General features: G+C 40.8%; 1 protein-coding gene across 2 annotated transcripts; it reads left to right on the plus strand.

The window, feature by feature from the left end:
- Nucleotides 1–13,485: 13,485 nt before the first annotated feature.
- Nucleotides 13,486–46,349, plus strand: UGCG (UDP-glucose ceramide glucosyltransferase). Of its 2 annotated transcripts, XM_059657648.1 has the most exons (9): nucleotides 13,488–13,999; nucleotides 29,798–29,939; nucleotides 35,654–35,756; nucleotides 36,944–37,045; nucleotides 38,381–38,493; nucleotides 40,082–40,260; nucleotides 41,498–41,584; nucleotides 42,053–42,242; nucleotides 43,786–46,349. In XM_059657648.1, the coding sequence occupies exons 1-9, from the start codon at nucleotides 13,902–13,904 to the stop codon at nucleotides 43,954–43,956; spliced, it is 1,185 nt and encodes a 394-aa protein (XP_059513631.1). In that variant the 5' UTR covers nucleotides 13,488–13,901; the 3' UTR covers nucleotides 43,957–46,349. The 2 variants fall into 2 exon arrangements, with proteins under 2 accessions (XP_059513632.1, XP_059513631.1); XM_059657649.1 differs by lacking the exon at nucleotides 36,944–37,045 and having other exon boundaries at nucleotides 13,486–13,999.
- Nucleotides 46,350–72,089: the final 25,740 nt, after the last annotated feature.

Consider the following 72,089-nt stretch of genomic DNA (forward strand, 5'->3'; position numbering starts at 1 on the left):
ATCAATGTATTTCTCTCACACTGATATTTCTCTCTGTCTTTCCCTCTCTCTTTCACTCTCTCTAAAAATCAGTGGGGAAAAAAAGAAATGTATTTCCTGGGTCCAGTCTCTTCTTATTTTAGAGAATAGAAATCTAAAACCCTGAAAGAGTAAGAATCCTGTTCAAGGTGAAATGGCGTTATGATCCGCATGCATTTTGCCAGCCTGAGGTTCTCTGAGCCACACACTTAGGACATTAACCTTTTGTACATGGGTCTATATTTATTTCACTCCATCTGTACAAGCCAGAACATAGCATTTGAACTAAAGTATTCTTTGTGAAATTAATTAGAAAAGCACAAAGATCTATTACAATATAAAATGGGACATGAGAAAAATAATAAATGTTATCTGAATTTCCATAAAAACTGAAAGATGAGCAACCATGACCTTTATGAGACATTTGCAATACACATTCAAAATGGATAATGAACTAAAAATATCAGGTGGTGTAAAAAGCATTTTTATGCACTAATGTTTGTCCTCAGAAGAGACTCCGATATTCCAAAATTATGAAGCTGTGTGCCTAGGAAACCTGTTTCTTAAAAGAAATGGGAAATCTCCCACACTTTTTGCCTTCCCCCCTTACACTGACCTTAGATTTAGCTACAGAACGTAGAGAAAAAATTTTGGAAGCCCTTAAATTTATCTGTCATTTACTTTCTGCTTTCTTTGATCTCAAGTTTATTATGATTACTGCTCAAAAAGAAGAACAACAAGAAAGAACTCAGTGGTTGAATGTCAACCTATGAACCAGGAGGTCACGGTTTGATTCCTGGTCAGTGTATTATTCTCTCTTCTTCCTACCTGATTCTCTTCTTTCTACCTTAAAGGAGGTTTTCCATTGAAAATCATAGTTTAGTACAAACATACAGACCCCATAGTTTCACAGCTCTAAGAAGCCTGTAGAATACTATTACTGTCTTTCCTATACTTGTTTCATGTCAGTAAATCACTTTCCTTCCCAGAACTTTCTGACTGTGGCCCTATTCTCTTTTACGGTGGGCAAGCTTCAGAAAGACTGACTCTGGCTTAAATCAGAAACTCCAGAGCGATCTCTGGGCATCAGTATTTTTTTAAAACACTACAGATTATTCTAATGTTCTGCCTTAGTTGCAAATTGCAAGAACTGAATCTTTGGAGGCATGTGTGTTTTGAAAAATGCTCATCCCCTGTTGAGTCATTTAATAAGATGAGATTTAAGATGATCTAATTCTATGGGATTATTTAGTACTTACTGTGATTGTTCCCTCACTATCGATTATCAAAAACACAACCTAAGGAATGGAAATTTAGAAATCAACATATTAACCTGGAAGCAGCCTGGGAATTTAGTTTCTAATAATAATTTGAGTTATTCCACTGATACTCAGTTATTTCCTTCATTAAATTTGTTCATTAACTCAACGAATTATTATGTGTCCATACTTGTCAACAAGATACAGTTCCTGCCCTCAGAAAAACTGACAAGTCAACAGGCAATTACAATACAATGTGATGCATATCAAGAAAAGAGTAAGCCCATGAAACTGGGTGAACATTGAAGGGCAATTTAACTGAACCTTGGAAATTGGGAAAGTTTAAAAATTACTGGCTAAGCTGAGACTCGGTGGGTGAGAAGGACTTATCCAAATGAAATGAAGGCACAAGAGTAAGTGCAAAGGCCAGGAGAACAAAATCAACCAACCAAAGAACACTCAAGGAGCCACAGTTGTTTAGTATGACTACAGCTTAAAAGTCAAGGTAGGTAATGGTGAGAGATGAGGCTCAACAGATAAGCAAAAGTCGTATTATTAAGGACTCTGCCCATCATGTCATGGAATTTGGACTCTATCTAGGTGGGGTGTCATAGAAAGATTTTTAAGTCACCAGATGGTTAAAGTTAAAAAGATTGACAATACCAAGAGTTAATGAGAATGTGGAGTAACTGCAATTCTTATATACAACTAGAGGCCTGGTGCATGAAAATTCGTGCACTGGGGGTGGGGAGGTGGGTTGCTGTTCCTCAGCCCGGCCTGTGCCCTTTCATAGTCCGGGAGCCCTCGAGGGATGTCCAGGGAGTGGGCCTAAGCCACAGTTGGACATCCTTAGCGCTGCCAAGGAGGCGGGAGAGGCTCCCACCACCGCCGCTGCTCTCGCAGCCATCAGCCTGGCTTGTGGCTGAGCGGAGCTCCCCTTGTGGAAGTGCACTGACCACCAGGGGACAGCTCCTGTGTTAAGCATCTGCCCCCAGGTGGTCAGTGTGTGTCATAGCAACCGGTCGTTCCTGATCATGTCACCATTAGGGTCAATTTGCATATTACCTTTTTATTATATAGGATACCTATTAATGCTCTATGACCCAGAATTACACTCTCGGTTATTTACCAACAAAAATAAGTGCTTGTGCCTAGCCGGTGTGGCTTGACTGTTGAGTGTTAACCCAGTAACCAAGAGGTTGCTGGTTCAATTCCTGGTTAGGGCACATGCCCAGGTTGTGGATTTGATTCCCTGTGGAGGCTGTGCAGGAGGCAGCCAATTGATGATGCTCCTCTTGCTTGTGTCAACCAATAGATATGTACAGAAATGTTTATAATGGCTTTATTTATAATACCTAAAACCTACAAATAACCCAAATATCCATCAACAGTAAAAAGAGTAATTAAATTGAGATTTATTCATAGAACTAAATACTATATAGCAATAAAGAAAAATAAACTATTTATACATACCACATATGAATACCACAGACATTGAATGTCACACACACACACAACTTATTATATGATTCTACTTATATGAATTTTTAAAGTGAGCAAAACTAATCTGTGGTGATAAAAGCCAGAGTTGTAGTTACCTCAAGGGTGGAGTATGACTCAAAAGGGCATGAGGAGCCTTCTGTAGTGCCAGAATGTTCTGTATCTTAATCTGGAATGCATATTTAAAAAAATATTAAGTCATACGTTTAAGATTTGGGTACTTTACTAAGTTAATACCTTTAATAAGATATACCTCAAGAAAAAGAAAAACAAGATTTGTATTTTGGAGTGACCACTCTGGAATGGGCTGGAGGCAAGGAGAAAAAATTATCACTACTATCCCTAAGAAAGGGGTGGCCTGAAATAGGAAGGTGATTAATTTTACATAAAAGTTAAGGAAAGGGGGTTTGGTATTTCCTGTATGTACTGATGAGGCAAAGGGAAGTATTAATAATGGTTCAGAGGATTCTAACTTAGGCAACAGGATGGATGGTGATGACATTCACTGAGATGGGGAGCATAGAAGGTGGAACAGACGTGGGGTAATATTTAGTAACTGAGAGCAACTCTGCAGAGGAGACTTGGGTATAGCCAGGGCAGGCCACCCCGCTCTCTCCAGCTGGTCTGATGAGACGCTCCTAATCCCAATTGAATCACCCATGTTTAATTGGCACAGGAAGAACAGGCTCTAACCATTCAGAGGGGTTGAGGGAGGAGCCACTGTCACCTGGCGAATAAGAGTCTGTATTTTGAAAGCTTATGATGGATTTAAACTAATGGGCCTCAGGTTTCTATCCTGCCAGAAAATGAACAAGTGAAGGCAGATTATGCCAAAGGAAATAAATATGTTCACCATCTTTAGAATGTGATGAAGAACACAGACCTTGGGCTTTTGAGAATGAGTTTATGTGTTGGTTGTATGGAATAAAAGGTAAGGGGAGGGGCAAGGGCTCTGGGGCCACACTGATCCAGGTTCAAATCCCATTTCCACTACTTACATAATGACTGAGGGCAAGCCAATTAAACATCTATAGCTTCAATTTTTCACTTTATTTAAAAATGTAGCAAATAATATGCACCATCCCAGTGTGATGTTTAAGTAAATTCAAGTATGTGGTAGAAGTTAATTCATTTGAACTTCATGTCCTATGTTACTGTATAAAATCTATAAATAAAAAGTGATTAGAAATACAAAATAAAGTGGAAACAAAAAATATAACTGGAATTTTAAGTCAACATTATCAACTAGTAACATTAAGTAGAAAGAAAATAAATAAGGTCAGAAGATTTAGGTAAAATGAATATGATTGAATTAATAAGTATGTGATTTGTACCCTAACATGTATTTAAATGTTTTTTTTTCAATTATAGTTTATATTCAGTATTATTTTATATTTGTTTCAGGTGTATAGAAAAATGGTTAGACAATCATATACTTTACAAAGTGCTCCCCCTGATATTTCCAGTACCCAACTAGCACCAACCATAGTTATGAACAATATTACTAACTATATTCCCCATGCTGCACTTTACCTCCCATGACTATTTTGTAACTACCATTCTGTACTTCTTAATTCCTTCACCTTTTTCACCCAGTCCCTCTACCTCCCTCCCCTCTGGCAACCATCAGTGTGTTCTCTGTGCCTGAGTCTTTCTGTTTTGTTTGTTCATTTATATTGCCTAACATGTATTTTAAATAAATAATTTAAAACTTCTCTGACCCGTTCCCCAAGTTATACCTTTTATCTCTATTTTGCATCTTGCAACAATGACCAGAACTTCAGATCTATGTTAAAATTTAGACTAAAATTTATGCCCTAAATGATCTGACCATTGTCTGTCACTCTGGTTTTATGTTGTACCACAGAACAGAGAATTACTACTTATGATAAACGAAGGTGATAAATGTTATTACCCTTGGCAATGTCAGCGTATCTGGCCAAAGTTCGGAAGTGGAAGGGAAATGGAGCTAATACAGAAAGTGGGTCAGCCTGGCCTGTATAATTCTATTTTACTGAAATGTCCAGGATAGCCCAGCCGGCGTGGCTCAGTGGTTGAGCATTGACCTATGAACCAGGAGGTCATAGTTTGATTCCCAGCCAGGGCACATGCCTGGGTTTTGGGCTGTCCCCAGTGTTGGGCATGCAGGAGGCAGCTCATCAATGATCATCTGTCATCATTGAAATTTCTCTCTCTCCCTCTCCCTTCCTCTCTGAAATTAATAAAAATATATTTTAAAAAAGAAATGCCCAGGATAGCAAATTTATAGACAGAAATTAAATTACTGGTTGTCATGGGCTAGGGGAGGGGGCAATGAGGAATGACTGCTAATAGGTGTGGAGTTTCTTTTTGCAGTGATGAAAAAGTTATGAAGTTAAGTTGTAATAGTTGTACAACTCTGTGATATAAAAATCACGTAATTGTATACTTTAAGAGTGGATTTTATGGTTAAGTGACTATATTTCAGTAAAGCTGATATTTAAAATAAATAACAAACACTGAAAGAGGTTAACTGGGATTTTTCATCTTTAAGACTAACTAGAAATTTTCCATTGTTTTGGAAAAACTCAATACAGTATGTGGTTATTATCCCTTTAGTTCGATTTTCCCCCAGTATATATATCACTGCCATCAGTTTGGGTGATTACCTTTACTACCATCCTTACTATCAGTTAGCAAGCGGCATCAAGAGCATTCCAGTTGGGGGCTGCGGGAGAGAGAGACTTAAGATTTTTGTTAGGTGGTTGTGAATAACTAAGAATTTTTTCTCTTCCTGCGTGCGAAGGGAAAACCATTAGGTACAGATAACTGTTAGCTGCCATCTACAACCATGAAAACAAAGCTGACAGAGCCAGAAGGATGGAGCAAGAGCCTCGCTTGAGCCTTGCCTGACTCCTGTGCCAATAGTGTTTGATCAGCTAATTTGCCTAGGACGGTCTCCATTTACACCGTTCTCCTAGCCTGATTGTCAGTGGTGCCCCTTTATTTCTCAAGTGTCCTGATTTAGACAATCATTTAAATCCCTGTAACTGGATTTTCAATTACATACCTATCAATGAGTTTATCAGTGAACCAACATCACTGTTTTGCAAACTGTATTCATCCAGACTGTTTTCTGATTGTCTCCCAGCCTCCTCCCCCGGATTGCTCAGTTGTTTCAAATACTTATATTCGAAAAGTAACCACAGTGGACACCCTGCTTTCTTCTCACTCTTTACCTGATAACCTCTTACTGTTTCGTCTGGATCCAGCACTCCTCCATGAAATCTTTCTAGACTTTCCTAAAGAAAAGCAATTGTTCCCAAGTCCCAAACAGTTCTCCTCATATCTCTTGAACGTAACATTGCATTCTAATATCTATTTTGGAAAAAAAATTCTATCATTTGAACTTTGTATCCAAAGCATGAGGACAGCGTGCTCCTGGAACACACTTGCTTTTCATCAAATTTGTTGAGGAATAAAGGAAAAGGAGTAACTGGATTTGTTACTTCATTTACTTTGTCATCTTGACAGACCGTTCAAATAATTCTGCTCAATATTTTCCATTGTATGGTGACTAACCATTAATGATAGCACATGAACCCAAATGATCTCAAAATAATTTAAACGGGTGATTGAATTCAGGGATGAACTTAGTATAGAAGAGGCCCCAATGGTTGTTTCTATTTCCTTGACTTGCACCATGTACTGTTTCATGCTTCTTCCCATTGGAGATAGCACTTCAAATTTATAACCACAATGAAGTAAAGGCTTAAAAATAATCTGATATGACTTCTGAACGTGAAATTATTAGGCTTGGTAGAGGACTCATCTTCACAAATTCATTGTGAGTTTGGTACTCATTCAGGCAAATGTTACTTTTTTTTTTTTTATCAATTCTGAGCTAAGAAGTAATATTGTCATCTATTGTGTAAACTAGACTCTGAAAACGTTGCCTTCTGTTAAACCTGATATCTTGGTGATTTGTATTCTGAGTATATTAAATATACCAAAAATAGCATTAGCACTTATTTAATATCAACGTTTCTTACATGTCAGAGGCCCCTAGTATATATATAAATACCTTTTTAAATCTTATGCTTTGCTTGTGTAGAATATTTTATTTCAATGCCTAAAATTTATTTTTCTTATGGAATAAAAGTATCTTTGATTGCTCTTTACTATTTAATTATAATTTTTCTATTCCATACAATTGTCATCTAACTTCATTTGTACCTAATTGACTAAGCCAGTTATGTTATCAAGAAGATGGTTTCTATAGAACATTCTGGTTTATGTAATAAACAGAATTGTGAGTGTTGTATGTTTCTGTCACAGAGACTGATTTGCTTTAAAAATAACTTATAAGTATAGTTAATTTTATTTTTGTATAGGTAGAAACAGTAAAGGGAGAAATGGAGAAAACAAAAGTTAATGATCTAGATGAAATTAGAATGAATGAACTCTATTAAGGAATAATAATAAAACATTCATAGAATTTACATTTGCCTGGACCTGTTCTAAATACTTTACATGTTCACTTTAGTCCTCACAACAGAGTTCATATAGTTAAGAAATGGTAGAACTGGGATTCAAACCGTCAGTTGATATGTGCTTAACCAGTAGTCTACACTGTACCTTAAAACAGAGCATTCTTAAGATAGAAGGTGCTTTGTAGAGATCCCAAACTCAGGAGATCCAGGTTATCTACAGCCTTTGTTCCTTAGTAAAAGTTAAATTCACACTTTAATTATAGTGTCTTTAATACTATGGGATAATACACAAGGACACAGATTTTTTTTCATTTTCTTATTGTTTTTTAATTTTTCTACTTGTTTACTCTTTTAGGTAAATTGTTTTGAAATGACAGTATATTTCATGAAATTCCTCTTAACTGAAGCAAAACATACGGTAAAGAAGAGCCAGGTGCTTAAATTGCCAGTGCATCTTAGCATAAAATATATGATCTATTCTTAATATATTTTCCTATGTCTTCTTAATATATTTTCTATGACTTCTATAGAATGGTCACCAAACTGAAAAACACTGAGCTGAATCTACTTTTGCAATCTGAACTTTGAGGACTGATCATCTACCATATATCGTTTAAATTGACTTAATATTGTATTTGTTTATATAAAGAGCATTGGCTTAGGATTAGAATAGTCCTAAGTCCAAACTCCAGCTCCCTCAGTCATCAGATATGTCACCTGAGTAGTTAATCTTTTTGGCTTCCAGTTATACATTTCATCACTTTTTTAAAAATCAAGTTAATACTTTAAAACTTTGCTTGGCATACAACTTATCTCCCTGTATTCAATAAATATTAGAGCTTCTCTCTCCAATAAAGTTACCAAGTTTGTTTACACACATTCACAGCTTAGGTAAATGTTTTAACATTATAAACTTTAATAATTTGAATTGAGTCATAAATATTTATCTAAAAGTAAAGCAATTTAAAAACACTTTGAACAAGAAAATAGTTGATATTTACACATGACACATTTGGAAATATTTTAAATATTTAAATTTAGCTTGCTTTACGATGTACACTAGTGCTTCAACCTGGCACACTTTGGATTAAAACAAAATCAAATATACCATTTGAAAAGACAAATGAGCCGAAACCGGTTTGGCTCAGTGGATAGAGCGTCGGCCTGTGGACTGAAAGGTCCCAGGTTTGATTCCGGTCAAGGGCATGTACCTGGGTTGCGGGCACATCCCCAGTAGGAGATGTGCAGGAGGCAGCTGATCGATGTTTCTCTCTCATCGATCTTTCTAACTCTCTATCCCTCTCCCTTCCTCTCTGTAAAAAATCAATAAAATATTTTTTTTTTTAAAAAAAGAAAAGACAAATGAGTATGAGGTAAAACATTTTAATTAGTCATTTGGATATGAGTTGGCAAAACAGCTGAGAATGAAATGAACTCTAGTGAACTCTAGGCACTCCCCTGGACCACACCCATACATGCCAACACACTATAACAGTGGTTTATCAGATGAGGCCCTGAACTATTTGCCTAGAAGCTTTGTGCATTTGAAGGTGATTCACAGTAACACAGTATCTGAGGATCTGAAGGCATTTTACAATGAAGGCAATTTCATGGGTAACAAAACTAATGTTAAGTTAAGCACCTGAGCTGATAAGTAGGTAAGACATTTTTCTAATTTCAAAAATGCTTCGGGGGGTGGGGGTGGGGGGAGAAGGACAAGAATTAAATAGCTTCTTTTGGCATTAGCACCACAAATTTCAGATAAATTCTAACTTTGTTTTTGAAATTTCAAATTCACCCAATTCCTTGAGGATCTCCTTTAAAAACAAACTTGTTTTTTCAAAAGTTTTTATAGAGCTGAAAATTTACAGTATGCATGCCTTTTAAAAATAACACATTAACCACAGGAACTGAATTGTGATCTTTAAAATGTTTAATATATGAAAGATTCTTTAAAATAATGACAAACATGGAAACTATGTCCAATATTGACATAAAATATGCTATTGACTGTCAAGTAGAGCATGGGCTTTGCAGCAGGTCTTCAGGCTGTGATTAGGTGAACTAATATGTAGTTACTCTCACACTGACTCTGATCTAATTTTGTAACACAGAAGAGGGGTTGTTTTCAACAAGAAAAGGTTAAAGTATTAGCAAACGAAGGAGAAAAGTGAGCAATTTTTCCAGTGACTTTCCTCAATACAGATAATTTATTCACTCGTTCAACAAATATGGGAGTGCCTAGAACAGCAATTTTGAACTGCTGGGCCTCGGAAGACACACTGGGGTGCCACGAGAATTTTTAAAACATGCAACACCTGACAATTTAGTCAGGGGCACTGACCTAGATTGTCAAATGGAAAAATGACAACAGCCAACACAATATCTGTCCGGCGTGAATGAATAAAAATTATACCTATTTGTTTTTTTGTCAGATTGGCAAAAAAAATATATTTTTTGCTGCACTGCTGAATTTCGGTAATTAGTTTATATGTGCCATGAGATAATAAAGGTTGAAAATAGCTGGCCTAGAAGGTGCAAGGCCCTGGGAGCTAATGACAAACTAGTTTATCTCACTTATTCAGACACATAGCATTTCCACTAATTTTCCTTTAACAGAGCACTCAGTAATTTAATAGACTTTATTTTTCAAAGCAGTTGTAGGGTCACAGTAAAACTGAGCAGAAAGTACAGATACTCCCTGCCCCAACACATGCACAGCCTCCCCCACTATCAACATCAGCATTCTGTACCAGAGTGGTACATTTGTTACAGTTGATGAACCTACACTGACACATCAGCATCACCCAAAGTTCATAGTTTACATTAGGGTTCACTCCTGGTGCTGTACATTCTATGGGTTTTGATGTATGCTCCTTTTTTTAAAAAAAATAATCACTGGAGGATATTTTCCCATTGATTTTTAGAGAGAGGAAGAGAGAGGGAAAGACAGAAATATAGACGTGAGAGAAACACATTGATTGGTTGCCTCCTGCATGTGCCCTGACCAGGGCCTGGGCCAGGAAGAAGCCTGCAACCTAGGTATGTGCCCTTTACTGGAATCGAGCCCTTAGGTCCACAGGCTGATGCTCTATCCACTGAGCAAAACTGGCTAGGGCAATGTATACACCTTTAAAAAAAATATGTTTTTATTGATTTTAGAGAGAGGAAGGGGGGGGAGAGAGAGAGAGAGAGAGAGAGAGAGAGAGAGAGAGAGAGAAAGATGGAGAGAGACATCGACTGGCTGCCTCCTGAACCTGCGACCTGGTATTGACCAGAAATTGAACCCACAACCTTTTGGTGTAAGGGACGATGCTATAACCAACAGAGCCACACTGGCCAGGGCACCACTCATACTTTAAAAAAAAATAATAAAGTATACAAAATTTCTATATGGTTTTCATCATGTATTAACTTTTTTATAAAATAGAAAAATGGTCACTTTTCATCATAAAAACAATAATGCTCATTATAGAAAGTCAACAATATAATAGGCAAATTTTTAAAAATCAACATTTTATTCCTCAAAGACAAATACTCATAGCTGTGTGGTGTAATTTCTTTCCGTCATTTTTCTGTGCATAGCTTTTCAGTGTCACATTTAAACTTGATTTATCTAGAAATCTCACCAAAGGTGATGTTTTTCTTAGATACAACCCAAGTCAAGAATCATGATTATTAAAAATGTTATAACTTAAAAAAAAAAGTAACAGGAACTTTTATAATACAGTTTAGGCATTCTGAATAAAATGTAACTAAGGATATCAATTTCCCAAAGTTTAATTGCTTTGTTTCTCTGAAGTAAATTATGGACCTGTGTTCTCGGAGCCTTCTGTTCTTTTCTGGGACATGGGACAAGAACCAATACATTTTCATTTCAGTTTCAGTTTAGAATCAGCTATAATTAAATTGTTTGGGTTTGAGTTTGGTTCAAGTAAATAATGTGTTTCAATTACTTGATTTGAACCAGACATTTTGGGTTCTTTCCGTGTTTAGATTTTATAAACTAAAATATCTAGGGCCATTCAATGACAGTCAGATTTGGATTTTGTTTGCCTCTAGAAACATTGTTCTTTAAGCTGTATGAATTCTAATATATACTGTTATTGGATTTCCATTGGAAAAAGTCAGAAGCCCTGAACTTGGTAGAATTAGTTTTCTAAAAGAGAGGCCCTTTAGACAAACAACTGAAACAATGTTAACTACTAAAGGTGAGAGGAGTGGACAGGGTCTTTGCTAGTTAGACTCCTGTCAGCACTACATGGAAGAAATTTACACTGTTATTGTATCTTTAGAAAATTAACATTAGTTTTCTAAAACTGCTGCTTTAAAATTAGCAACAGTTTCAGATAGACCAAGTTTAACTAGGCTCAAGTACAACATAGCTGATCTTTAATCTACCGATTATGCTCAATGATAGCAAGTCTGTTAACCCTTAAGAATATCTGCTTCTTCACCATTCTTTGGCTTCATTTTCCATGTAATTGATCATACTGCATTAAATCCTTTGTCAGGAGGTTCCCAAAAACGTTTTGGAGAAATGAAGAATATAACAAAATGCTTAAATCGACCAATTGATGTAGTTCATGAAATCTATGAAGGTATTAATTGTAAAATGCAATGTATGAGATTTTATATATGATTAAGAAAACACACCCACCAATTAATTGTAAGACTTCATTGACTGTGAGATACATTTCCATTTTAGAAATGTTAAAACAGGTTAAATTGTTTTTTTTTTAAAATGTCTTAGGAGTGATTAGCTGCAACAGTGAGGTTTTAAAATTTCCATTTGTAATATTATTTCAATACTAATACACTACCCTGTTGTAACATTAACTTACCAATCAATAACAATCAACAATAGGAGTTTGGTTTCTAAGCTCTATTCTTTCTCACTGATGTTAAAGCCGATAAAACAAACAGTACAGCGAGTCCAGGATTGGTTCTCAATAGAGACCTTAATTTAAACTCTTTCCTGATTGTAGTTTATCATTTAACCGGAGACTGAGGTAGCTCATTTAATCAATATTAACTACTATAAACTTCACTGATAAAATAAACTCTTTTCAAAACTGAATTCAATTCTGAAATCTCTCAAGGGGGTAATGGATTATTTAAAAGGAAATCACTTGAAATAATAAACACTGTCTAAACATGAAACAATCAAGGAACAATATAAATTCATCTGGGCTAAAGAAACAAACAGAAACATTTCGTACTAGATTAAAACATCTCCTTGGACTGATTTTAAATTAAGATAAACACTGTTACCTTATGATCCAGAGTGCCTTTTCTTTGCTTTTTAGAGCCTGTGTAATTTAAAATTTTCTAGTAGCAAACCACATTTAAAAAGTTAAACAAGAACAGCGAAATTAATTTACTAACTTATTTGATTTAACCCAACATATCAAATATATTATTGTTTCAACACGTAATCAATTTAAAATTTACTAAGGAGGTGGTCTCAGACCTCCAGTGTATGGTTGACACCCATCACACATCTCAGCTCGGTACTAGCCACATTTCCAGCGCTCATTAGCCACCTATGGCTACCCGAACAGTAACTCTTAGGGAATTCAATAATGACGGACTCTTTACATTGTGTTTGAGAGTTTCTTTTCTATTACACACAGCCTCTAAGATGCTTAGAGATCTGCGAGGCACAAGCAGATTACTTTACTCAGGTCCGTTATGATCCAAGGCTCCACAGCATTAAAGGCCGTGTAGGGGGCAGGCGACGGGAAACCCCTGCGCCCAGGAACGTGGCCTGGAGGAGGGCCTCCGCCGCTCGGAGGGATGCCCGCGGCCAGGCTGCGGACGCAGCGTTGGGAACTGGATTTCGAGACAGCCGGCGGCTGCCTGGAGCCCAGTGTATTTCTCTGGAACACCAGAGCGGGGCAGAGGGAAAGCGGCCTCCAAGTGGGACACAGAGTCACGCTCCGCCGCCGCCGAGGGAGGGTGGCCAAGGGCTGCAACGCCGGCCGCCCGGTGCGCCTCGGCCCGACGCGGGAAGGTAGGCGGCGGCGGAGACAGAAGCCAGGGGAAAGCCCGGCCAGCATCCCGCAGGAGAAGCCGCCCGGGGGTTGCTCGCCTCGGTGACGCAGCCGGCGCGAAGGCGGCAGGATGGGCGGGGAGGGGCGTTGCGCACCGCCCCTCGGAGGGGCGGGCGCCGCGGTTGCGGAGGGCGGGGGCCGGGCGGGGCGGGGATCGCCGGGGAGTCGGGGCGCCAGCCGCTGGTTTCGATTAGAGCACGGAGCCGCGGCGGCAGAGCAGAGCGGGGCAGGAGCAGCGCGGCGCGGAGCCAGGCGGCGGGACGGCGACGGGGGCACCGGCGCGCAGGGCCCGGCTGGCGGCCGCGAGGGCATAGGGGAGGCGAGCCGGAGCGCGGAGCCACGGCCACGCTGACCACCCAGCCCGGCCACAGCAGCGCCCGCCGTCGCGAGCGCGCCCAGGGCAGCGCGCGGGCGAGTGCGCGCGGGCGGGGGCGCGTAGGCCCTGCCCGCCCCTTCCGTCCCCACCCCACTCCGCCCCTTCCTCTCCCCACCTTCCTCTCCCCTCCTGCGCCCCCGCCGCGGGCGCCTACCCTGTCCTCCTCCTGCGGGAGCGCTGTCCGCGGCGACGGCCGGAGCAGGCCGGGCCGGGCCGGGGGATGGCGCTGCTGGACCTGGCCCTGGAGGGAATGGCCTTATTCGGGTTCTCCCTCTTCTTGGTGCTGTGGCTGATGCATTTCATGTCCATCATCTACACGTGAGTGAGGGGCAGCTGGAGGAGCCCGTGGCGGGTGCGGGGCCTCAGGGACAGGCGAGGGTGGGAGGGATTGGGCTTGGGTGGGGGTACAGAGAGCTAATTCTCAGTGTTTCCCCCATTCTCTCTCCCTTTGGACGAGCAGGGTGTAGGGGGGGGTCCTTGGGAGGGAAAAGTGGCGAGGGAGGGGGTTGCTGGGCTGCAGGCGACTGCACAGCCAGGGGAAAGGAAGCTATGCTCTTCTTACGTGTGGCGGAAGGTTGCTTGCTTGGTTTGACTGTTGGGGATTCGTGTGCTTTTTCATCTGGGCCAAGATGTATGGTGTCTTCTCCGCGCCCCCCCTCCCCCGCCCCTTGACCTGGGACACATTTCTATTGTGGTGATCGTTTCTATCTTCTGGGAGGTGCACACAGCCACCTGGAAACCTCCCTGTGGATTTTCTTCCTAGACGAGCTCTGTGCCCTCAGATAGGTGTCAAGTGCCTGTCCACTCCGAGGTGGCCTTATACCCTTGAATCATGTCAGCTTATACATTTCAGTGTGGTTTTCTTTCCTTTTATTCTAATTTCTTATTTATTGTCTTGCTCAGATGTGCGCCACCTAAACACACACACACACACACACACACACACACACACACACACACAAACTTTTCATTATTAACAACATGTACTTCTTGAGGCCTAGATGCTATTCACTGAGGTCACAGGCATGATCAGGGCAGAATTCCTGTCCTCATAGAGCTTACATTCCAGAAGGGACATAACAAAATCTGAATAAGGTTATTTCCAATCCAAGTCTATGAATAAAATAAACAGGGTTATGGGGTATGTAGCTAGTTTTTATATTTCAATTATTTACATGTTTTCAAACCGAAATCAACCTTCACAAAGAAATGAAAGACTCGCATAGGCCATATTCTGCATATGGATTCACTGGGTTTTTTTAGCTGGGAAAAAAAAAAAAAAGATTGTACATGGTTATCTTTACCACCAACTAGAATAGGGTATATAAAACGATGGGAAGGACATTAAGAAATTAATTTTTGTTTCTTTTTCTTCACTTTTTACTAGAGAAAAAGTATTTTTTTTTCTTTTGGAAATACTGCATTTCATTAATATAGTGTGGCATTTCCTGGTATTGGAGAAAGATGCTTCATTGTACAACACACATTGATATTTCTTTGAAGATGAAAGAAAACATGCCATTTGGATGTTGTTGATCTTCATGTATGGAGTTTGTTAGTTGTAGTCACTAAACACATTCTGGAGTTCATTTTATATATATGTTTTTTAAGAACAATTTTTTCTTTTTCCAGTCATAAAAATAAAAAACGCTTTCTATATAAGGAATTTGTTTTTTAAAATATATTTTTATTTATTTTAGAGAGGAAGGAAGAGGGAAAGAGAGATAGGAACATCAGTGATGGGAGAGAATCATTGATTGGCTGCCTCCTGCACGCCCCCTACTGGGATTGAGCCTGCAACCTGGGCATGTGCCCTTGATCGGAATCGAACCTGGGACCCTTCAGTCTGCAGGCGGATGCCCTATGCACTGAGCCAAACCAGCTAGGGCTAATATAAGGAATTTAGACACAACAGAGAGGAATAAAGAAAAAAGTTAAACACAATCAAAATTACATTACTTTGTTAATCTTTTGTGACTACCCTTCCAATTATGTTTCTGTTGGGGACAGGGAGAAAGAGAATGGAGGGAGGGAAGGAGAGAGAAAGGGACTTTATTATGATTATTATTCTGTAACCTGCTTTTAAAATTAAACTGTTTAACCCGACCGTCATGGCTCAGTGATTGAGCATGCACCTATGAACCAGGAGGTCGAGATTCAATTCCCAGTCAGGGCACATGCCCAGGTGGCCGGCTCCATCCTGGCCATGCTGGAGGCAGCCAATTAATGATTCTCTCTCATCATTGATGTTTCCATCTCTCCCTCTCCCTCTCTGAAATCAATAAAAAATATGTACAAAATCATCATAATAATAAAATTCAACTATTGAATAAATGCTTTGGGGTAGGCTCTTTTGTACAAGGCACTGTTCTAGGTGCTGGAAATAAGATTGAAGGACAAGACATCCAGCTTTTCACATGGAGCTTCCACGTAAAAATGTCATGAATATTTTTTGCATATTAATAAATGTATGAGCTCTGCATCATTTTGAATAGATGCATGGCATTTTCATTATGATGGCTAATATGTATTTGTTGTTATTGATGGGCATTTACATTGTTTCATTCATCAAGATTACAAACAACATTGATGCATTCAGATGCATACGTGTTTGAGAGATGACCTCCTTAGTTTACATTTCTGAAAGATGTACTATTGGGCTGTTGGTGGTGCACATTTGACACATATTGGATACATGTTGCTCTATAGCAGCCATACATCTTGCTCTACAGCAGCAATTTTCAACCAGGGTGCTGCAAGAATGTTTAAAACATGCAATACCTGACTATTTCGTCAGGGGCACTGACCTCTGTTCGCTTAGATTGTCAAGTGAAAAAAATGACTACAGCCAACATAACAATAGCCATCCAGTGTGAATGAATCAAAATTATACCTTTTCTTTTGGGTCTGATTGGCAATATATATATTATATATATATTTGGTATGCCACAGAATTTTAGTAATAGGTTTATGTGTGTGAGATGAAACAGGTTGGCAATTACTGCTGTACAGGAAAGTTGTATCTATTCATAGACCTGGTAACACTGACTGATGGTCCCCATTTTCCCTTACTAAATACCAGGCTTTTTACTGTTTTCAGTGTGTGTTTTTTTCCCCATTGCTTTAATTATTAATTCCATGGAACACTTTCCATATATTTATGTTAGTTACATGTAGTTGTAAATTACATGCTGAGAATCCTTTGCCTGTGCTACAGTCTATTCCTGAGTTGACTTTTTTGATATGAATATTGTTTCTTTCTGTTACTGTTTTTTCCCAGGGTTTTTTGGTGGTGTATTTTTTGGTGGGTTTTTTTTTTCTTTCAGTTCTGTATACATATTTAACATGGAGAAAAGTGTGTGTGTCTGTGTGTGTTACATAGTCAAGTCTTCTAATGTTTTCTGACTCTGGTGTAATTTTTATATCTTCCCCCCCCCCCCCATTATTATAGTATTAGTGTCCCTAATGGATTCGTGCACATTGAAAGGAAATTAATTAGAAGAAATATTTTAATATCGCCATTCGCCCTTTCTCTATAATAGAAGTGTCAACCAAATTCACGATCGACAATGGCAGATGGAAACACATGTGTGTGATTGGTGCCAGTGAGAGTTTTATATAGAGAGATAAACTTGCTTAATTAGACCTGTTTTCTGATTTAGCTAAACTTTTTCCAGCCCAGTGAAGCACTCCAACTTCTCTTTCAGGTAATTGTCAGCAACACAGCAGTAAATATCAACATGAAGCAGATTATTATTGTAGATCATTCAGGGAGAACAAAGGGTAAAATATTTACCTGCAGCAGTGTTTGACTATATTCTGCGCAGTGAGAAAACCTGAAGTCATTTTCAAGTTCCACCATTTCTTCTTTTCAGTCAGGTCAAGTTTCTAAACTTTCTAAATCTCTGTTTTCTGGCTAATGAAAAGAAAATAGGGTTCTACCAAGTCTCCTATCTACCTACTCCAGGACTTCTGTGAGGATCAAATGAGATGAGGCACGGGAAAACGCTTCACAGACATTTGGTTAAAGTGTGAAATGTTTGCACCTGACTATAAAGCAAGTCCTGTTCCTAGTCGCTAGGGAAAGGAAGCCAGGTGTCGCTATGTGACGTCATTACCCAGCACCCACAGCGTTTCCGGGCTGGGCTGGGCTGGGCTGGGGGCCGCATTTTGCACCATGGGGTCTTGGCAGCATCGGCTACAATTTGGTGCACTGTCGCTCCAGGGTGGTGGCGGGGGCCTGTGTCCCCCTTGGGGGAAGCCAAGTGTTGGTTTGTGGCCACCAGGTCCTTGGTGCTGTTTCCTTTTAAATGGCCAGTGCGCATCATGGCAGCTCCTGCATTGAGCATCTGCCCCCTGGTGGTCAGTGTGTGTCATAGCTACCAGGCTGACAGTTGGAGGGACACAGGCTTTTATATATAGAGATAAATATATTTATTTAGTATTTGAGTTTTCTCAGGTTTTTTTTTTTTTATATTCCACCCTTTAATGTACTCAATATTTTATTTTGTTAAGAGATCTAGAGCCGTAATTTTAGGTTCACCTAAATATTTAGCCAGTTTTCCCACGATCATTTATTGAATGATTATTTGATTATTCTACAGTTTCGAAATATCGTATTTATTATAGACTAAATTCTTCTGTATACTTGGGTATGTTTCAATTTTCCCAATGCTGTTTCATTGATCTGTTCTTGCTCCAGTATCCACTGTTTTAATTAATGAAGGCAAGCTCCATCTTACACTTTTGCAAACTTTTTTGGCTTTTTACACATTTTTACTTAAAAATGAACTTTAGAACCTTTCTATTTACACTAAGTAATCTTGTTTTTTATTTGGGATTGTTAAATTTACAGCTCAGTTTGGAGAAATTGATTTCTTTCAGCATAGCACCATGATATATATCCCCTTCCCTCTGTTTTATGGACACATAACGATTCAGTCACATTTCTTTAATTGAAGTTAGCACTACTGATGTAGCCTGATATCCCCAGTAACCATCTGGAGTGTTTAGGCTTGAGACAGCTCCAGAATTGTTTTAAGTTATATTCTTAATGATAACCAGTAAAGTTTTCTTAAAATACTTCTAGCTTTTGAGAATAGTGCAAACATTTACCTTGGTTGAGCTACTGTAGAGAGTCTTTGTATTTATTTCCTAATACCCCATAAAGTTACTTATACTTATTGACAGTAACAAGATCCCCCAAAATTATGTGAAAATAGAATAAAGAAAATCCAATTCATTTTTAACAGATTATAATGACTAGCTAATTGAAGGAATCTTGTGCATATCTTTCTGAAATGGACAACCGAACATAAAGCAAATAATCAAGAGCTTAACTTATGTAGAAATTAAATCTTAACCTTTTTATTTTTGATAAGTTTCTTCTGTCCCACCTTCCAAATTATTTGTTTGATTTTATTCCTTTCTTACTGAAGTAAAGATACTTCTCAGTTTAATGTGAGTTATGTTTCAGCCGAGAACTAAGGTTTTTTCCCCCTCTCCTTCTCTCTAGTGTATTTAGTAAAATTGCAAATTTGATATATCAATATTTTGACAAGCAAAGTTAAAGAACAATGGCAGTTTTGCTTACAATATGGTGCTAAACATTCTGCATTTTATTTTAGAATATTTTCTACACCTGTGTTCTATGTCCTCTCAAATTCTTTTGAAATAACTTAAAGTATAAATAAATTGAAATAAGCATTTATCTATACTCTCCTAGAAAACCTTGTGTTTGCACCTGGAGGAAATTGAGCCTATTTTTTAAAAATTTATATGGCTCCTTATCTGGTTTTCAGATCAAGATGCTTCATCTGTAGATTCCTGATTGTTAAAAAGTGTTTAATGCAAATATTGTAGTAAAGTTGCTGAGAAAAATCAAAATAACCGGTTGGTTATTTTTAAAGATTAAATGCAGTGTGTTATGGTATCTAGTTAATTTAGATTTGATGTTCTATTGTCGTGTATCTTCTTAAATGAGATAAAGAGCAAAGTATTGATCTGTATTGAAAAATGAGGCTGAATGTGACTAATACAATGAACAGTTCTTAGTCAATGAAATTATTTGTTCAGATTTCACTTTAGAGTTTCTATAAGCCTGCAGTTACAATAATGAGGTCACTTAGAAGCTAGGAAATGATTTTTAATATTTTGAAACTATATCTACTCACTGATGTTTTTACCTACTGCTTTGCTCCTTCCCAGTGTTAATATTAAACTGATGCTTAGTCATTTCATAACATTTTAGAAATCCCCCTTTGTGGGATTTCTGGCTAGAATGTTTAAGATAATAATATTCAGATTAGAGCCTTTGAAATTCAAGGCTCTTATTCCCAAGATTTCTCATTTCCTAGCAATAACAATGGTTATAGCCTCAGAGGGCAGAGTTGGTTAAGTGACCTTTATGAGTTACTCCCCTTATTGAGAGCTAATGTGGTTTGATAGCTTGGGGGGAGCGGGGAGCTGTGGTGAAATAATATAAAAGCTTGGAAACAGTGGTTTTCTTCCTTTTTTAGCTCTTCAGGGGGCATATTGCTGGATGACGAGAGGATCTCAGTAAGACCCCCTGCCTTTTTTCTCCTCCATCTCCCCACTTTTCCTCCCCTCTCTCTTCCCCATCCCTCTCCTTCCTCAGATGATCATTTCCCCCCTCTGTACTTCCTGTCCTAATGTTTAGTGTTAGGCGCTCTCTTTTCTATTAGTTGACTGGAGGTGCCAGGCCTGTGTGGAAATACATCTTAGACCCGTAAATATTAACTACCCTCTAGTAAACCAGAGGTCCTTTTCCTGGAGATTTTTTTCAAATTAATTCTGCCTTTGCTAACGTTTCTAGTATTGCAGCTTTTATACTATACTACCCGCTGCATACCCTCTTAAATACATACATATTTTTAAATTGATTTCAGAGAGGGAGGGAGAGATGAAACGTCAATGAGAGAGAGAATCATCAATCGGCTGCTTCCTGCACGCTCCCCCCCACCCCCAGCCCCAGTGGGGATAGAACCCCAAACCCAGCATATGCCCTGACTGGGAATCAAACCATGACCTTCTGGTTCATAGGTCAGTGCTCAGCCACTGAGCCACACCGGTCGGGCTGACATTATTTATTTGACAATCTAAGGGGAGAGGTCAGTGCCCTTGACTAAATAGTCAAGTATTGCTCATTTTAAAAATTCCTGGTAAATCATTGCTACCAGGACCACTTTTTGGCGAATGAATGAGGAAATTGACCTCCTTTGACTTGAGCCTGGGAAGATACCAATTGGACTAGATTGTGACTGCTTTCAATAAGCAAAATGAAAGTTGTAATTCAGTGTTACTATTCAATAATGGTACTGTGGGTTCATCATCCCTCCCTTTTCCTATGTTGGTTCAGTACACATTATCTCTACCCTAGATTATTTAAAACTATCTCTGCTTACCGGTGTGTCTTCCTACAGCCTTGTTTCCTTTTTACTTTATTTTTCTTATTTAGCCTTATCCTACCGGAGCACTAATCTGAGAGCATGTGCATAAAATCTTACCATGGTTCCCCATTGCCTTTAGGTTACAGTTCAGTCCTAATAAGACATGTGTAGTTCTTCAGGATCCGAGCCACCCCCTTGTGCCTGCGTCTCCAGCAACATTGAATGACTGGCATTCCCCTAACCATGCAATGTATTTTCTCTAGAATTCTTTTTCCTTCCTTTCCTTTCCTTTCTATGCCCCACACCCCGGTCCCCTTTCTTTTTGTTTAATTCCTACTCATTCAAGCAATTTTAGACTTTACTTCCTTACAAGGTTATGTCCTTCCATAGCACCGTGATTTTTACCCATCTAAATGGTAAATGTGTTCAGTTGTCTCTTTTCCCAACTGGGTTGTAAGTGTTTGAGGGTAAGGATAGTGTCTTACTTACTGTTGTATGTCCGATGTCAACCAGGCACTCATTATTACTTATTGAATAAGTGATCTTTGAATTTTTTCTAGTAGAAATGGTGGATATTTTGCTCATTCATAAGTTCGCTGTCATTTGGCCACTGTGATTTGAGGTGGATGGTCAGAATTTGGGATGCTTTCAATGGCCATGAACTTTAATGAACTTTATTGGACCAAAGGGAATCTTTATCTATTTCTAGTTAATTGCCAGGTAAATAGAAACAGGGCTCTAGCAATAACTTGTTTACCTAAAAACCTGAATCCTCCCCTCCATCCTGCCCCCCCCCCCCCAGCTTTTCCAAAGGGAATGGCTATCTTGCTATCACTAATCTTTACACTTAGATCTGTCCTTTGGGGAATGTGGAGCCCAGTGCTATCCTGAGTTGGTTGACATGCAGATCATAGTGAGTGTCCCCCACTTTTCCTCCACCCACAGAAATTTGCTTTAGACACAAAAACAGTTTAATTTAGACATTACTTTCGGCTTTAAAAGAGTAGCTTTGGGGAATTGTGTAGGAGAGGATCGGACCAGTCCCATTAGTTTCCTCTTGATTTGAAAAGAGGGGATTTTGAGTTTATGGTATGTTTGAGGGTCTTCTGTGTTTGGGGGCACGGCCTGCTGGGACCGCATCTTCTGCCGAGTGCCTTTCTTATTTAGTTGCTATTAGCAAAACATCATGCTCTATTTTCCTTACACTAGGGCTACCTATTGTCACCAAAGGGTTAGTGAGTTGGGGGTGGGTTATTGGGGAGGGGGAGCAAAATTATTAAAGAACTCCTACCTATTTGTTTTCCATGGTGAGGAATCTTCTGTATTCTGCAGTATGTATGCCTGTCATCTGGTAGAAATAGTTTGTGTTTTCCGGTAAACTTAAGTCACTATCGGTTATTTTGTGTTCTCTGGGGAATCTTGTGTTGCTGGCGAAGCCCTCCGGCCGCAGTAGCATTTTGGAAAAGAAAAGGGCTGCGTGGAAGTAACATCAGTCGTGACACATCACCGATGACAAACACACAGCCACAGCCTTCCAGGGCGCAGTCACGAGTAACAGCAACAGAAGCCCTTCGCCGTTGGAAGTGGTTGGCGCGGCCTGTGTGAAGCCGGGGACCTGCTGATAGAGCAGTCAACCTAATTTCACATGAAATATTAACAAGCTTGGTTGCATGCAGCGGAGATAAATTCCCAGAGTCAGATAAATTGTTTCAAGTGAATCACGCGGCAGAACTGTAATAACAGCACAATCCGGGGCTGTTAAGCAAGGTGGACCTTGCCCTCAGGGAATCCATATTCTTAGAAGCCTGGAGCGAGTCTTGTGCCTCCTGTGGGAGGTGGAACGCGGTGTGAAGGCTGCCGCAGAGGCTTGGAGGGGGAGAGCACAGCGCACCCTCTCTCTGCAGGGCTTCCCTTCCTACCAGGCTTCCCTCCCGCTCAAAACCCAGTTAGAACACAAAACTGTAAAACAGAGCACTGAACAATGGTTCAGACTGTTGTGTGAGTGAGTGGGGAGGTGCGTGAAAAGATCAGAAGCATAAAGCAAGAAGCTAAAATGATGAAAAAGACAGTAACTGTTTTAGAGACCGAGATGTTAGAAGATAAACATCAGCTAGGATGAGTAAGACCATCCCGTCAGTTCGAAAGTTGCAGGGAGGCGATTAGGATTCATCAAGCTAAAGCATTTAAATCCCACAGAACCAACCCCGGTACTTCTTTGAAGTGTTCCCTGAATAGATAACCTTCTAGGGCACCAGCCAAAGCAGTACCCCGAAGGCTCTCTCTTTTGTCTGTGATTCATCCCTGATGATCTTTTGGACTTAAGTTACTTGTCAGAAACACCCTGACTGGAACAGTACCTGCACAGTTGGCCCTGCTGCTGGCAGGGGGGACACAGCCCGGCAGCCATGTGCGGTGAGCACCCCCTCCCCCTCCCCCTCCCCCTCCCTCCCGGAGGTGAGGTGCCTCAATTACATGAATAGGATTTTTTTCATTTGACAGTGATTCCAGCTCCTGATTTAAAATGCAATTTAGAAATAATTCCTCTGGAAAATGACACATACTGACATTTTACTGTGCTTCCTATCTCCCGAGAATTGCTCACTTACATTTCAGGATCATTTCATTCTTTAAAAAGGAAACAGATCAAAACAGTTGACTAGCCATATAGGTCAGAGATCCATTCCTTTTATACCCGATGTGTTCCTGAAAACGTCACAAAATCAAATTTCTGAAAGTCAAAATGGACGTACATGTGAGGCAGATTCTGTTTCAAGAGGGCTAAGATGATTATTAAAATTCCAAAGTATGTTTTGCTGGTTCTGATGCCTGGCACCTGCTGCCACGGATTAAGAGCCTTTGCCAGGTCGTGGGGTGGGGCGTTCCCTTGTAATCTTTGCTCTGGGGCCTGTGCGAGGTAGGAGTGGTGATTTCATGGCAGGATACACTCTCTCTGGAAGCCTTCAGAGCATCTCCCTACTAGAAGGTGGCATTGTTTGGATTACAGAGTAACTAGTAATTACAGTACTTTGTACATTGTACCTGTACCTGTACCTTATACATTGTACCTGTGGAAATGATCTTACCTTTGCCTCTCAGCTCTGGGAGTGACAGCCTCTCCCTCCAGCAGAGCCACGTGAATGGGGATTGTTGTGGCTGCAGAACCCAATATTTCTAGTCAGAGTCTGAAGAACAGGAATTAAGAGGAGCCAGGACTATGCAGAACCACTGTCCAACTGAGAATACATCTCATAGTTTAAAAGGAGAGCTCAGCTAAAAGGAATTTACGAGTAGCAGGTCGTTTTCACTGGATAATAAGTTATGATATTTAATGTTTCTCACTCTCATCCTTGCATTGTTTTTACATTTTGGATGATGTCTGTAGAACTTTAAATTGGTTCCTAAATATTAGGTGTAATTTGAACTTTGAATATAATTTTATCCTAACTATTGCATGTAATTTGATCTCTGTGTTAACTGTGTTCTGTGTCATGTTTTGACTGTTATTTGTGTTTACCTTGATTTAGGGCTTTTGACAAATCCCCCTTCCCTTTTTAATCTTTCTTAGTACACAAGACTCGGCTTTATTGTTTTTTGAAAAATCAATATTATGGCCTAACATTTTAATTTATATGAACCTTTAAATATATAAATTTCTAGTTCTTCTATTTTGGTATATACGTCTCATCGATGGTCAACATCTCTAAATCTCTTATCAGAACTTCGGTAATTCAGAGAAGTTACATTAGGTGGAAAATGTCCTTAAAATTAGCCAAGTTTTTAAAAATTACCAATAATAGCTGTCCTTGAATGTTTACCTTGTGGCTGAATCTCATTTCTCAGAACTGCTTTATGAGGTAGGGAGTGTTACCCACCTTTTTAAAAAACAGCAACACCAGCAAAGACTTGTGGTGAAGAAGTAACGTGCCCGAGGACAGCACAGCTGTGACGCTGGCACGGAAATCCAGACAGTCTGCCTCCGGGCGGGGCGCTTACGCCAGTGTGGAATATACAGCCTGTGGTGTGGTACCCTAAGAATAGCCCGGAAGTGATCCATAGGGGCATGCGTATAGGAATTTCTACAGTTGTTCTGAATCTTAAGTTTCTGATTATTGGCAACATTTAGATCACTGTGGAGAGAGCCCCTACTCATTCTCTTCTCTGCTCTTCCACGTTCTCACACCTCTGGTCCTGTTTCTTCACGGGCTTCTGATTTTCCATCCATCCCATGACTGCTAATCTTTCTCAGTCCTCTCCAATCCTTCAGGAGTCGAGTCTTCCTGGGTCACTGAGAGGTCACTGCTGCCTGAGTCTCCACCCGAGAGATTCTGATTTAATTGGTCTGGGCATCGGAATTTTTTGTTTTCTAGACTCTCCTAGTGATTTCCTTGGTGCAGTCAAGGTTGAGAGCAACAGCCCGAGGCTGTTTATTCACGGTGTGGTGGCCTCCGCCCTGTGGCTTCATTTAATTCTCCACCTGGCCCAGAACACACAATTCATCACTTCATTGTCCTGCCCCACCTCAGGTCACCTGCCCTCTGATCTTGAACCCACCTCACAATTCATAGCTTCTTGACGTTCACAGTCTCGCAGAGGGTGATCGCACAGCCTGGATTAGTACCACTGCACATTCATGGGCTCGGATCTCCGCGAAGCCCACAGAGTTGCCTGGCAGTACTTCCTGTCTATACTTAGCTCTGTCACCCCTGGCTGGGAGAACCTCTTCTACACCTACCCTCGTGCTGGTCGGATTACCGTCACTCCTACTTCACACTGTGGATCCTAATGTGTCATTCATTATTCTGTATTCTCTCTCTTTACCCTTTGGCTAGCTCTTTCCCCTTACCCTATATACTCAAGTATTAAAAGTTAAAAATAATGAAAAATTGAACTGGAAACCCCTTTTCCATCTAGTTAGTCTTTGGCCCTTGTATTTGCTGTCAGGTTTCAAGAGAAACTAGTGTTTATTCACTGTTATCACATCTCACCTCCCATTCATGTTCTTCTTAACATGTATTTACCTACCTACTCCTGCGCAGAGTGCTCTGAGGTCACCATGCATACAGTCCAGTAGACATTTTGGTTCATTTTTTTTTAATCCTCATCAAGGATATGTTTATTGCTTCGAGAGCGAGTGAAGGAGGAAAGAGAGAAACATCGATGTGAAAAACATCAGTCGGTTGCCTCCCATATGCTCCTGGACTGGGGATCGAACCTGCCACCTAGATACGCCCTGACCTGGAATTGAACCTGGAACCTTTTGGTATACGGGACAATGCTCCAACTAACTGAGCCACCCAGCCAGGGCGACATTTCAGTACTTGTCTTGACATTCGATATTGTTCTTTCTTGAACCCTTCCAAATTCCCACTTCTCTGGTCACTCGCTCACTCTTAGTCTCCTTCATGCATTACTGTTCTATGATATTAGTGATACTGATTTGTGGCCACCTGCTAAGGGCATGTTGTACTTGGGAGAGCTTATGTGTATTTACCAAAAGTAGATGGTTCCAGTATTTTTATCTCTAGAATAACCATACCTTCTGAGCGCTAAATATCTATTTATTTAGTTACTCTTCATTTACTCTACATTGTTTTTAAAATTGAGAACATACAACGTATCATTGTTTTGCTGGACCTGGAGAATATAAGGGTAGAAATGGGCATCCATGAACAGTCCTGTGCAATGTGTGGGTGCAGTAAGCTCAAGTTCACACTGTTCAGGTCTTGCAGAACCGTGACCTGAGATACTTAAATAAAAACTGGCTTGAAAAGCAGTCAGCCTCGTCTGGCCCTAAGCAGAGCCACTCATCAAACTGGCCCATTTGGAGAACGGTACCACCCAGGCCACTTTCGAGCTACCAGGCAAATGGTACTGTCATCAGTTCTCTTCACCACACACCTGAGGGCTTCATTGTTGTTGGCGAGTCAGAATGAGTCTTTGAGAAAATTCTGCATGCTTGATAGGAGAAGCTCTTCAAGGGTCAGGAGGCATGTCTGTATTAGCACGTAAAGTAAAATGTCTTAGTGAAGAAGGGGAAGGGAGGAGCAATAGGATCAGCACTGGGCTATTGAGCACTGTTGAAATTATCCTCGTTTTTCATCTAAAACCTTGCTGAGTGCAGTGTGTCGGTGGGCGAGGTTTCTCTGTAGCTGGTCATCGCCGCGAGTGCATGTTTTGATACAGCTGAATAGCAGCTAGTGATCATCAGTGGGACCAAGAGATAAAAATTCTCACTCTTCCATGATTTCAGTGTCTTCGTAGCTCATTCTCTCTGGACTGCACTCTGGCTAATTTCTTCAAGTCTAGATTCCCTATTCTCCAGTTCTCCTTTAAATAGGCAGTCTTCTGTCTTTCCTGCTGAGTTTCCGACGTCAGTGATCCTAATTTTTACTTCTAGACACCGTTTGGTCTCTTTCATATAGTCATCGTCACAGGTGATGGTCTCTCATTGTTTAGTTCAAGCAACACAGGAAGCTTGCATCCTGGGTTCCAGAGCCACGTGGTTAGGTGTTCCAGAGAGACGTTTCCCTTCTGTTCCTCTTCGCTCAAGACTGAGTCCGAAAGAGACCGCTTCCCCATCTTTCCTCTGTGGGCCAAGGTTTTTCTACTTTGCCTTTCACAGATTTCCTGTGAATCTGGTCTCAGGTTGTCACCATCCCTAGGTCATCAGGGACCAACAGGTAGCCCGGGGCATGTAGCGTGTGCAGCACTCACTGACTTAGAGTTTTCTTCTTTCTGTCTGGGAGGCTAGCCTTGTTTTCCTAACAGTGCAGTCATGTATTTAAAGACATGCTTTCAGTGCGCTTGTATTTAAAAAGAGGGAGAACAGTATAAAGTTATATGAGGCTTTATATATATGTACATGCCTTGGCTTGCATATATATTAAGAAAACCTCTAGAAAGATCAGCAAGACACTACTAGTGCTGGGGAGGTAGTGATAGGAATAGGTAGATGGGAAACAGGGAGACTTACATGAACTTCTTAATATTTTTTGTGATTTGAACCATGTGGTGGCTATCTTACCAGTTCAATTAAGTATTACTAAAACTCCCCCCCCCCCCCAGCAATCTAGATGTTCTGTACTGGGTGGGTTTCTCTCTAGACGTTCAGTCTACTATTTTGTTAGAAATGGAATAGTGGTCATTTTTGTGGCTATATACATCTTAGCTCATGGTTGAACCTCTATCCAGCCCTCTTGATCAATTCTGTAGATCAGTGTTTTCCAACCTATTGGTGGCAAAGGATCAGTCCTTTAAGAACTTTCCTATCTGTTATGCATTGATAACTTTGATAAACTACAATAAAAATAAGTTATTGATCACGTGTTTGGATGGCCTGGCCATGTCAAACTGCTGTAAAAATTTCTAAATGATTTCTCTCTATTTCTTCTCATCCCAGACCAATAAAAAGCACCTCGTACAGTGGACCACACTGGGCAGCACTGCTGTAGGCCGTGCTCCAATGTTTTTAGCATTTGCTGGTGTGGCTATGAAATCTATACACCGTCTTTTAAATGTCTTTCATGTGTAAATTTTTTTCATTGTAGGTAACCTGTTTTATTTCTGTAAGGATGTTGGTATGGCCTTACCTGAAACATTAGGTGTTTACTATGGTAACTCTCTGCCTTAATTAGCTGGGAGCAAGCCTGTGGCCAACTGCTCTAGAAGGTGGCACTGGTGTACTTCAGGAGTCATTCATGGATTAATGGTGTATTTCATCCAACCTAAGAGGCGTTGATGCTGCTGGTGTTTTCTTGGTCTTCTACAGGTCTCATAGGTTGGTTTTCATGCTACAGCCTTAGGACTCCCATCTATCTGGCTGCCAGCGATTGTAAGATCCCATTGATTTCAGAGCGACTGAAATGTGAAAGAATGTGTGACTTACGATAGCTTGCAGATGGCTCCATGAATGTTCTAGCCTCTGTGGAGAGTTTGGAGACTTGCTTTTGAGAAGGAGGGAGGCAGCCTTTGGTGACTTCCCTTAGAACTTCGCCACTCTGCCGAATGGCATCTCATTTCTTTATTGTGATAGCCTGACAGTAACTGGGGCACATTCTCTCTTTTCTGATGGCATGGCTTCCCTCATTAGGAGCCCTGTGCTGCAATACCCCTGGGATGGGCCAGCCCTGAGAACCTCGACCAACTTATCTGGGAATTGATGACACTGGCATGTTTTCCAGTGTCATTAGTAGACATTTTTCTCATCACAGAGATTTTTTTTTCTTACTTTCAACTTCCCCCTGACCCAACCCTACCATTTGCGGCTTGTGAATATTGGGAGTTCTGCTACTTATCTCGATTCCCACACACACACTGTTTTGATAGTTTTTTGGCCAGTTTGATGGCAGTGCGGGAGGAAGGGCAGTTAATGTGTGGACTAACACTGTTACTCATTTTCTCACCGTGTATTTATTGAATGTCTGCTGTATGCCCAGCATAGTTCTAGGCACTGCTAGTACAGCAATCGGCAGCGGTCTTAAGTTCCGGCCTTCGTTGGAGTATTGCTTCTGCTTAGTTCTGGTTTTCCTTAATCTGGAAGCTTCCCTGGTTCTACTTGCCTTCATTTTCAGATATCCCTTTAGAAAAATGTCCGTTAAAAATTATTTAACTTAGAATTTAGTAATTCTTGATAACTTGGTGTATGTTATATATAGATTTGGCGCTAATATATTCTCCAGAAATAATGTATACATTGTTTGCTTTGTAGCCGATTGCACCTCAACAAGAAGGCAACTGACAAACAGCCATATAGCAAGCTCCCAGGCGTGTCTCTTCTGAAACCACTGAAAGGAGTGGATCCCAATCTCATCAACAACTTGGAAACTTTTTTTGAATTGGATTATCCCAAAGTAAGTATAGTGTTGTCCTCATTAGAAATGGGGCCATCTTCTCTCTCTCTCTCTCTCTCTCTCTCTCTCTCTCTCTCTCTCTCTCATCGTAAATACATAAAGAGACATTTTGACACTGTATAAGGTAAAGGTATGAAGAATTCATGATGATGTCAACCTCAGATTTTATGCTGTAGTAACAGTAGTCACAGGACAGAAATGGCTCACCACCTGAAGTTTGGTGTCCCTCCATCACCATACATTTGAGCCTCTTCATCCTCTCCCCCACTCTCTTCCCCTCTGGTAACCACCATACTTTTGACTGCATCTATAAGTTTTGTCTGTTCATTTGTTGCTTTGAGTGAAATCCTATGGTTCTTGTCCTTTTCCATCCGACTTACTTCACTTAACATAATACTCTCAAGACCCATCCATGTTACAAATGTTACAAATATCTTATCTTTTTTTATGGCTGAGTTGTACTTGATCTTCTTTCAAACTGAAAATGCAAAAATTGGCCTTTTATAATTCAGAAAGAATTACATAAATACAATTAATTTGTAAAATAAGTTCTACAATAGGAAAAATGGAAGTTTTTCAAGACCTCCATTATATAAGTAAGTGCAAAGGAGAATTTATTTTTATAATGAAAGAATATTTTCATTGGTTACAAATAAATCTCAGAGCATAGCTAAGAAGAATCGTATAAATTTATTCTTGTGAAACAGTCTCACATTTCAATTTTTAACCATCAGCCTACCCTTCCCCCTTTTCTCACTAAACCACTTTTAAAACCTAATTATAGAATTTCTATATTGTAGCTCATGTGAGATGATAGTCATGGAATTTAAATGGTTGCGGAAGTTAGTGTGGATTTTAATTGTAGAAAGAGTTTTTAAAAATAACTCCAGGAACAGATGTAGCCATTAATTATGAACATTTGGGATGAATCAATAATTGACTTCTTAATCCTGATTTTTTTTTTTAAATTACAATTCGGGATTATCTCAAGAGCTGTAGTTTTCACTTAGTTCTTTTTCCACTTAAATCATGTCACCAGGCATTTAAATTGGTTGAGGAGAAAGCTATTTTGATACTTTGATCACGGTTTTATTTTCTGATTACAAAAGTATTGTTAGCTGTGTAAATAGAAAATTTAGAAAGCAGAGGGAAAGCACAAAATACCTGCCAACTAAAGGAAAATTTTGATCTCGTGGCATTTTATTTGCTTTTTAAAAAAACAAACACAATGACAATGTTTCACAGAGACTGAAGTTAAACCACTGAAACATCACCCAGACCTGAGTGTGAATAGATGAGCCCTTTCTATTGACAAGGAGGCGGGTAGTCATGAAATGAACATTCATGTGACAGCCAGGCCCAATGCACTGTAATAATTTCATCTTGTCATGTGTGAACATTATTTTAAAAAGTATGGAAACATTTTTATTCTGGACATAACTCCTTCCCCTGGTATTTGATGTGCAACATTATAGGCCATTTGGGAGAAAAATAAAACATATGTTGAAATTCTGAAATTTTATTTAATTTTGGACATGTGCAAGATTTACTACTGGAACTTGTTCTGAATTTTTAGGTTTAAATTTCGGTGACATTACTATACTAATTGCCTTGAAAGATTTCTGTGATTATATGTATTCCTTGATTAAAAATTATTCCTTGGTGCCCTGACCAGTTTGGCTCAGTGGATAGAGCGTTGGCCTGTGGACTGAAGGGTCCCAGGTTCGATTCTGGTCAAGGGCATGTACCTTGGTTGCGGGCACATTTCCAGTGGGGTGTGTGCAGGGGGCAGCTGATTGATGTTTCTCTCTCATTGATGTCTCTGGCTCTCTGTCCTTCTCCCTTCCTCTCTGTAAAAAATCAATAAGATATATTTTTTAAAAAAATTATTTCTTGGAAAATATATAAGAGTGGAAAAGTGATACAGTTCATTTTTCATAAAATTGAGTACACATTTGGCATCAGCATAGAAGGCATTGGGGAGAGAGTCAGCCAGTAGCAGGAAAACTCAGTAATCTGCATCTAACATGACTGATGGCTTTACTTCAGTGAGTTCTGGCCATATGAAGAATTTGTAATTAATGATCAGAGTTATTAACAGAATGAGGCTATGGCATTTATGACTTTTTCTTTTCTGCAAATACAGAATTGATTTAAAACATTACAAGTCCAGTGCATGTTTGAATTCTTTATTGCCAGTGGTGTAGCTATCCCTGAGAGGAAGTGTTTTTTAGCCAGTCTTCCAACAAAGAATTGAAGATTGAAAATAGGATCACTTATCAAAAGATGAAGCACAATATATGTAATAAAACTACTAAGTCAGAAAGATTAGGGGTCTTTTAAACGAATTTCAAAAACTGTATAAATTACCTACTTCTTAAAAACAGGTAAGTATTTAGTATTGTCAAAACTTTGAATTCAGAGTGGTTCTCTTGCAAAACATTTCCTGACTGGCATTTCTTTTACTTAAAGCTCCCCTAAGGGGTGAGTTCTGGGAGGGGGTGGTCAGTGGGGAAAAAAACAACAACAATAAAGCAGTCATCTGTAATACTTTTAACAATAAAGATAAATTTAAAAAAACTAAAAAATAAATAAAATATTTTTTAAAAAGGCTGCCCTAGGATGAGCGCCTTAGCTTAATAAATACATTCATCTCCTACTCGGCACCAGAGAATGTTCTGGGCATTTGGGGTCTAAGTATATTCTTTCCCCAAATGATCTTCTGTAATCCAGATGTCATCATAAGATTTTTCTGTAAACACGACATTTAGTTATTTATAAAAAATTCAAGATATTCCTATCCATTATGCAATATAATTGATTAATATATATTAAAACATTTTTATGTTTAAGAGGATATTTTATGTTGTTTACTATATTTAAAACTTTGCATTCCTAATGTTGATAGGGCTAAATCAATGAGGAACTTTTTTCTAATATTATTTATAGATCTAATATTATTTAATTAAGGTTACTTTTTAATCATAAAGCAGAAAAATTGCCTTCATGATTATTGCAGTTTCAGATATTCATTTCTTAAATATCAAAGGGATGAGTCACAATTTGTGGGTTTTTTGTACCTCTCGTTCTTTAGTTCTTTAGTCGTCTCACTGTTTGAAAAAAAGGGGGGAATTAGTCAGTTTAGATATTTGTATAGCAGCCTTAGTAGAGATTTGATGGAGGCTAACCTCATTTAAAGTATTCTGGGGTTTATTTCTAGATCTCATGTCTTCATGCTGTATCCATTTATAGTGGAATTTACTTATATCACTTCCAGATTTGTGAAGTACATGTTTTCTTGAGATATTCATAAAATATGTTTTTAATAAACACTGTATTTTGTGTTTGCTAAGAAAGTCTGTAACCAATAAATGTTTGATCAAACTGTGAAGACAGAGGTGTGATTATCATAGCTGAAAACTGGAGGCTCCTGGTTAAATCTGATACTTTAGATAGCACTTGGAATGCTGCCTCCAAATGGATATGATTTTTCAACATCAGAAACAATTAAGCAAAAGTTGTGTTTTATAATAAAAGTCCGAACATTTTCTTGATAATATGAATTGAGTTTTATTTGCACCAAGGCTAATTAAAAGGTAAACCTTGAATTTGAACAAAGGTAAACTATACGTACTCCCTTACTTACATTAATAACATATAATTCTCAAAGATGGTTGCTGTAACCTAGCATAGCTTTTTTTTTTTCTTCCCATTGAGTACATTTCTAGTATATTTTACAAAGTTTTCTGCTGGGGAAAAAGGCTAAAGTTAGCTTTTTAATTCTATTTTATGGAATCGCATTGCTTATAAATATTTCCTTTCACTATATTCACTCATACCTGCCAAAAAGCATAAAAGATAAAAACGTTAAGGAAACTATGCTATGTTTGCAAAAACAAGGAACTCTTTAGAGCAAGCCTGGCTGAGCAGCCCACTGTAGTAGGAAAGGTAATTGTCACCATTACCCTTTAGAAAGTCACTTAACCTTTCTAATCTTCATTGTTAAGGTCAATACCTTTTGGCAGCTCAGCCAAACATTGTTCTGAAAGTCAAGTTAGGATGATGGCTGACACTTTCTAGAACTCAGAGTCAACCCTTTGGGAAATCTTAGGGGTGTGGCAAGAGTGGGGCCTTTCCCTTCTCAGAGTTTAATCTGATCTCTGGAAGCTAGGTAGCTGTATAGTCGTTTTCACTGCCACTTGAGTGGCAATTTGGTCAGTGTTAGAGGTAGATATAGGGTAGAATGTGTGAAAAAACATTTACTTAACTTGAAAAATAAATCTTACCTATTACTTTCTTCATAGACTTTAGTGCTTTCTCTTTTGTGCTCAAACCACTAATTTCTATACTGCCAATTTTTGCTGAGATAGTATATATTGAGCAAATAGTAATTATTGTGCTCAAGGGCACTGTAAACATTTTATTTTCACTTTTTACTTGTGTTTGCTTATCAATGGAAGTAAATAAAATAGTCCTTCCCTTTATACGAGTTAGCACTTAAAAAGTTGTGTCCTTAGCTCTTTATTTTTTACAAAACATAGCTTTGTTATTTTTTCATGGAAATCATTAACCTCCCTTTTTTTTTGCTTCAAAATGTCCAACCTATTTCAGAAAGAGGATTAGTAGAAAATTTGTCATTGAGTCAGCATGAATTTATCACCACTTTTGAAAAAATATCCCACAAAATACTAAAGTAGCATCTTTGTATGTGGAAGCAAACTTTTTTTTTTAATTTAATAGTTTATTAAATGGTAACTTAGAGCTCAAGATTTTATAAACATGTCACCCCAGAGATTCTGATTCAAAAATCTAAGAATAGGGCCTGGTATTCCCTTTTAAAAATACACGTACCAGGGCAACTTTGACACAGTCAAGTGCTAAGAAATTACTTCCTTACTTTACTATCAAAGAGTAAACATAGCACTGAGAGAAAAAAAAATTCCGAGTATGTTCATAGGTGAAAGGCTAAGCATTCACCCTGGCTGGTGCGGCTTGGTTAACTGAAATTCATCCCATGCACCAGGAGGTCACTGGTTTGATTCCGGGTCAGGGCACATGCCCAAGTTACCACCTGGATCCAGTGAGGGTCGTGCCGGAGGTAGCCCATCAATGGTTCTCTCTTATCGATGTTTCTCTCTCTCTCTCTCTCTCTCTCTCTCTCTCTCTCTCTCTCTCTCTCTCTCTCTCAAAACAATAACATTTTTTTAGAAAGGCTAAGCATTTTTTTCAAGATGATACATTTTGAATCAAATTCTATTTTATTTTTAAAATATTATTATATATTAAGTTCAGAGACAAAGTTCTAGAGAATGGAGGCTGTGTTTATTTGGTTTGCTTTCCACGTTGCTTTTTACACTGCTGGGCACTGTGAACATGTAGTAAATCTTCGTGATGGAGGGCACGGAGACGCTTGAGATCTGATCTGATGACTAGGCTGTGCCTATCTGGGAATGGCAAGATTTCAGCTGTGGGCACCGCCAGTCTCTCCGTTCTCCCTCTGCTTGCACACAGGCCCTGTTCTGGGGAAGCTGCTCTGGTCCACAGCCAGCACTTAGTATCATAAGTGCTTGCATCCATTATGAATACTCTTTTAACTTTTAACTTGTGTGTACAATTGCTTGACTTTCTTAATGCTTTTTTATCAATCAGTAAATACTACTAAGTGCTTCTTTTTGTAAAGAGATTAATTTACATAAAATGTGTTCTTTGGCTAGTATGAAGTACTCCTCTGTGTACAAGATCATGACGATCCAGCCATTGATGTATGTAAGAAGCTTCTTGGAAAATATCCAAATGTCGATGCCAGATTGTTTATAGGTAAGCTACGAATTCTCCAAAAACCATTTTGCTATAATAGTATTAGATGGCAGTAATCTTGGCTTTAGACTATTGATTAAGATGTCAGCCACCCATCGAAGTTATTGGCATGCTTGCTTTATGCATATTTATTGGAGCGGCAAAAGGTGTTTATATTCTTATGAGAAAGCTTCAGTTATAAAAACAACGGGTTTTTTTTCATATCTGGGATTAACAAAGTAACAAAAAATAATCCCAAATTATGTTTAACTCATCAATCAGATATAAGAATCTGCTAATTTGCTTCTTTAATATTTTCACTTTGTGGCCTTTTTGTATCTCCTTCATTGTAATTGGGAGTTAGCATAGAATTCACTTTTATTTTATTGCAAAAGGAATATTTTTCCAAAAGCTTGTATGAAGGCTTATTCTAAAGACTTTTGTAGAGGTTTATTTTCCAATATGTATTGATTCATGCTTACTATTTTTTAAGAAACGTATTTTGTTGATATTTTATAGAGAGGAAGGGAGAGGGATAGAGAGTTAGAAACATCGATGAGAGAGAAACATCGATCAGTTGCCTCCTGCACACCTCCTACTGGGGATGTACCTGCAACCAAGGTACATCCCCTTGGCCAGAATCGAACCTGGGACCCCTTAGTCTGCAGGCCGACGCTCTATCTATCCACTGAGCCAAACCCGTTAGGTCATGCTTACTATTTTTTTAAAAATATATCTCTATTGACTTCAGAGAGGAAGGGAAAGGGAGAGAGAGATAGAAACATCAATGATGAGAGAGAATCATTGATCAGCTGCCTCCTGCACACCGCCCCATTGGGGATTAAGCGTGCAACCGGGCATATGCCCTGACCGGGAATCAAACCATGACCTCCTGGTTCATAGGTCAACACTCAACCACTGAGCCACACCGGCCAGGCCATGCTTACTGTTAATATAAGAACTTATGAACTAGAAAGCTGAAACTAATAAAACTTTAAAGATAAATGATATAATTCTCCTTTGAGAATGGACAGTTTTTTTTCTAACTATATCATTGTGAATAAGAAATGTAAAGCAATGTTAAAGTATGTTCATTTAAATTATTAAATATGCAAGTACTTTTTATTTCTCTCTACCATATGTCTGTATAATAGAAAATATTTTCAGTGTTGAATGAATTTTTCATTGCTGTGCCTTTCCATTTTTAGGTGGCAAAAAGGTTGGCATTAATCCTAAAATTAATAATCTAATGCCAGGATATGAAGTTGCAAAGTATGATCTTATCTGGATTTGTGATAGTGGAATAAGAGGTGAGGCTTTTCTTATTTTATAAAACTATTTATTTGATGAAAAAAGTTCCAAAAGCAGTCTGAAAACATATTTATCAACCCTTTTTGTTAGCCTAATAAAATAATTCATTTTATCATTATTTTATGGTAATGTGTCAAGTTATACTAAGATTTTGACTTTCTTATGCTACCCTGGAACGTTACATGTATAAAAATGTTTTCATCTTGAAGAGACAATTTCAGCCATTAAAAAAGTACAGTTGTGGTCCATTATACATTCTGTAAACTTTCTCACAGCTGTAAAGTTCCTCTTGTTCATGTGACACTTTTACTTTGATCTGTTCATGGCACAATAACCACACTATTTCACACAAAGGGACAGAAATTATAGATATTTTACTAGAATACATTTAGGGCTTTTCACTTAGATGATTTTCACAGGAAGCCTTTTCTATACTGAAATTTCAACTTGCAGCTTTAAAGGTTCATACTTACTGTAACCTCAGAGTTCTGTGCTGTGCTCTTGCATTCTAATTACCTCGGGTTTCTCAACCTCAGCACTGTTGACGTCTGGGCTGCTAATTCCTTGTTGCTGAGGCTGTTTAGCAGCATCCCTGGCCTCCACCCACGGGATGCCAGTGGCACCCCTGTCAGGGTGCCACCCAGAAATGTTTCCAGATAATGCCAGGTGTCCCCTGTGGGGCAGCAGGTCAGAACTGCTGCCTTCGATGATTTGTGTTTAAGTCAGGGTGGCACTCCTAATAAGTCAGGACCCTTACATGTCTATCAGAGTCTATGTTCGACACATTTACTATCGAAAGTTATATACCATCATGAATGTGTTATGTTTCCAGTGCACAAATCTCTGTCAAGTATAATCTTACTTGATTCCTGGCAGCAGTTTTATGAGATAGGACATCTCCTACCCTCCAAGAAAGTGTAGGCTCATTTCCTGTGGTTGGAGAATGAAGGAGGAGGCCTAAGAACTGGGGTCCTTTGACCTCTACCCCTGTAGCTTTCGACTAGGACACACTGTCCATCACTCCAGTTTGGAGGATCTGAAGCGGGAGTAGTTAAGGTTTTCAAGGTAGATCCATATTAGGTATATAATGGCCTAACAACGTATAGAGTAAATTAGCTTATCGTAAATTACTCCTTTTTGAAATTTTGTATTCTACTCAGAAAAGGGATTGAGATTCCTTTAATAGATCCAAATGTAAAAAAAGAATTTAATTTTTTAATTTTTTTTTTTAGTAATTTAATAACTCACAGAATATATTTTACGTTAGTGGGCATTTTACTAAAAAGAGTGTTTTTCTCTCTCCCCCTTGCCTCCTTTTTGTCTTTTTTATGTAGTGCTTCCAGACACACTCACTGACATGGTTAACCAAATGACAGAGAAAGTCGGCCTGGTTCACGGGCTGCCGTACGTAGCAGACAGACAGGGCTTTGCCGCCACGTTGGAACAGGTGAGTGTGGTGCTCATAAATAATCTTCTTCTTGTCGGATTCCTACCCGCCCAGAAGCTTGAGCCTATTCAGAGAGTTGGGATGACATTTTGGGAAGGACGAATTGTCCGCTAATCGACTTTTTGTTTAGAAAAGGAAACTCTCAATTCCTTTAAAATAAAATATGTCTTATTCTTATATGCCACATTGTGTTTCTGTTTTAGAAGTGTCCAGGTTGATTTATGTCAGTGATAAGCACCTCCCATTTTGCACCAACCCCTGTAGTTTAGGTTTAATCTAACAGACTTAGAATGAATAGGAATAGGCCAGAGGATTCATTCCATTCTATAAAGAAATCTGTAGAGCCTCCAGCTAGTCCATAGTCCCATCCCGTTCCTCAGACCTCACTTAATAACTGCCTACGGAATGAAGATGTATATTTCTGGTCTTAGAAGTTTGGTCCTATTCAGTACCACAAAGGGCTTCATTACAGTCTGGGTGTGGGGTGGGTAGCAAGAATCATATTCTTAATTGCCCTGATAATTCCCTGCTCCATGCCGTGTATGCAACTCTTGCCATTGAGAAAGATCACTGCTCTCTATTTCAAGCTAATTAGAAGACGTAGCATATCTCAGATGCAAATAATCAGTAGGGTTTTATGTATAATAAGTAGGGTGATGACCATCTTATTCTAACCATTAATTTTAACAGCTTGCATATCTCGTGACTTCACAGCTATCTAGGGAAAGGGCAGTAAAATGGGAGACAGAATTTTAGTGTCTGCCCTGATTATGAAAAATAAGTTGAAAAATAAAATTGGGGAAATTGAGAAGCTCAGTGACTCTGGGCAGGAAGCAGCCAGCTATGAACGGATACAAGAAAAGGAGTTAAGAAATCATCCTTTAGGTTGATAGGTGGTGTTTGTATATGTATTCATACATATATACATATATTATATATGTGTGTGTGTGTGTATAATTATATGAACATTCTGAAAGCAGGATGATAAATATTTCTTCATTTTTATATATAACAATGGGTGATATTTTTACCTGTCTTATTTTATGTCTAAATTAAGTTTTATTTGGATAAATATTTGAATCTTGCAGTTTTAGGGAAGATAACTTTTATTTGAGAATAGAATATACTTTTCCCTGATGAACAAAATAGATCCAGAGACATGGAAGCATGGGACAGACTAACAGATCTCAGAGGGAAGGGGGTGGTAGGGGAAGAGATTAACCAAAGAACTTATATGCATATATTCGTACCCCATGGACACAGACAATAGTGTGGTGAAGGCCTGAGGTAGGGTGGGAGTCAGGTGGAGGGGTCAGAGGGGAAAAATGGGGATATCTGTAATACTTTCAACAATAAAAATAAATTTAAAAAAATAGAAGTAATAAGATAATAGCAAGAGTAGTCAACCAATAAAATTACTGACTGCCTGACATATGTAAACATTTATACCAATTTTTATTCAGGTAATTTATATAAGAATATGATATTCAGTCATACTTAAAGGAAACTCATTAGAAATAAGAGTTTATAAACACCATACATAAAATTCTAATTGTATATATGTGTTTCTGGGTTGTTTTTTCGGCAGGTATATTTTGGAACTTCTCATCCGAGGTCCTATATCTCTGCCCATGTAACTGGTTTCAAATGTGTAACAGGAATGTCTTGTTTAATGAGAAAGGATGTGTTAGACCAAGCAGGAGGGCTTATAGCTTTTGCTCAATACATTGCTGAAGATTACTTTATGGCCAAAGCAATAGCTGACCGGTAAGAAAACTAAATTACATTAGGCTACAGTATGCTCAGTACCTAAATCAGTACTTAACTTCTGTTGGTTTATTCTATTTGTTAAAACCATGGATTAAGGACTCTTCATTTTTGCTAGTGAATGCAGAATAGGTTAATATTTTTAGAAAGTAATTTCTATAAATTCATAGATAATGTTATTCTAAAGACATAAATATTCTCATTCATCTACATTCTTCAGATTAATGAGGTTTGAAGTGATTAAAAGGAAGTTTCTTTGTAATTGTGAATGTTCATTATTATGGGTGTAAATTTCTGTGTGTTTTAGAAGAATTAAAAATATCATTGTAGTCATAAGCCAGTAGGTGAAAATTCAAAGGACATTATTTCAAAGTTTGAAATTTTCAGATTATTTGGGATTTTGCTAAGAAGCCAACTAATGGTTCACATGATTGACTTAACATTTCCCTATCACAAAATAATACTGTTTGCTATTAAAGGGGATCCTTGTCTTGTGTGATAATTTACGAAAGAAGTGGTTTAAAAATTGAAGTGTGGTTTTAAAATTTTCTCATGAATGGTGTTCATGTTGTTTTGTGGTTTCAGTGTTTCGCAAGAGATATATAATGTCACTTTTTGTTTACATTTCTGGTTGAACACACACAGACACATCGCCCTTCCCCACCCCTTTTTGGTTAGTAGACTAAACTTTTTTTAAAAATTTATTTAATGTATTACATATGTCTCCTTTTTCCCCCATTGACCTCTCCCGGCCGTTCCCACCTAAACTTTCTTTTTCTTAAAATATATTTTATTGATTTCAGAGAGGAAGAGAGAGGGAACAAGAGAGAGAATCATTGATTGGCTGACTCCTGCAACCCCCACGCTGGGGATCAAGTCCTCAACCTGGGCATGTGCCCTGACCGGAAATCGATCTGGACATCCTGGTTCATAGGTCGACACTCAGCCACTGGGCCAGAGACTAAACTATTATATACAGAACCCATTCCATTTAGAACTTTGAGAATACCTGTCGTTTAAGTTTCTTAAATTGTAAACGGAGGGGTTATAGCTTCTTCCAGCCCTTAGATGGTACTATCGGGAGCCCACGTAACTGCTCAAACATCCACATGATGGACCTTGAGTGCTAATCCTGAGGACTAGGCTCTCCCTGATGCCTCTTTACAGTGATGATTAAAGCATCGCCAGTCACACTTGCACGTGTCCATCATCACAGCTCAACTGTCTTAACTTTCAGAGGTTGGCGGTTTGCGATGTCCACTCAAGTTGCCATGCAGAACTCTGGCTCATATTCCATTTCTCAGTTTCAATCCAGAATGATCAGGTGAGTCAGCCGCTTTCTGCCTTTTATACTTTGTTTAAAAAAAAAGGGGGGAGGGGAGTGATTTTTATGTGGTATAACTTGGTTTAAAAATAAATCTAAAAGTCAGATTTTTCAGTTCCAGAAAAGAAAGTTTAGCTTCTTTTTAAAATTAATTTAATGTCTACATATATTTTCTTCACTGTGTTACACGGAAAGCATTCAGAAAAGAAATGTTGAGACGATTTTTTTATGTGCTCGTCTTTATTTTCTCATTTTCTATACTTTGAATTTTATAATCTTTATTCATATAGACCATACAAATGAATTTCTAGCCTTTTTATATGCTAAATAAAAATAGAAGAGATTCATTAAATACTCTTTGAAGAGGTGGGCCTTGATATAACATGGTAAAGAACTGATTATTTTCGGGGGGAAAGGTTTAGTCTTATAACCAAGCTATTGTTTAAAGAAAATCCTTTTATTTTTTAGGTGGACCAAATTACGAATTAACATGCTTCCTGCTACAATAATTTGTGAGCCGATTTCAGAATGCTTTGTTGCCAGTTTAATTATTGGATGGGCAGCCCACCATGTATTCAGATGGGATATTATGGTATTTTTCATGTGTCATTGCCTGGCATGGTTTATATTTGACTACATTCAACTCAGGGGTGTCCAGGTATGTGGATAGGTATGGAAAGATTGGCAGTCATTTGATGGAACTAAAACTTTTTAATTTAGCCCTGAACGGTGGCTCTGTTGGTGGGAGTGTCATCCTGTGTACACCAAAAGGTGGTAGGTTCAGTTCCCAGTCAGGGCACATACTTGGGTTTCAGGTTCAGTCCCTGGTCAGGGCATGTGCAGGAGGCAGCCAACCCATGTTTCTTCCTCACATCAATGTTTTTCTCTCTCTCTCTCTCTCAAATTAACTCAATAAAAACATGTCTTTGCATGAGAATTTTAAAAAAACAAACCACTTTTTAATTTATTAAAGGTAGAAAAGATCAGATAGCTTCCCATTGAAGGTTAATATCAAGTTTAAACATTCCTTTTGTTGGTGGAATGTGGACCCAAAACTCAACTTGACTTTCAGCTTTCAGTTGTTATGCAGTCACTATTATTAGGGCTCAAAGAAAAATAACAATGATGTTAAATTAAAAAGTGTTCACTCAGAATATATTAGGCTAGCAGTTTTTTAATGCTTCTTATTTACTCACTAGAGGCCTGGTGCATGGATTCATGCACCAGTGGGGTCCCTTGGCCTGGCCTGTGCCCTGTCACAATCCGGGATCCCTCGGGGGATGTTGGACTGCCAGGTTTGGCCCGGTCCCCACAGGCCAGGCTGAGGGACCCTACCGGTGCATGAATCTGTGCACCAGGCCTCTAGTATGCATATAAGATCTTTGGTTAATCTCTTCCCGCCCTCCCCCCTCCTCCCTTCCCTCTGGGATTCATCAGTCTGTTCCCTGTTTCCATGCCTGTGTGTTGAGCATCTGTCCCCTGGTGGTCAGTGCACATCATAGCTACCAGTCGAATGGTTGCTTAGGCTTTTATATATGTAGATAATTAAAATTTTTATTATATTTTTTAATACTCACCCCAGGTATGAGGATATTTTTAAAAATATATTTTTATTGCTTTCAGAGAGGAAAGGAGAGGGAGAAAGAGATAGAAACATCAATGATGAGAGAGAATCATTGATCACCTGCCTCCTGCACACCCCCCACTGGTGATGGAGCCTGCAACCCGGGCATGTGCCCTGACTGGGAATTGAACTGTGACCTCCTGGTTCATACGTCAGTTCTCAACCACTAAGCCATGCTGGTCGGATATTTTTTCCATTGATTTTTAGAGAGAGTGGAAAGGAAAGGAGGAGCTACAGAGAAAGAAACATCTATGTGAGAGAGATACATCATCGAGAGAATTGACTCCCTCTCATGCCCCCACCTGCCGGCATTGAACCTGCAACTGACTTATGTGCCCTTGAGCCCGCAACGCTTTGATCCTTGGCTCTAACCACTGAGCAACCAGTCAGGGCAACATTTTCTTTACCATTATAATATTGCATCACAGTTATCTTAAGAAACGGATTTTATTTTTTTTAAACAGACTTGATTTTTGTGTAGTGTACTTAAAAGTGTGAATTCAGAAACGTTTATTTTTTTAACTGTGTCTTTAGTCTGATAGTAAATCAATTCTTTTTTTTTTTTTTTAATTTGTAGGGTGGCACACTGTGTTTTTCAAAACTTGATTATGCAGTAGCTTGGTTCATCCGTGAATCCATGACGATATACATTTTTTTGTCGGCATTATGGGACCCTACGATAAGCTGGAGAACTGGCCGCTACAGGTTGCGCTGTGGGGGCACCGCAGAGGAAATCCTAGATGTATAACTACAGCTTTGTGACTGTGCGTACAGGAGAAAAAAGAAGTATTATAAATTATGTTTATATAAATGCTTTTAAAGATCTACCTTCAGTAGTTTTATCACATGTATGTTTTGGTATCTGTTCTTTAATTTATTTTTTGCATGGCACTTGCATCTGTGAAAAAAAAGAAAAAAAAAGAAACACATCTGTAGTCTTGGCCAAATGGTATACATTATTTTGTGGAAGTAGAGAATCAAGAGAATTGGTTCTAGGAACCTGGGTCTGGTTTTTGTTGTTTTTTGAAAAAAAAAAAAATTATATATATATATATATATATATAATTTTTTTTTTCATTCAAATGCTCTGCAGCAAACACTGACAGTATCCTTCAGTAGAAAAAGTTTCTTATTTATGAGTACACTCTTTTAGAACATTGATGGAATGGCAGCAGCTTTGTTTTGGGGTTCAGAAAAGACTAAAGTGAATGGTATTGCGCAGTGAACAATCCACAGTGAGGTACTAACGGGAAACTTTTTCATGCTTTATGCCTACCTCTCGTAGTTGTTGCAGAGCAGATAAAAAGTGTAACAAGGTAGCCAGGCCTTGCAAAAACAAACAGAAAAACTTTACAAAATAATAATAACGAACGAGCTGGAGTCTAGTATTTCTATAAATCTGTGAGGAAGATTTTTTTTTTTTTTTTTTTTTGGCGTCACTGCAATGAACCCAAAGTGGTTGAGTCTGGTTTTAATCATAGCCATGTATCGAAGGCATCTTTTTGACCAACTCTTGTTGGTTCTGTCTTGAACCATTGTTAAACACTGTGCTGGTAACCCTTTCCTTCCCTGTCCCTCACCTGACCCACCCCATCTGTCCTTAACTATTGGGTGGGGGGGGTTGTTTTAAGTGTGAGTGGATGTTTTGATAGTTATGAGGAAAAATGCATTTCAGACACATTTCACATGAGCTATTTTCTTAAACAGTATGTCTCATTGTTAAAAAGAATGTAATTACAGGTATTTAATATCTTTTTTTAAGTAAATCTTCTAGCCATCAATAAATAAATTGCAGTGGGGTATAAGAGGGGACAGGATGACTTTTACTCTTAAATAATCAGTATCAACCAAGTCTACTGTGCGTGTGGTTGGTTTTCTGCTTTATTTTATTTTATTATTTTATTTTTTTGGTTTTTTACTATTACAGTTACTCTAGTCTTATTTAAATTGGATTTTTGTATTCCAGTTTGTATGACAAAATAGACTAGAACAGTGCTCCTTGTAAATGCATGCCGTATTTCCCTCTCCCCTCCCTTCAGGCCGCTAAACTTGCTTGTCAGGTTGTGCTTAGCTTGTGGTGAACTGGACTTGTTTTTTGCTTTTTAAAAAATAGGCACATATGTAAGGGACAGTGCATAAGCCTTTTTCTTTTTCTTTCTTTTTTTTTTTTTTTTGGTAGTGGAATGTTTGCTTTTCCTTTAGGCAGGGATGGCATGTTGTCCGTATGAACGCCTGCTGCAGGGCTGACACTGACAATATGGCGGCTTTAATTCTAAGTTACTCAGTTTCCATGTCCAACTATCATGTGTAGCATATTAGCAATAACTACAGTTTGTAGAAAATGAACACGTTTTCACTGCACTGAGCCAATTCATTTAATTGTCAAATGACTATATACATAGTTTAAATTGTAATATATCTATAAATGTGTATATACTGTGTATACACATTGTATACAAGCCTCTCTCTGGGCCAAACTACTTCATTCTTTTTCTTTTTCCTTTTGCCTTATGATGAGTTTGTTTTGAAGGGCATCTTCTTCATGAACAAAGGCTTTGATGCATCACCCTTTCTATGTGAAATGGGTAGTACTGTTCCCTGAGGAAAGTTGCACAGGGAAAGCCAGTCTAGTTGTGACCCACTCCGTGTGTATGCTTGTAAATCACTGTTGTACAAGTTGACTTTTGCTGACCATGTTTGTAACTTGTTGGTTGATTCATGAAGTTTGGTTGATGCCACCCTTGGCCTGCTGAAGCGAAATCATGCTTATTACTTAGCTTTTTGCTGATGTCAGCATGGGTAAGGGAACAACAAAACCAAAATGGCTGGACAGACTTCCTGTGTTCTGTAAATACATCATGACTGTTCTGTGTGTGTTTGATGTGGGAGTGGAGGATTTCTTTAAAGTGAAGCTTCGTGGGAGCAGACAGAGTGATTTTTTTGTTTAGCGAGTTTAGAGTGGTGATAAAATGGTAAAAAATAAATATTAATGTCGAAGAAAGCATCACAACAGAACTGTAGAAATCCAAATTTAATAAACTGTCTTTTTAAAAGTATCTAGACTATACCCTGTTTTATTATTTAAGATCATTGTCCTTATGTTTTTTTGTTCAAAAAATAAACATTTGAATACAATCAAAACACGAGCAGTACTGCGTTTTTGTTTCCTCTTTCCTCCTGTATTTTTACAAATAACGTTAACATGTTCCACCATTTGCGTCGGAGTTACTAGAACAATTCTGTGAGGTGTGGGTTTTGAAATCTTCATTTTCCCAGTGCTACAGGCAGACTGATGGCTCAAAGTCCAGCTTTTGGACAGCATTCTAACATGGTTGCCTGTTAGAATTGCCCACGGACATTCTGGTTTAATCATTCTGCTCATTGTTTACTGTGCAGACAGACCTGAGAAGCACTAGCCCATAAAACATTTAGAAAAGACCCATTGGTACCTCTGCCCCCCACCCCCATCCCCTCACCAGGACTCACAGCCGGAGCTCAGCTCCAATAGGTAGGAACGCAGATCCAGAGGAAGGAGTGGAATGGCGTTGCAGCTGAAGACCTAAATGCCAGGTAGACTAAGCGGCACCCACACACTGACCAGGGCCAGGCTCCTAGTCTGAGGCACTGCCAGGCCTATTTTACCACCTGTCTGAGAAAGAAGAATACGCTTAGCTGGAGAGCCAGCCCCAGGGAAGGGGAGACCGAGAGGGGTCTGGCCATGGCGCCACCTCTACGCCTTGACCCAGCCATCAAGCTCCTTCTTTATAGTTTGTTAAACCCTAATGTTTAAGAAATGATTAACACAAAGTTGAGTGCAAGTCTTAGAATTTTACAGCTAGGCACGTTTCGAAGAGCCCTCGCCCTTAAAAGTAAAGAAGGTGAGATGGCCACTGTGAAAGGTGTGATCCCAAGGGTGCGGCAGACAGCTGCCCACAGAGCTGGGAGTGGCCCCTGATACATCAGCCCCCAGTGTTGAACTTCACACCACTGGATCACATCTCAAGTTCTGCCTCCAACAGCTTTATCACTTGTTACGTGAGCCCCAGAATTAAAAAACAACAGGTTTTTAAATAACTATTCATATTCCAACTCTTAAACATTGTTCTAGGAAGCCAGATTTAAACCTGCAGAACAAGAATGTAAGTTACTATAAAGCTAGTTGAAGGTAAAATGCTTTACGTATATCATTTGATGGGGAAGATTAGTACATACCACAAGACCATGTTTACATGGATGAAAACAGTTCATTTCCTTCTGAAGCTTCGTGGGATATATTGTCTGAATTCATTCACTGGATGTGAATCTACTATTTCCTTTACTTGTGACAACCACGCCTGGCTTTTGAATAGAACACATCAAATGGGGAACCCCTTGAGTTTGGTAACAGTTGCAGGCAAGACCATCCCCCCCGTGGCCACCAGTATCTTCTTGCTATAAAGAAAACCTCTACTCAAAATACTTCAATGGCTTGATAATACTTTCAGGGTAAAGCCTAAGCTTTTCTCACAACAGAGAGGCCATTTAGGTTAGGTTCCTGCCCACCCCTTCAACCTCATCTCTTGCCATCTCCCTAAACCCACTCATATAAACTCTCTTCATAGTAAACTTACCTCCCTTTCCTGCTCTGGGTCTTCGTGCATGTTGCTTCCTCAGCCAGATCCCCTGATTCCTCTAACTGACCCTCACCTCACCCTGGGGACTCGATTCAGATGCCAACTCCATGATTTATCCTCCCATGGCTGTATACACCGCCCCCCCCCCCCCATCTGTGCCTCCACAGCCTCACCCCTCACTTCCTCCCTGGCACTTAACACTAATTATTTGAATTGCCCCTTTAATTGTTCATTATTAGACTGGGAATATCAAGGGCAGGGAGGTCAGTAACACTCACCTTTGTGCCCCAAGCACGTAGCTTAGGACCTGACACGAAGTCCATTCTCCTGAATCAATTAACAAATAAAGATAAGCAGGCCTTTATCACTAATCTAATGCCTATAGTTAATCACAGAGGAGTGCAGGCCGCGGAGCCAGAGCGCTGGGGTGCGCTTTCCAGCACCAACATTTGCTTCCTGTACCTCTCTGTGCCCCCAGTGTTATCTATGTGTCAGGGTTGGTGTGAGAATTAAAGGAGTTAATGCACACGAGAAGCCACATTCTCAGTAACAGGTTTGTGTGCCTAAAATAAGGACCTAAGTGCAAGGCTGTGGTCACGAAGTGAAAACGAAAGCTTGGTTACCCCCTGAACAAAGTCTCTCTTCTTACTTCAAGGCCTGAAGAAAAGAATTGTTCACAGTCTGGTGGAGAGGGTTTGCATGATCTTTTTTAGAGCAACTGATCCTCATCCCTGGGTACTTCAGGGTAAATAGTGTTCGAGGAGAAAACTCAGTCGGGTTATAAGTAGTGCCTTTGCAGCCCATATAATGCTGTCCAGAATGCTAGCGCCAATGAGCTGAGTTGCAAGGCCTAGCAAGCAGTTGCAAGACTTCATTGTACAGGCCTGCACTCCTGCAAGAATAGCCCACAGAGTCTGAAGGCTGAGAGAACTTGGTGTTCACAGCAGGGCATTGCACACATGTGTGGAGTGAGATGCACCTGTGGCACGGGCAACATTCGAAGAATTTTACCTGGCTGGACTGTGTCCAACTATTCTTTTTTTAAATATATTTGTATTAATTTCAGAGAGAGGGAAGGGAGAGAGCGATAGAAACAGCAATGATGAGAGAGAACCATTGATCGGCTGCCTCCTGCACGCCCCCTACTGGGTATCGAGACTGCAACCCAGGCATGTGTCCTTGACCGGAATCGAACTTGGGACCATTCAGTCCGCAGGCCGACGCTCTATCCACTGAACCAAACCGGGTAAGGCCAACTATTCTTTTAATAGACAGCTGGTTCGGGATAATTCAAAGATAATTTCTGAGGTTCTCTGACTCTGGACACTGAGTAGTGAGTGTGAGGGGTTGAGGTCTTTCTAGAACTGGTCACCTGAAAGGGAATTTTCTTCTGCATGCCTTTGTAGCTCCCATGGCTCCCAAACAGTCCCATGAATTAGACTTATTTTAGTTCTTTGTTCTTTTTAAAAAACACGTTTTTATTCATTTTAGAGAGAGAGAGGAAGGGGGAGAGAGAAACTTTGATGAGAGAGAAACATTGATGGGCTGCCTCCTGCATGTCCCCTACTGGGGATGGAGGCAGAAGCCCAGGCATGTGCCCTGACCAGGAAGCACACTGGTGACCTTTTGGTACATGGGATAGTGCTCAGCCCACTGAGCCACACCAGCCAAGACTGAATGAGAACTGTCTGAAACGCCAACGACAGTGCTCCACTACCATGTGGTAAAACCAAGAATTCTAAACCTTTGTAAGTTTTCCTAAGATTCTGATGCAAGCACTTTCTAGCACATCTTGAGGAACATTACGCTGAAGGTTAGCACACGAGGGAATGCATTTTGCACCATCAAGGGCCGTGGAGTGCAGGTGGTGACCTTGGGAGCAGGATAGTTGAGGCTCAGCTTTGAGGACTATTTTTTTGATTTCTAGGTGAAGTGGCCGTGACCGTGTGATTTATGATTAAGAAACATGTATTTAGTATCCGTCTCCTTTTTGGCACAGAGCTCCAAAAGCCCTTAGAATTTCCTAAAGGATGAGGGCGGTCAAGATGCCTGTTGTCATGCTAATGGGGTGGCTTTTGGACTGCACCGGTGATGGAGGCTACATGCCAGGAGAGCCTACCATGTAACTAGGGGGTTGGAACCTGCATGACCTCTGGGGATAGGAGAAGGGCGAGAGATGGAATCCGTCCCCAGTGGACAATGACTTCACCAACGGTGCCTCCACACAAACCCAAAGGATGGGATTCAGGCAGCTTCCTGGCTGGCGAACACGTGGAGATTTGGGGAAAGAAGCGCCTCTGGAGAGGGCACTGCAGCTCCGAGATATTCTCCCCAGGCCTTGCCCTGCGTGATTCTTCCATCCGGCTCTTCCTGGCTCACATCCTTTTGTCAGCAGCCAATCATCTAGTGTGTAAGATGTTTCTCTGAGCTCTACGAGCCGATTTAGGGTGCAGTACAAACCCCCATCCATAGCGGATCAGTCAACAGCACAGGTGACAACCCGGACTTGCCATCAGCATCTGAGTGGGGGAGGGGCCGTCTTGGAGGCCGGAGCCCTGAGCCAGCCTGTGGGATCTGACCGCTCTCCAGTGGAGAGGGTCGGAAATGAGTTGAATTCTTGGCCACCCAGCTGGTCCTGAGCATGGCTTGGTGGCATGAGGGCAATCCTCCTCCTCCGCACGTTGGAATTTGGATCAGGAACCACAGAGTGGCCCAAGGAAGTGTAATCACCAGAGGTTGCGACAACACAAAGGAATCTGCAGAGCAGGCCAGATGGGACGACAGATGCTGGTTGGCAAACATCTCTTCTGGTAACAGGGGAAACGGAGACAGAGGAAAACTGGTTGAAAAGTTAGCACAAGCATTTCTCTTATTTAGCTATTGATTTGTCAGAAATAATTTTTTGTGAAAATGTTGGAAAAATAAAAGTGATGGGAAGAAAAAAAAATTTTTTTTTTCTCTTAGAAACTGCAGTTTGGAACTATGTCACCAGGGTAACTGGAACTGAAATTTTTCACTCTGTTTTCATAGGTTAGCCCAAGGGGGAAGGGTGTGTGTGAAGAGGAGTACCTTGGCTGTGTGTAATGAGATTGAGTCAAAACTGCAGAGTGCATGTAGGACACAGCCCCTGCCCTCAGGGTCCCCACTGATTGGGGCCAGCAGATCTGCACTGCCCATCCTTAGGGAATTCTGGGGAAACGACAACCTGTATAGACTCTTCATATCTCAGTCCTCCCGGCTAGGACAACTCAGCCACGAAAGGAAGTTGAGACACAGGGCGAGAATCCAAATCTGGCCGCTTTGCCTGTTTGCTGGGCCCATCTCTGGGGAAACGGACATCGTCCCACTGATGCCAGCGGCACTAGAAGGTTTCACTTTCTTGCCTCTGAGAACAGAGACCTCGCCCCCAAAAGCCTCCACAGGAAAGCCCCTGCTTCCTGTCCCAGTTGCCACTGGCCCATATGACAGCCGCAGCCGGCCCACCACTGCCTGAGAGGTTCCAACCGCTGACTTGCCACCAGATTATCAGGCAAGAGAGATGACAAACAAAGGGAAGAGGTCATTTTCAGGAAAGAGACCAAACTCAGTGGCCAGAAGATGAGAGTAAGTTGAGGGAGAAATAAGGGGAGACACAGAAGAGAAATTCAATTAAAATATAATGACCAGGAAGAACATAATGAGAACGTTTAAGAAGACAGAAGTAGAGCATAAAAAATGAAATTATGGCACTAAAGAGCATGACTTCTAAATTTAAAAATTCAATGTAGAAGTTAAAGAGGATGATTACTTCTGAAAACCAAATTAGTGTTGGCGGAGGGAGGGAGGGAACGTCCCAATAGCTCTGAACAAAACAGAACTAAATATGAAGAAAAATGCACAGATACCAGACATAGTAGATCCATTAGGTGGAGACTTAATAGCCTAATTCTAATAGTTCCAGGAAGAGAAAGGAGGCGATAGAAGAAAACTAAAATTGATGATTTTGATATAAAGGACTCCCTAGTCCCAGGTGGGTGTAATGAAAAGACACACTCACGTAGAGTGTCCTGGTGAAATTTGTGAGTTTCCAGGATAAATTTAATGCTCACCAGCCAGAAAGAACAAGTATTGACAAAGGAAAGAAAAATCAGGCCATCGCAGGACTAGCAGCAATACTGGAGCTTCTTGTCTGTCTTTATGAGGGTCTGACCTCTCAAAGTCCCAGGAGATTGAGACTCAGGGAAAGTCCACGTCGGGATCACAGCGGACTTCCCCTGACTCCCAACCTTTCCCTCACCTCTCCAGGACGTCCCTCAATTCCTTCCTGAGCACGACTGGCTCTCAGCGCTGTTGATGTTATCTCCCTGTTCCCGCCACCTAGTCACTCTTAGATTTGATGACCAGCTTGGCTTTCCCTGCAGCTACCTAATATTCAAAGTTTGATTCTGCCAGATGTTAAATTAAAACTTTAGTTGACTTTATAGCTTCATCGGGACTATTGCAAAAGTTATGACATTGACCAGAAAGAAGTAGGTCCCTAAGAATTGAATTTGGGAAGGATTCATGTGATTCAAAGTACCCCAAATCTCACTGATACAGGTACTCTTCCTCCCTTTTTGTGGGGGAACCCACAATGATATTATGGGAGTTCAGAATGAGTCACCCCAAGATATGCCTCTGTGGTATGTGGATTGTTTTGAGCTAAAGGTAACCGAGACCCTGCAGGCTCAAGAGAAACTTCTGCTCCACCCCCGCCCACACTCAACTACATAGAACAATTCCAATTAGGGGCCTTGCCTAATTAAAAGGGATTATCAGAGAGAAATCTTTTTGACCTATCTATAGGGCATGGCAAACGTCTCATGACTGAACACCTGCTCTTCTTACTGGCCTGCAATGACCTTCCTCCCCTCTGAAGCCCCAGGGTGATCCTTAGCCCAGAATGTCATATATGGACATGTAGTTGGCCCATTGATGATATCAAACTAATAGGACTTAGAGGCCAGGATGTAGCAGGTGCTTTTTAAAAAAATATTTTTATTGATTTGAGAGAAAAATGGAGAGGGAGAGATACCTCCTAGTTTATAGGTCAACGATCAACCACTGAGCCACACCAGCCAGGCAGCAGGTGCTTTAGATACCTTCTTGGGTAAGATGCATATGTGCCTAACGTAAGAGGTGTATCCCAAGAAAATATAGGGGCTACCACTTCATTAAGGTATCAATCCCAGTTGGATATCTCCTTCAAAGGAGGAGGCAGATGCAACTCCTACCATTAAGAAAGAGGCACCCTGCTTGGCAGACCTCTTTTGATTCATCTACCACATTAAAGCATGCTGGTTTGACCCTTTTACTGCATGGCCTGCAATGTATCTACAGCGTAGTCAACTGGTTTGTCTAACACATACAGCCTTCTTGCATATGTGGGAGGGGTGAAAATGCCAAGCTTCTAATTATGCCTTGATCTTTCTGATGACCACCTTCTATCCTGCCAGAACTGAGCAGGACTGAAAGCAAGGAAAAAATGAAATGGTGGGTGAGGCATCTTTCACTATTGCATCTGATGACCCACTTAGAAAAATGTTGATGCTCATTTCCACAACTATGAGCTCTGCTGGTTTAGAGGAATGTTTCCACCAGCAACACAAAAATGATGACACCGAAGCAGAAGCTGAAACCGTCACTTGGCCACTGGGGCTCCCCATACCACTTGAAGAGCAGGCCAAAGTGGGTTATGGTGTCGACTAGAATGGTTTGTCCTGATTATCAAGGAGAACTTGGGTTGCTGTTACACAATGGAGGTAGGGAGGAGGTATGTCTGAAACCCAGGACATAGCTTCTACCTCTGTAAGGGGAAAGAACCAGTTCTTCCTCCTGTGTTTTCTGTGAAGGTTTCCTGGCATCCAGCAGTTCTCTGAGACACCAGCTGGGAATCCTACAATTTAATTCAGCTCAATCCCACTGGTTAAGGGTTCAGTCCTACAAGGCTGATCCCTCCCCACTTCAGAGAGATGCCAATTGCGAGGCCAGGTTGTCACCTGTGAATCACTATAAATCAGAGGCTTCCACAACCCCTTCCTTGGGTTCCATTAACTTGCTAGAGGGGCTCATAGAACTCGGAGTAACACTTTACTTACATTCACCAGTTTATGAAAGGATATGATGAAGGACATGGATGAAAAGATATATAGGGCAAGGTGTGGCAGGGTCCCGAGCGTAGGAGCTCCTGTCCTTGTAGAATTGGGGTGAGTCACCTTCCTGGTAGGTGGATGTGCTCAACAATCTGGAAGCCCTCAAAACCGCATACTTTTGGGATTTTAGGGTGGCTTCCTCACATAGGCATGGCCAATTACCAACCCCTCTCCCCTCTCCCTTCTCTGGAGAATGGAGGGAGGGAGGGATGAAAATGCCAAGCTTCTAATTATGCCTTGGTCTTTCTGATGACCACCCTCTATCCAGGAGCCCACCCAGAGTCCCCTCATTAGATAAAAGTGCTCCCACTGTTTTTTGTTTCTAATCCTCACTTGGGGAATCCTCCTCCCTATTGATTTTTAGAGAGAGTGCAAAGGTGGGAGAGAGACAGAGATATCTATGTGAGACACAGCCATTGGTTGCCTCGCAGGCCTTGGAGCCTGCAACTGAGGTATGTGCCCTTGACTGGAATCAAACCCGGGACCCTTCAGTCTACAGGCTGACACTATCCACTGAGCCAAACTGGCTTGGGCAATCCCACTGTGCTTAGGAATTTACAAAGGTTTTAAGACTTCTGTGTCAGAAGCAGGGGCAGAGACCAATATATACATATTAATTATTTCACAATATCCCAGTACTTCTTTGTTAAGTAATGTTTTCAATGAAAAGCATGTATAGCATCATCCAGCCAACATACTAACTCCCAGGGAGAAAGAAGCAGGGAATGGATGGTGGAGGAAAGAAGACCATGTGATGAATTGTGGGCCGAAGGCTATACTATACACTGTTATTTTTTCCTTGTTGTGTCATAATTAATTGCTCTCTTTTCTATTCCCTTCCTAATTTATATGGAGGTTTGTGGTGATCTGGTTATCTTTAAAATATAATATATAGGTTACAGGATAGAAAGACAGAATCCAGATAGAACTAGAGAAAGACTACAGATCGCCCGCACGTATGCAAGAAGGCTGTATGTGTTAGACAAATCAGTTGACAACGCTGTAGATATTCATCACTTTTTCTGGCTGTCCAGCAATTTTTGAGCACCCTTACTATGTCTTAGGAATTTATCACCTGATAAATCTCACTGACCCCCGAAGTTAAAAACCAAGAAACCCTCTTTCCTAGTTTTCTTGTCACCTGTGGCATAACCAGGTAATCCGGACTCCATCACTAAGATATCCATGGAGACACTGACTTAGAAGTGAGCCATATAAGGGAACAGTACTGCATGTCTATACATGTATGTCCATTGGGTAGCAGAGTATCTCACTTTCAGAGCCCTCGAGACTGAGTTCTTGCTAAAGAGCTGTCACAGGGTTAGTCTCTTTCCTGGTTTGAATGTTGGGGGAAAACTCACATAGTTTGTTGTGGGGTTTTTTAGCGAGAGTGGAAGGGGTGGGGAGAGACCAAGAGAGAGAAACATTGATGTGAGAGAGACACATCAATTGGTTGACTCTTGCACGGGCCTGACTGGGGCCGAGGATCAAGCCTGCCACCCAGGTACATGCCCTTGGCGGAAATCGAACTAAGGACCCTTCGTTCCACAGGCTGATGCTTTATCCACTGAGCCAAACTGGCCAGGGCTCTCTATTTTTTAAAAAATATGTTCTTATTGATTTTTTTTGAGAGAGAGGGAGAGGGATAGAGAGATAGAAACATTGATGAAAGAGGAATATCATCTATTAGGTGCCTCCTGCACATCCCCTACTGGGGATGGAGCCTACAATCTAGGCATGTGCCCTGACTAGGAATTGAACCAGTGACCTCTTAGTTCCTGAATTGATGCTCAACTGCTGAACCACATCAGGCCAGGCTCATGTGGTTTTCTAATACAATTTCTATTGTATTACAGGTCACTATGAATTATTTTTCTGGTATTTGACTGAAAGAATTATCAAACTCAAATCTTTCCGGATGTCACATGATAGTACCTCATCTGTGTGGATTTGAGCTTGACTTTGGCATTTCCTAAACTTCCTCTGTTGTGAGAGCCTCAAAAATTGCACTTCTGCAAAGCAAGCTACTTCTGTAAGTAACATTTCTCAGGCTTAGCTTCTCACTCAATGTTTAATGGGAAAGGAGAGAAGTAACATTTGACTATCTAATCGTGCCAGATCCATGAGCCTCTATTCCTCCCAAGAACCTCATGAGGTTGGAATGACTATATCCCTTTTACAGATGATAAATCAACCAGGGATTCTTGCATGTGAACTCCCCACTGTTTTCAGAATTCCCACCCACTGGCTAATTTAGCCCTTGTAGTCTGGCTGAGGCCTGATTATCAAGGAACTCACAGAAAACTTAGCATGGATTTTTTTTCACAGTTAAATAAAAAATTGTATTTTATTTTCTCACCGATAAAATTGGCACAGTTTACAAGGGTATAGGAAAACAAGCACTCTCCCACATTGCTGGTGGAAGTATAAATTGGTACAATTTTCAGTATGAAAACGACAGCTCACATGCCTTTTGACCTAAAAGTTCCACTTCTAGGAATTAATTCTACAGCTATGCTCATGCATATGGCGAATTTTATTTTTAATCTCTTTCTTTCAGGAGGTTTCCATTCAGGATGGCTCTAAGAGGAAGAAGCCACCTTTGGAATTCTCAGCAGCCCTAGATATGAGATAACCCGTGTGCAGCCAGCAGCCTGTCTGGATTGAAAATGGATATGGGTAGGTGACATCTCCATCCATCAAACATTGCCCTGATTTCTTCAATAGAATGACACAGATAGCACCTCACTATATCCCTTGTGGATTGCTGCTGAAGAACTCAAACTATTCACCAACTAGTATGCCTTTCTGATGGATGACGGAAGATGAGAGGGTTGGTACCATGTAATAGGAGATATTGAGCTAAAAGTGATTAAACGTTCCAACTGCCATACAGGCCTTTAATCATCTTGCACAGGAAATGCCAGAGTGTTGTGCGAATGAAGTCATCTTTGGCTCTGGCCTCAAGCAGGAAGGGAGTCCTCTAGCCAGAGAACCTTTACAAGCCCCGTTGGTGACCACGTCTGTATGAATACAGCCACTCGAAGAGGAGGGGCCCAGCAGAGTGCACACTCAGAGTCCTGAGGGCACAGTCAGAGCACCAGCCTCACTCAGCTGTTCCCACACTGAGTGCCCAAGCACTGTACCTTGAGCGGGTACAGAAAGATGACTTACAGCAATTGGCTCCTGTAGAAGAGACAGACCTCCCGGTGCGGCCACACTGGGTCACTTGAGGAGACATGGGCTGTCCACAGAGAATTAAACCCAACCTGCCCCTCCGCTTTAGGGTCATTGCTGGAATGATCTGAAGGAGCAGCTGTCACTCAGAGTGTGCTAGAGCCCCTTTCCGTCATTCTCAGTGTCCCATTCTGCCAAATCTGTAGAGTTCTGAGCTTGGTGAATTCCAAGGCAATATTAGAGTCTTCTAGAAAAATAAAGATATTCACTACCTTTTACCAATTTCCTTCCCATCGGTCCTGCCACACATTACGACAGATTTTCATTGAAGGGGGCATGGTACTTGGGTGGAAAGAGCATTTCACTTGCTATTTGATCTAGGATGAGCCTTCCTGTGCTTTATTTCTTTATCTGCAGCACCAATTTTTATGATTCTGTGGTAAATTTACTGACATGAAAAGAACAAAGAGGGGCCCTGGCCAGTTTTGCTAAGTGGTTAGAACGTCAGCCCACGGACTGAAATGTTTTGGGTTTGATTCCCAGTCAAGGGCATGTATCTTGGTTGCAGATTCCCCAGCCCTGGCAGGGGCACGTGTGGGAGGCAACCAATTGATGTGTCTCACACTGAACGTGGATGTTTCTCTCTCTCTCTCCCTCCCCCTCCCTTCCACTCTCTTTAGAAATCAATGGAAAAAATATCCTCGGAGGATTAAAAAAAGAGAGAGAGAGAGAGCAACAGAATACTAGAGCACCTGGATGGCAGTGAGATAACCGAGACAGAAAAATAGCAAGACCAAAATGACGGGTGCTCTGAGAGCCTAACCGAGAGTGAGATCTGAGTCCCTGACTATAATTTCAGCTGTGTTCACTGTGAGGACAGGTGTTTGCCTTCTGTTCGTAAGTAGACTTTAATCCTAGCTGTGAGTACAGCTCATGTCAACAGGGGTGGCTCCAGAGAAATTCAAAGTAATTGCCCAAGACACAACATCAGCCCACACCAAATTCTCACACTGAAGAATTACTAGCAAACAGGAATGCCGGTCTTGCCATAGCTCATTAGATAATGGAAAAGGCATGGATTCTTCTAAGTCAACAACATCTGATGCTTCAAGAGCCAGCCAGGCAAGCTCTTCCAGCCGTGGAGAGGTGTGGCTCTGCCCTATGGTGACGCACGGTGCACACCCCAGTGCTGCAGTGCCCATTAGTTGTGTAATGAATGGATGAGTCAAAGATCAGCCCTCCTGGTCTGACAGCTACGTGGTAGTTCCTGCGTAGTTCCAGTCTGTCTGTGGCTCCACGCAAACAATCCCGGGCTGATTAAGAGCCTACGGAGTCACCATCAAGACCTGCGTTTCGGTATCTTAGGTGAAGAGGCAAGATAAGGGGACTCCTGACTCACATTTGTTAATCCAAAGAGCAACATTCAGTCAGGAACTGGGTTTCTCTGAGCATCTTCATTTTCTTCAGGGCATGATGTATGTATGAGGACAGTACACGGGGAGGAGCAAACTAAGGGTCTGGCCAGCAGGGCTAGCTCTGGTATGAAACCTTACCTGTAAGACGTGGCCAGTCAATAGCACCCACAGCTCCATCCACATTCTCTTCAGTGAGCCTCCTCTCACAAGTGCCCTGATCCTAATATTGGTATTGACACTGGTCACCCTGCTCCCCAATAGTCCCGGGGTGAGTGGAGTGGTGAGCTCTCCTCCCAGTCTCCAGTGATGCAGGAAGAATCAAGAGGCGACATACACCCAGGTTTAAATCCTGGCTGAGCTATTTAATAAGTGGCTGACCACGGACAAATAATCTCTGAGTATCAATTTCTTCACCTGCAAATTAAGGATAATAGCATCCACATTTTTAGGGTGGTTTTGAAGATCAAATCATATATATAAAGTATCTAATACAATGCATAGCACAGGTATTAGTTCCCTAATCCTGGGGATTAGCTCACTAATCCCCGGGATTAGTGGCTCTCAGAATTGCAAACATATTACAGTTCATCCAAATGACACCCTCCTTTTGCTTTTCTCTTGTCAGAATCCCCTACTGCACGCCCAAGACATCTGGTCACCCAGCCTCTGCTTTGAATCTATCCAAGGCGAGAGGGAATCCTCTTCAGGAGTTCCGAGGCTCTTGCTGAAATTGAGCTCAAATAGAACTCTCGGGGGCTTCTACTATTTGGAATTGGAACCCCTTGTGCACATGCAGGAGTGGCTTTTCTGGTTGTGCAGACATGCACTGCAGCGCTCTGGGTATTGCAGTTCACCTAGACCCGTGGTCGGCAAACTGCGGCTCGCAAGCCACATGCGGCTCTTTGGCCCCTTGAGTGTGGCTCTTCCTAAGCCTTAGGAGTACCCTAATTAAGTTAATAACAGTGGACCTACCTATATAGTTTAAGTTAAAAAAATTTGGCTCTCAAAAGAAATTTCAATCATTGTACTGTTGATATTTGGCTCTGTTGACTAAAGCGTTTGACCACTGACCTAGACTACAAAGTCAGTGGGGCCTCCTTGGAGTTGAGCAAGGCGATGGTCCTGGCTATGTAATAGTCACTCAAGTATTTCTCCAATGAAGACCTCCAAATTTCTCCTATCATGCCTCTCATGACAACTTTTGTGTCTCCTATCACTCTAATTGCTCTTCTCAGAATATTCAATTGAATCTTGGTACAGGGCTTTCAGGCATCATCTGACCAATGTGGGGACATTAGACTCATTTTTCACATCTCACACTGCTATGTTCTTCCATCCCCCACCCCCATCCTGTACTTGCATAGTTTGTTTTATTATTTTAGTTCTCACTTAATCCAAGAACAGGACTTTCTATTTGTCCCTGTAAAATTCCATCTTGCTCAGTTCAGTTCATCCTTCCAGATGGTGAAGGGTTCTTTGTATCATACAACATCCTCATTCTCTCATGTTGATATAAAAATTACTCAAGGCTCACAGGAAAAAGGCAGAGCTCTTTAATCCACTTTTAGAAAATGCCTGCTAACTTGACATAGGTTTTTTTTTTCTTCCCTTCCTTCCTTCCTTCCTTCCATTTTTTTTTTCCTTTTGATTTTTGTTGCACTGGGATCCAGTTAAAATTTCTCTTTCTTGACCACCATCATATTATGGGAGACTTGGTCAGATTTCTTATTTAAGTTACTTATTCCTTCAGACAACAGTTATTTTATATATATATATATATATATATATATATATATATATATATATATATTTGATTTTTTAAAAAGAGGAAGGGAGAGAGATAGAGAGTTAGAAACATCGATGAGAGAGAAACATCGATCAGCTGCCTCCTGCACACCTCCTATTGGTAATGTGCCCGCAACCAAGGTACATGCCCTTGACCGGAATCGAACCTGGGACCTTTCCGTCCACAGGCTGACGCTCTATCCACTGAGCCAAACCAGTCAGGGCCAGATAACAGTTATTGAGCACCCGCTGTGTCTTGGCACTGCACTAGATACTTAGAGTACAGGCAGTGTTGTGCTGTTAAATGTTTAACAGCCAAATCCCCGGGGGGGGGGGGGGGGGGAATCCCTGATTTGTAGTGTTTGCTGATTTCCATGGCATAACTACTTCCAAATCGGCAGATTTCAAACTACCAATGTGATGTCACTGAATATAGACGGAGTTGGGAAGAGATTTGCCCAGTCAGCTCCTGTGAGCCATCTCCAGCACAACACTGATTGCGGCAGGGGAGCCACTACTGTCTCGGCTTAGGAAAGCTCCATGAGGCCCTCCTAGCCGGTGGTGCGCATTGTCTATCTCCCTTCTAGACACACCAGAAGGAAACCATGTAATCAGAGGAAAGAAGGCTTGTCTGGTGTGACTTGTTCTCAGTGAACCCATGTTCACAATAAACCCTGTTAGGTGCATGTAAACCATTCTTTCCCACGTTTCATTCAAAATTATTTCAGAAGCAATGTTGAACTCATTCACCTATAGGTGAGGGAATCTACATTCTCCCCTTTTAAGTTAGTGCATTGTTTTGCCCATTTCTAGTCTTCTAACAGGCTGACTATTCTCCATAGGTCCTCAAAATTCTCCATGGGCAATATGGAATCTCATTTCTATATTCTCAGCATTTGGGGATGAATTCCATTCTGATCCAGGAGCCCGGCGCTATTCTGCCTCGTCACCCATCTTGAACTTTGGTTCCAATCTGTGTTGATTTTTCTCTTTTGGATCCAAAGGTTTTGCTACTGGATGAAAATAGTAGAAGAAAAAAAGGATAAGGAGTCTTTCTCCATGGCAGACCCTCTTTGTTGGCTAACTGTGATAGGGAGAATAAGGCCCCCCAAGATGTCAAATCCTGGATTAGGGGTGATATATTATGTTACATGTAAATATGTTATATCAAATGAAGGCGGAATTAAGGTTGCATATGGATTTAAGCTTACTAAACAAGTACTTCCTCCCCCAACTGACCACCCCCCTCCCCCATGAAATCACCAGCAAAGCAAGGACTTTGCCTCATACTTGGGTCTTATAGGAATGAGAATTTGAGGAGAGGATGGGCAGCCTGCAGCTCTTTCCCACAACTTAAGTACTTATTTCTTTCTTCCTTTTCATCCTTACCTATGTGCCCTCACTGAGTCTTTACTTTAAAGTAACTGATTTCCACCCCACCATCATGTTCCCTTGAGTAGCTCTATGCTCTTCCATCTCCGTGTTTCTGAAGTATGGTAGCAACCATTTCAGGTGGAAACTGTAGTTTAACTCTAACCCTGTTGTTTGGCTTAACAATATAAAAGTTACTTTGATTTTCTGAATTGTATAAATCATCCCATTCGATTGAATGCCTTATCGATTGAATGACTATTCCATTGATTGTTATCATACTGGTCTTAGAGAGCACATTCTTCTGTACCTGGGAAACAGGACAGCACAATTACCCTAAATTGTTTTAGTGGCCACAGGTGGTGCGTTCCAGCTGCCTCAGTGGTCCCGAGACCAGGACAGCACAATTACTCTAAACTGTCCTGACAACTCAGTTGTCGGGAGACCCGAGGGCTCCAGATAATGTGTTTCTATCAACTCAGTGATCCAGAGACCCAAAACTGTAATTTAGATAACATGCCTAAGTTTAACTCAGGTTACCTAAGGACTCTAGATAATGTATTTCTGTCAATTCAGTGACCCCGAGACCCGAAACTGTAATTAACATGCTTAATTCTGCTTCTGTAATTTGCTTTTTTGGGAGCCAGGTGCCACATTCCAAACCCTGGGATGTAATCAATACCTTTGTGATTTTTGCCTATATAAGTCTGGTTTTGCCACGATCTTATTGCTATGAGATTTGGGAATGGCCCCTCATAGTCCCGGATTGCAATAAATGTGACTCTTTAATTCGACTTCTTGAGGCGTCCTTCTGTGATTTGCGGGGTACGTTACAACATTTCCTTCTTAAGTTTCATGCCTCAGCGTCTCTAGCATGGTGTTCCCTCAGCATATTCCTCATGCTCTGTCCTGCGGCATCCTCGCTTCATTCCTCGTCAATGTACTCTAGGTGCTGTGGGAAATCAAGGACGCTTCATGTGACATGGACCCTGCCTCACAGACCACAGTCTAGGTGGAAGGTTACTAGATAACTCTGCTGCAACGTGGGAAGTGCTACGGCTTTAAGAAAAGAATGGACAGGCTATGATGGGCGCTCAGTAGTGGGTGAGAGCTCACTTCCCATTTACAGAGAGGCCTCAGGGAGGCGGGACTTGTAAGCTATGCCTTGGAAAGTATGAATGGTTTAGAGATGTGAAGAAGCGGGTGGGTGGCATTTCAGGCACAGGAGGCTGCCATTGAGCAAAAAGTCCAGAGGGGCGATAAGGCTGGGTGTGTCCATGGAGAAGAATGAAGTTCCGCTTGGAGGAGGGATAGCATCACAGGTGGGACAGTGGAAGATAAGACTAGACATGTGGGTGGAGAGTTGTAAAGTCAGCAAGGGATTTGACCTTCCAGCCGCAGTCAGTGGGAATCCTAAAAGTTAGCTGAGCGAAGAGTCAAGTCACCTGTGTTTACAAAAATGTATAATAACCACTAAATTGTTTCTAAAAGTTGGTGCTCAGTAATTTAACTAAACTGTATAGGCTGTGGTCTAACTTCTGATAGCTCTCCATTTTTTAATCTAGCAATATGAAATTAAAGGGGTGAGTAACGATCTACAGTGATGGGGATCAGAATAGTGCTTACCTTTTGGGTATTTGACGAGGCCAAAGGAAACTTTCGAGGGTGTTGAAAACGTTCTGTATCTATATATATATCTGATTTTTTACAGAGAGGAAGGGAGAGGGATAGAGAGTTAGAAACATCGATGAGAGAGAAACACCGATCAGCTGCCTCCTGCACACTCCCCACTGGGGATGTGCCCGCAACCAAGGTACATGCCCTTGACTGGAATCGAACCTGGGACCCCTGAGTCCGAAGGCCGACGCTCTATCCGCTGAGCCAAACCGGTTAGTGCTGTATCTTGATCTTGAGCTGCACATTTGAGATCCGTGCATTGGACAGTATATTTGTTACATTTCAATACATTTTTTTAAAAGGTTGCTCACAAAGCAATAGTAATAATAAAGTAAAAAATAAAAAGGGCAAGTAAAGAAAGTGCAACTTAGGTCCTGAAGGCCCGGCCTATGCATATCCCAGAGATCAAGGCTGGAAACAAGAATGCTACCTGGATCCACAGGCGCTGGCCTTTTCTAAGCCCTGCAGTTGGAGAGAGATGGTGCACTTGGAGGAGGAGGCAGCTGCCAGATGTGATAAGGGCTGCCGTGGAAATGACCTGGAAATAACATTTGGGAAGCCAGGGTTGCCACTGGTTCACAGGTCTATTCTCTTCTTTGGGCCTTAATTTCCCATCTGAACACTGAGGGAATCTATCAAGGTTGCCCCTGGGTGTGGGGAGTTCAGTGACTTCCGCCCTGCTACTTTCTTTCTTTTTTAATTTTTTTTCTTTATTGATTAAGATATTACATATGTGCCCTTATCCCCCCATTCCCCCCCCCCACACACACACACACACTCATGCCCTCACCCCCCTGGTGTCTGTGTCCATTGGTTAGGCTTATATGCATGCATACAAGTCCTTTGGTTGATCTTTCCCCCCTACCCCCACCCTCCCCTACCTTCCCTCTGAGGTTTGATGGTCTGATCAATGCTTCTCTGTCTCCGGATCTGTTTTTGTTCATCGGTTTATGTTGTTCATTATATTCCACAAATGAGTGAGATCATGTGATATTTATCTTTCTCCGACTGGCTTATTTCACTTAGCATAATGCTCTCCAGTTCCATCCATGCTGTTGCAAATGGTAAGAATTCCTTCTTTTTTACAGCAGCGTAGTATTCCATTGTGTAGATGTACCACAGTTTTCTAATCCACTCACCTGCTGATGCCACCCTGTTACTTTCTTTCTACGGAGTCTCAGCCTCTCTGCCCCAGCATGGGCTTGAAATTAATGCGCACCACTCTCCTTGCCTCATCTCTGGGACTTCTCCTGTCCGAAAATGCTGCACACAGATCCCTGGATTTGGGGAACATCCATTACAGTCTCCTTAATTCCATTCCCTTCCCAGGTAGTTTTGGTCATGCATTGGAGAGAAATTGCAGGTGGAAGTGATGCTGGGCTAAGAAGATCCACTACAGCCCTTTCTCCGAGTGCGGCCTGCCCTGGAGTACTGTTTAGAAAGTAGCTTTTAGAAAAAGCGTGGCTCAGTAGGGTCAAGTAGGTTGTGTAACGCTATGGAGCACAGGTGGAGCGAGGATGACACTCATCTTCTTAGGGAGTCAGGTCTCGGATGGAAAGTAGCATTGGCAAGTGGTCCTTTCATGGGCGTTCTCCTGATCGCAGAAGCACTGGTCCCAGTGCCTGGAGTTGCAGGCATTTCAGCATCCGCTGTCACCAGGGCAGGACAGTGATGAGAAGTAGAGGGAAAAGTGGGGATGGAAAGGGAAGAGGGGGCAGGCAGGGCCCTAGAAGAACTCCAAGATCTTGCAACGCAGCCTAGCCATGAAGAGGTCATACTCCTGGGCAGATATTGCAGAGGAGGCACCACAGTTTCCCTGGCAACTACTTCTACCCTCGGGAGAAAAGTGCCTTCTCGCAGCTAAGCCAAATCCTGTGCTGAAGCCAAGGCCACATCTGTTGGTAAAGTCTTCCATGCAGGTTGCTCACCAAAATGATGGTGTGGGCCCACGCCTGGCATGGCTACACTAGAGGCCTGTCTTTGGAGGGCACCGAGGTGAAGCCCCTCTCTCTAACAAGGAGGAAAATTAGGCTCAGAGGCAGGAAACGATATCATTCATCTAAGCAAGTAGCCACACTAGTACTTGAAGCCAGGCCTTCTTACGCAAGGTGTTGTGATTAAGAGAACATCAGTTTAGAGCCAGACAATGTGGGTTCTTAACATCATTCGGGCTCAGCTGCCCCCTTTGTTAAATGAAGACTATAATAGAATGTACCTCACAGGGTTGTTGTAATGCTTCAATGAAATAATAAATGAAATTCACTTTTAACACAATTGACTCACATACTGTATAGTAAGTGCTCAGTATATGTTAGGTAATAAAAAAAACCACACTCTTTTCTCTACACATCTCACCCTCAATTCTTACCCCCAGATCAAACTACTAGGTAGATGATGTGGATGGAGTTTTCCTACAGCTCATCAGGGACAGAAGAAAGAAGAGGGTCTCACTCCATAAGGCCCGCCTCTATCCATGTTTACACTGGGGTCACAAATCTGTTGTTTTGTTGTTAATCCTCACCTGAGGATATTTTTTCCATTGCTTTTTCAGAGAGAGTGGGAGGGGAGGAGGGAGAGGGAGGGAGAGGGAGAGAGAGAAACATCGGTGTGAGAGAGACACATAAACTGGTTGCCTCTCACACTTGTCCTGATCAGGGATGAGGAGCGAACCTGCAACCCAGGTATGTGCTCTTCAACGGGAATCAAACCTGGGATCCTTTGGTGCGTGGTGGACCGATGCTCTAACCACTGACCACACCAGCCAGGACTGGGATCACAAATTTATACATCCACAGAGAGCAGACAGGAATGTAAACAAGTAAAGCAGGCCAGGTGATGTGTAACTAACTGGAGGGTACAATTTGATGCTGGCCCCATAAAAATGCCTTTGCTTGCACTTCCTGTGATACGGAGGGCTGGTAGAAAAACAGCCATCACGGACCCAGCCATACTTGGAGTGATAAGAATGCCTGCAATGTTGTCTCTGGGAGGACACGTGGAGATTCTTGACTGATACCACTATCAACATTAGGTGTCTCCCTCTTAACCATTGATCGGGGCTTCAATCTCATGGACATGGTGAACTGTATAATCAACAAGACGTATGAGTTCATCATGGACAGCTCAGAGGCAAATTCGTGACCACATGCAGAGATGTGTTGGTTAGTAGGCACTTTAACTTTTTTCATTCTTTTACGCTACCTGATTTTTATTTACTTTATTTTTTTATAATCCTCACCCGAAGATATTTCTCCATTGATTTTTAGAGAGAATATAAGGGAGAGGGAGAGACAGAGAGAAACATTGATGTGAGAGAAACACATCGATTGGTTGCTACACTCATGCCCCTGACCAGGGCCAGGAGCCTGCAACCGAGGTACATGCCCTTGACCAGAATCTAAGCCAGGACCATTCGGTCTGTAGGCCAACACTCTATCCACTGAGCCAAACTGGCTTGCAGTGGTCAGCAAACTGTGGCTCGCGAGCCACATGTGGCTCTTTGGCCCCTTGAGTGTGGCTCTTCCTAAGCCTTAGGAGTACCCTAATTAAGTTAATAACAATGGACCTACCTATATAGTTTAAGTTTAAAAAATTTGGCTCTCAAAAGAAATTTCAATCGTTGTCCTGTTGATATTTGGCTCTGTTGACTAATGAGTTTGCCAACCACTGGGCTAGGGTGATGCTACCTAACTTTTTAAATTTCTTATGTCCATTAAGAAAGAAATTGAGCTTAGTGTAATATGTTTAACTAAAAGTGTGTAAAATAAAATGTGTAGTTAAAAATCCCTTCTAGAACCACCCCTCCGGAAATAAACAGCAAGAGTTTGATAAAAAAAAAAAAATGTTCAGTTTTATTTGATTGCACACACATGCTGTATTAGTTTGCTGGGCCTGCCATAATAAAGTAGCACAGACGAGGTAAATTAACAGAAATTTATTTCCTCACAATTCGGGACACTGGAAGTCAGGTCAAGGTGTCAGCAGGGTGAGTTTCTTTTGAGGCCTCTCTCCTTGTCTTGCAGGTGGCCATATTCTACCCATTTTCACATGGTCTCCCTGTGGGTGTCCATGTCCCAGTTTCCTTTTCTTATAAAGAAACTAACCGTATTAGATTTCCAGGGATTAGGATGTTAACATTTGAATGGAGGGAGGCACACATTCAGCCCATAACACACAATAATATTTTTTTCTGTACAGTTCTGTAACTTGTTTTTCTCACTTAAAGTAGTTTCAACATGGTTTCCAGTCAGAAAATGTATATCTTTCCGAGGAGGTAGAAATACTGGGTGGGGGCAAAGGTAAGTTTACCGTTGTGAGTATACAAATCACAGAGTTTATTCTTGTATTATTATTTACTGATTATTGAATTAATAATGAAATACTTGTGAATATATATTCGTGTTCTGAAAATAGATATAACTAGAAGAGCTGTTTTAGTGAGACTGAAGGAAAAGCCTAGAACGGTACACCTGTTTTTGTCCCATCCTGTACTGAGTATAGTTTTTTCATCCCTTGAGCAAGGGAGAAGGGGGTTGGGATCGACCATTCACTCAACAACCAAGAGCGTCATTCTAAAGGAGGTGCTGGCTCTTCGCTGCCTGTCTTCCTTCTTCCAATTGCTTTGATTTCCTTGTGTTTTCATCTGAAGTTTATGTGATTTTTTACACTTGCTTTTTACATCACACATTAAATTGACCACAGCATAAAGCATGCTCTGGTTACTATTTCTAGGCTATGTACTTGTTCATTGCTATTTGGCCTTTGCTTTCTTAGCTCTCCTGGCTCCCTGGTTTTATCTCAGTTGACTTATTCACTCCGTACTTTATTTTCCCCCCACAGAGGTCACATGCTCTCTCTTTTCTGTGAAAAGTACAGGCATGTGCCATCTGCAAGCTCCTGCTGCTCCTGGGATGCTTCTCCAAGTCTTCTGTCCGGCTCTCCAGTGGTGTGAGTGGTTTCTCCTTTACTCCCCTCTTTGTGTCTTTGGGTTCCTTTTATATTCTGCCTCTGGTACTTAAAAACGGACACTGATGCCCTATGTTTGGCCCTTCAGTAGTGGGTGTGTGTGTGTGTGTGTGTGTGTGGTGTGGTGTGTGTGGTGTGTATGCACGTGTGCAAGAAGGAGTATTGACCTGTTGGTATTTGTGAATTTTGTCTCAGTTCTCTTCCTTTGGAACTTGACCTTGTGGGAGCCCATCTGGTCCTGAGGCCATGCCTTCAGCTTTTACATTTTCCCATCCCCAGATGAGGCTCATTCCTTTCAGGCTCCTACCGCCCCTAGAGCAATGCTTTGATGTGGCAATCAAATCTATTTTAGTGTCTTTAATATCATGATTAGAAAAGATTTCTTTTTTTTAAATATTTCTCTTTTTTTAAGTTTATATAAATATTCAAGTATATTTTCTTCTAGTAAGTGCAAAATGACTCCAATTTTATTTTCTTCCAAATGGCTAACCAAATTTTCCAATGTTACTTTTAAATTATCCAAATCTTTCCCACCTATATAATATGCTGAATAGGGTTTATACATATCGTGTATGTGATACACTGAACAATGTACAGACATAGAACTTTTCTAGGCTTTTCTTTCCCGTCTCACAAAAATAGCTCTTCTAGTTATATCTAGTTTCAGAACACTAATATATATTCACAAACACATTACACATTGCATTATATCATTATTGACTATAACATTTTGGCTTTATAATACAGGGAGTCAAAAGTTGTATGTTATATAAATGCTCCACTGCTCTCCCGCCCACTTAGGCCTCATGCACAGGGTCTCGTCATAACCCTGACCTGATAGAGCACCGTGGATAAACCTCTCCTGCCTGTGGGCTCGGCTGCCTAGAGCAGGCAAAGGACGTCCTGCTGGATCTCAAGAGTTGTCCGTTTGCCGGAAGCTATCAAATCTCCTTTTAACATAACACAAGAGGAAAGTCTAATATAGATACTTTTAATGATCTCAACAAGTGGCCTCCAAATTTATCTTGGGATGGAAGCACTCTTTGATTCAAAAAATATTTCATTGTCCATTTAGATAAATAAAGTTTGTTCTCAGGTTGTAAAACCTGGCCCTGAAGTGTAGAGCAAAGAGGGAGTTCAATTGCTTTCTGAGAACAGAAGAGATATTTTAGACTCCTAAGGGGAGATGACAGAAGCAAGATAAAAAGAGAGCAAAGGTAGAGGCCAGTGGTGCAGTAAAATCCCCAGCGGGGAGAGGCTTTAAGAGGATCTCCAAGACTGAAATTTGAGTTGTTAGTATTGTTTTGACATAAACTCCTCCATCTCTCCAAGTTCTCAGCATCATTTGCTCCTCAAATAAAGAGCACGTGTGTAAGGGGGGAGGGCGGGGGGAGGAAAGTAACTGTGTCATGTCAGAGATGGTCCATAATCTAAACCTGTTCGGCAGAAATATGATCTTAGAGTAGAGGTGACCATGAGCAGGTAGGTTCCCCAAACATTTGCAAAAATCTGGGGAAGGCCATTGATTTCTACAACTTATACTGTAAAATGGGGACTTTAGAGTATACTGAGTCTTGCGAGTCCGGTGACCCCAGCTGACATCTTACAGTTATCTAAAACTTCACTGACTATGTCTGTTTTTGCCTTTAAAATGAACTGGCATCATTCCTGTCTTTGGGGAAATGAATCTCCACGTTGCTCAACTTACTTCCCAGAAACTAGTGGGAAAAGAGAAGAAATAAAATTTCAAAGCCTCTGTCAACTCTAATGGCTCATTTTAAACAGAGCAAATTAAATGGGATTCAGTTTTGGGTGTTTTTTTTTTTATCTGTAAAGTGTGGCTAATTGTAATAGCTTCTTCATGGGATTGTGGTGAAGATGAAGTGATTGATATATGTAAAGTATTTTAGAGGTGCCTAGAACACAGTAAATTCTATTCATGTTTATTATAATGATTATTAATGTTGTTGCCATTATTATGCTCAGGAGAATAAACAGAAGTGGTCTGGGAGAGGGATTCTAAGAAGAAAGGACCCAGGACCTTCAGAAGCAGGGAGAGGGATGGGTCCAGGAAGTTGACTGTATAACTCCCCATCCCCCATCACCTCAAACCTTCATACACATTGACCATAAAAAAAAAAAAGCCTGTAGGAACTTTTGTGGGGCAGTTGCTGGGCAGAGAACTGCAGAACAGGAGCTGAGCTATGGAGTTCAGAAGAGAAAACAGCTTCAGGAGGTGGGATGTGAGACCAAGAGTGTTTACGGAGCTGGAACTTGAACTCAGAGCCAGAAATGACCAGGAGTCAATAAAGTTCCCAGGAATTTGCAAACATATTGGAAAGAACATTGAACTTCCCATTGAATATGGGATTAAAGAAATTATGCGACTGGGGGAAAACAACACTCAAGTGATGAGCTCAGCTGACCTAAGATCACTTTAAAAATAGAATGTTCAAGAAAGTTCAGAAATAAGTTAAAAATATATCACCCTTCTGGGAAAAGGGGTTGCTTAAACACACATTTACAAGGTCCCTTCCAGCCTATAACCATTGAAATAAACAAAAATAATATCCAAATATAGAGAAGGTCCCAACCTCATACGTATTTAACAAATGGGCCAGCTACGATTCATTTTGTACCAAATTGAAAACTGCTGCTGGGAGGTGAAGCATTAGCACTCCAGCTGGTGAGTATTATGGTTATTGGTAGGAGACAAAATCCCGAGGGTCCCATTATTGAAACCCAATACAGAGATGGGGTGGGTTGTTGTTCCTTGGGCGCTCCTCTATTAACGTGAGAGGCTGTGGCTGGAAGAGGGAAAAGCCGCGGGAACGCTGCGGCTTCATTGTTGATGAGAAATCTAGAGGGTGAGGGCTCGGCCTGGCCAAGGCTGCACAACTCTAGCTCTGGCCTGGCCGGTCACTGAACTAGCTGTGTCGTTGGGCAAGGCCTGGGGGTGGAGGGAGGACGGAATATGTGCTATCCGACAAAGCAAAATTCCCACCAGCATCTCCCTAACCAGGTGTCCCCTGCAATGGCTACCTTTTCCCAAAGTTGGGGTCAAACAGAAATTTGGGGACTCGCCCAAATTTGGAGACTCATCAAGGCCCCAAGCCAGGGAAGCAGCTCACAGCTATAGGATTTGTAACAACTTCCGAAAGAAAGTCTAGCTGCCCAGATGATTACATCAGCAGCAGCATCAAATACAAATAATAATAAACAAATGAAATACAAGAGAGAGAGAGTTCAGAAATAGAACTTCACATGTATGGTCAAGTGATTTTTTGTTAAGGTGCCAAGGTAACTCCAATAAGGAAAGAATAGTCTTTGTGATAAATTATGCTATTGAAATTCCTTCCCTTACACTGTATATACATCAACCTTTATCTCACACTATACTCAAAAATTAACCCAAAATGGATCATAGAATTAATGTAAGAGCCAAACTATAAATGCAAAAGCCAAAGCTATAAATCCTCTAAGAGAAAATATAGGAGAAAAATTTTGCTCCCATGGTCTAGACAAAAATTTTTTAGAAAAGACAAAAAAAGCACAAACCACACACAAAAAAAGATAAATTGGACTTTATCAAAATGTAAAACTTCTGTTTGTTAAAAGATGCTGTTGAGGAAGCAACAGGCAGGGAGAAAATATTCATAATGTGTATATTTTATCGGCCTCTGGTCATTACCTTGCTTGTCCTCCTCC

Source organism: Myotis daubentonii, chromosome 11, assembly GCF_963259705.1.
Source record: "Myotis daubentonii chromosome 11, mMyoDau2.1, whole genome shotgun sequence".
Lineage (NCBI taxonomy): Eukaryota > Metazoa > Chordata > Mammalia > Chiroptera > Vespertilionidae > Myotis > Myotis daubentonii.

Coding starts and splice junctions, on each gene's coding strand:
- UGCG (XM_059657648.1), top strand. CDS start 13,902: ATGGCGCTGCTGGACCTGGCCCTGGAGGGAATGGCCTTATTCGGGTTC. Junction 29,940..35,653: donor TTGAATTGGATTATCCCAAA/GTAAGTATAGTG, acceptor TTCTTTGGCTAG/TATGAAGTACTCCTCTGTGT. Junction 38,494..40,081: donor TTGCCGCCACGTTGGAACAG/GTGAGTGTGGTG, acceptor TTTTTTCGGCAG/GTATATTTTGGAACTTCTCA.